General features: G+C 38.1%; 2 protein-coding genes across 2 annotated transcripts in view; both read right to left on the minus strand.

Annotated features, from left to right (window-relative positions):
* Positions 1-19,190: 19,190 nt before the first annotated feature.
* Positions 19,191-32,559, minus strand: LOC126380370 (uncharacterized). The gene is made up of 6 exons (XM_050029755.1): positions 32,477-32,559; positions 28,816-28,894; positions 24,842-24,928; positions 23,244-23,489; positions 20,066-20,210; positions 19,191-19,721 (listed from the first exon to the last, which is right to left on the minus strand). The coding sequence occupies exons 2-6, from the start codon at positions 28,885-28,887 to the stop codon at positions 19,459-19,461; spliced, it is 813 nt and encodes a 270-aa protein (XP_049885712.1). The 5' UTR covers positions 28,888-28,894; positions 32,477-32,559; the 3' UTR covers positions 19,191-19,458.
* A 34,084-nt stretch (positions 32,560-66,643) lies between these two features.
* The window catches only part of LOC126380287 (DE-cadherin), a 260,390-nt gene continuing 254,944 nt past the window's right edge, over positions 66,644-72,089 (minus strand). The window contains exons 23-24 of the mRNA XM_050029587.1: positions 71,062-71,214; positions 66,644-69,658 (exon numbers count right to left, since the gene is read on the minus strand). Coding sequence (XP_049885544.1) covers positions 69,483-69,658; positions 71,062-71,214 — 329 coding nt within the window. The 3' untranslated portion in view covers positions 66,644-69,482. The remainder of the gene's footprint in view (positions 69,659-71,061; positions 71,215-72,089) is intronic.

Consider the following 72,089-nt stretch of genomic DNA (forward strand, 5'->3'; position numbering starts at 1 on the left):
GCCAAAGCCATTTTGATTGTGGACAATCTGAAATCAAATGCCATCTAATTACACATTTGAATATAAACACAAATTTTATGATAATGGTCACCAAAAGATTAATTATCTAAAACCAAACTTTGTCATAAACAATTTAATGTACACTTTTCTACTCCAATGGAGTACTCATATACACCCATAAAATATAAGGTCATGGTTCCGTTTATTTATATGCTATGCTAAAAGTCAATTTAATGAAACACCACAGTCTTTGCTGACAATCAATTTAATGATATGCACCCATTCATGAGGCTACTTCCGTTTGTATTAGTCTTTGCTAATAGTCAATTTAATGAAACACCTTAGAAAGTCTTTGTTGACAATCAATTTAATGATATGCACCCATACATGAGGCTACTTCCGTTTGTATTAGTCTTTGCTAATAGTCAATTTAATGAAACACTTTCGAAAGTCTTTGTTGACAATCAATTTAATGATATGCACCCATACATGAGGCTACTTCCGTTTGTATTAGTCTTTGCTAATAGTCAATTTAATGAAACACACTTGTCTTTGTTGACAATCAATTTATTGATTATGTACCCATACATGAGGTTTCTTCCGTTAGTCTTTACTAAGTCAATTCAATAAAACACATTTATTTAAGTACTTGTCTACATGTATCAACCATTTTCAAGTCCGAAATCAGTATTAACTGATAGTTAATTGAATAAGATGTCTTCAGATCTAATTCAATTTAGAAGATAAAATACTGATCAATTCAATGACAGATGCCCATACTAAAATAATTAGTAAGTATGTCTGGAAAATGTTTCCAATAGTTAATCTTGTTTACTTAATTTATACTTTGTAGTGAATTACTATTATAACATTAAACTTAAATTAAATACCCTAAATTACTGCAAAATAGGGTACTTAATTAAGTACTTCAAATTATCTTTATTCAAAGTTTCACAATGAGAACTCCACAAAACCCGTTTCTCAGTTTTCATGTGGGATTACATTTGTATATTTAACACATATTAATTATTATCTTACCTGGAACACTCGTCGGAACAGGATTCTTCACAGAAAACACCAGTAGTAATCAGAAATCTAATTAAAATTGAATTAAAATTTATTCGCTAAGAAAACATTTACATTCAATTTGAAGTATTTTGGAGGGAAAAGAAAACATGAAAAAGGAAAACCAAAGTATTTTTTTTTATATATATATTTCCCGCCCGAATGGAAAAAAAAACACAAAATTAAATTAAATTAAAATCACGAGTTTTAATTCATCAACTGTCATGTTACACAGGTCAATTGCAAATTAAAACACAATTAGGTACTTATAATAATTTATTTATATACATGTCATTATTTTAAAATTACGTAATCCACTAACCGCCTAACCTGGTTATTTTTTCACTATATCTTCTGCAACAGAATAGGCTGTATATACTCTAATCTCATGCCCTTCCATAATGGAATAAATTGAAGAGCAATAACCCTCATCTCTATAATCATAATTTGAATCATAATGCAGAATCGTAAAGTTTTCACTGTTTCTGGATAAATTATAGTAAATCCACATACCTTTCCCTCCTTTTCCAAGGTTTACTTACGGTCTTTATCCTCGTCGCCACATATGTAGAGTACACCTTTTGTATACTGCCATGATTTGGCTCGCCAACACACCATCACTCTGTACAGGCAGACCGTCCTGCATTGACTGACTGTTTGTCTTGCTCTGTATTCAGATGACGTATGCGCCCGAGACAAGGATAGCAATATCAATACACTACAGTTATAAAAATAAATCTTAGAAATATATAAAAAATATCAATAAAAACTTACAAAATATTGTGTTTATTATGCTGTTTCATGTTCTTTTTTCAAATACTTACGTAACAACCATTAAAGTTCTGATTTGGGTGTCATTGTGATTTTCCATAAGCTCTGCTAAGACACATTACAGATTATAAATAATTTATTAATTATTTATTACTGCCTACTTATGACGCTGAGTGACAAAGTTACAGTAATACAAATAATTAAATTAATTTAAGTATACTAAGTTGGTGCTATTTTGATTTTCTTTTGCTCATATGAACGTACTTATTTAGTTCCGGTACCCAAATTATTCGAAAATGTAAACATTGCGCCGTTGTGTTATAAAGTTTCAGTTGGCAAATGAGGTTCGTCTGAAACATCCGGAGGGGTGAACTGGGTGTACTTTACTCCGACCTGAATTAAGTACAGATGCAAGGTAGCGAGGGTCGTGCTCTTTTAACAGCCTGGAGAGAATATTGGGAAAATCTGTTGCTCGAGATTTTATTTAGAAAAAGTTTAGTGCTGGGAGGGTTGGTAAGGTAATAGCTATTAAGTAATACCGACATGGCCTCGCGGAACGGCAACCAGGCTGCATCAACAGCCGTGCGCTGCGTTTGTAGGTCGAAGTTATCGATATAATTGATGTCGCGCGCGGTGCGGTCATGCAGACCTTATTGAAGATCGTATTTATTTTGTAATAATGTGGGATGGTCGAATTTGACACGGCCAAAGTCGCGGGCAGCCGGCCACGAAGCTAGCCAAGACAAGAGAAGAAGAATATAAACGAGGATGAGCAATAAAAGAAAATATTATTAGATTTTGCACAAAATACCTAAAATTGTGGCGACCTACATAGAAATAATTTATTTTTCCTTCTTTATTTCTAAGAGTTCATATAATTCTCCTTGGGTTTAATTTCGATATTAAAAACGCCGGCGGAAAAAAATAATACTCGAGACACCTAATTATAGGAAGATATAAAAGCAGAACTATTGAAATACTTACATTTGAAATAATAGTGTACGACTGTGTAATAGCAGTTGAATATAATATAGCTCACGACAGTGCAGCACGGGGCCGTATCGCACCGATCTTAAATGCAAATTAGCGTTCTCTAGCGTTCCTAATGGATGCACTGGCTGCATTTTTACTTTTTTATTACGTGTAAGGTGAGACATTTCGTCTGAATAGAATCTCTTTTATTAAAAAACTCCGTTCGAATTAGGGTTGGGCTAAATAGCAGTTGTTCTTTATATTGTGATGGCATTATGTTTTTCAATTATAAGTACTTAGAAAATATATTTAATTTATTTGGATAATAACAGCGAACGTAAGGATTTGCATTTTTCCTGTCTGTATGTTTTATGTGAACTACAAAAAAGTGCATAAAAGGTAGGTGTAAGTGTAAGTAAGTCAAAACTGATGAAGTTGTTGAAGGGTGGTTGAAGGTGTTTTTTTTTAATATACGTCATGTTGTTTCTTTTCTAAAGAGAAGATTTTAAATTCTAATAATCTCAAGAGCATACTCCACCGCACCACTGGCGAAACGGCAAGAGCAATACGACTCTTTCGATATAAGATTAAAGTTTTAAACTTTATTTCAGAGGAAGTCGTGAATTCCGTCTAGTTGTGGAATAAAGCGTGAAATATTGGTCCAGCAATATCTTGGTAGTACAGTGGTGGTGGGACACAGATGAAATATTAACCTCGCTCCATTATATTTTGACCATCTTTATTGCACTGCAACGAACGCGGCTCTTAAATTTGGATTCCACACTTCAGAATCCATAACCAACGCCGGCAGCGACGCTTAAAGAGCTTCCGAACTGTTTTTCTTTATTGTTTATTACGAAACTTTCTCATATTTTTTATTGCTTGTCAATAATGAATCTTACCGTGGAGTCGGTTGTGTAAAAAGTTTTGGATACTGCTTTTGTCAGCACGCTAATGTTATTGTTTAAAGTCGATCTGAGTGCTTTGTTTTGCGTACCTAAAGAAGGTTGCATGTGAATCTTTAATGAGCAACCTTTTATAAGGAAAATATCCAAACTGCGAAAACAAGCAATTAAATCAAAATAAGAGAAGGCACTGTTTGAATTAAAATGGCATCGTGAAGTGTGACACAATGTTGTAGCCAAGCGTATAAATAATCAAACATTGCTAGACCATACTCGCTAAAAAACTGGTGTCAGTTAAACAAGAGATTTTTGTAAACATGTTTTATTTTGGGATCAATAAATTAAAAAAAAAAATTATCTGATGAACGCACGGCTGGTTTGTCTAGCTTGCGTGCGGTAATTGAAACAGTTTGACGCACCTCTTTACCCAACAGTTTATATATTATACATAACGTATTATACATCAAATGGTGAAAGTTGAGAGCAGATCTCTTAAAAAGCAGTGCACTAATCTGTTATTTTCGTAGGTATATAAATATCCCCATGGTTTCGACGGATAACTTCCGAAATTAGGTTGTTTTTTGCTTTTCATCTGCTATCGGCCAAAACGCCTTGAATAGCCGCCTTCAGTTCTCCCCTTCTTTCAGTTTATGCCAAATTTACATAATACGCCCCACTGTGGTGTCGTATCATGAGGCCCACAGATCCTATTTCTCTTATTGTTATCGGGGCTTCATTGAAGAATTCAAGGATATATTTTTCCCTTCTATTCAATATAATTCAATACGCCGAGTCAATTTTTTTCTTTATGTAATAGTTTTCCTTTTGCTGAATTAGGTAGGTTGGTAGAGAAAGTTATCCTTGCAATGTATTCACAAATAGGTAAGTAGATTCTCCACAGTGATGCTTAGTCATGCGACGGTAAATTATTTCAATTTTTTTCAATGCAAGGCTGAACTCGGGTCAGCGGGTCGACGTACTATCATTTTTTTTTGTTTGCCAGCTATGTTTATCCCATGTAAAAGGCGAGCCTATTGCCATTAGCACAAGTGCTGGAAACCACGTGATATCAATTATCTATGATGCAAATATTAATTTAAATAGATTTAAACTCATAAAGTCGAATTGGTTTGGAGCCCAACCCGGGATTCAACCCCGTGACAATACAATGTAAGGGACGTTTTCCGAACTAGGCTACCACGGATTTACATTTTATTTACTTAATAAATACAAAAGCATTTTGTTTTGTAAATATCTCTTTTTGTTTCATTCAATTCACTACAATTTTTCAGCTCAAAAAAAAATTCAAAGATATTTATTTTTCAAAATTGGCTTACAAAGTTAGCGCTTTTTGAACGTCAAAAACTAAATTACATATTATGTAACTAGCTGTAAAACTACTACCACATCGGAATCTGTAACGCTGAGGGAAAGACGTGGCCAGAAAATCTATGCTCGCGAAAACAAACGCTTCCAGACCCCGATACCGACCTCGCTGGCGTGGTCCACGATTTCCCTTATTCACCGCTTATTGCTATAGGCCTATTAGGGTCGATTAAATATAAAATGTAAGTGATCCTGTCAGACGACGCCCTGAGCCGACGTTCGCGCCTAACTAACCTAACTAACCTAACTGGGCACCCTCGGGCGCGTTGTCATAAATTTCGTACCGGGTGCTAACCTTCACCGCTCCCGTAATAAGACACATTAAAACAAAATCTACAATTTTAATTTTTTGTGCGCAATGTTTGGTGAAATGTAACCCTGTACATAAACAGCCTATATACGTCCCACTGCTGGGCACAGGCCTCCCCTCCATCAACCGGTGGGGGTATGGAGCATACTCACTCCACCACGCTGCTCCACTGCGGGTTGGTGGAGGTTTTACGGCTAATAGCCGGGACCAACGGCTTAACGTGCCCTCCGAAGCACGGAATCATCTTACTTTCCAAACAAAGGGCAGTCTCACAAAGTGATTTCGACATCGGGAATCGAACCCGGACCTCCATATTGTGAGCCTAACGCTCTAACCACTAGACCACGAAGGCGTTGCACGGAGGTTTCTGTGTTAAGTGCTAGATTATTGCCAACATTCCTACCCAAGGAGTGGTGCCTGGTAGCGTCTCTGTGTGCGTTGAGCTTTAATAAAAAAGTCATCTAGATAGCGTGGATAGCTTTAGATTGTGAGTTTTCTATCAAGAGTTCTCGAGTGTCCATTAATAACACGTGGTGGCACAGAAAACTGATATTAACTTCGCAAAGTGAAAAATGATGCGAAAAGCTTCGGGGCTGGATCACGCGTCTTTGTTTTTGAGATTTTTGTGACACAGCGAGGAAGTATCAAGTTTCATAACGCATATACACAAACAGCCTATATACGTCCCACTTCAGGGCACACGCCTCCCCTCAATCAACCACCAATAACCCGACAGAATTAAGTTGACAGCACACGTCAAACGGATTGCATATGCGCGAGATATCTATTTTATTCGCTGGGTTATTCTTTCATTTTAAAATTAACAGTTGCCAATCATCCGTCCCTTTCCTTTTCGGCGAATCAGAATATGACGAGAATTCGGTGAAAATTAGTACGCGTTTATTTTGTTGTGCCTGTGTAGTGACTTTTGAGTGAAAACGTCGCACTCATGTACTCCCGGTGATTTTTTCTCACCTAAAAATGTATGTCAAACCTACAATAAGTCACATTAAAAACTAAATATGTCCAATACGTCTTCTATCGTGTGGACTATGAGGTGGATTTCCAACCTCAGCAATCCTGGTCTAAGGCTTATTATTTAGCCGCCAAAGGCCACTGACTCATGTTACTACGTACTTGTACATCAATAAATAGTAACCGGGACCGACAGCTTAACGTGGCTTCTGAGACATTTTCGGACAATCGGGTGTAATGATCATAACCAAACGAGAACTCACAAAGTAATTTTTGTGATAGGTGGTGTCCCCACCGGGATCGAACCCGGGACCTCCGGATAGTGAGCCCAAAGCTCAACCACTGGTACAAGGAGTACGTAGTGATAATGTAAATTCATACACGACACGATAAGAAGAAGAAATAATGTGTCTGCAGGAATCGGGATCAATGATACCTGAAGTAGGCTCACTTAATTTTCAAACCTACTTTAGTTTCGCTGAGAGATAATAACCTTCTTATCCAAATATAATATTAATTAATTAATTAAAATCTGCTTTAACGAAAAAGATGTTTAAATATTACGTGACCTTGGACCTATATCATTTACTCTTTGCTTTTCCTGCGCACACTTAATTAAGGCTCACGAATAATAAGTACCCACTTAATTGTATTAAATCGTGTGATTCTATCTGGGTGGGGTTCTCCGCCGCAGTCGAGTAAATCGCTCCTCAGAACGAGATTTAATTTGATATTAATGATATTAAATCCGGTACCTATGACTTCACTCGACCTTCGAAGTAAGGAGACAGAAGTAAGTTACAACATAAAGTGCTTCACATATCAAAGAACTCCAGCATGATTTATACAAGCAAATCACACGTGTAGAGTACGAGAATGTCGTATCTAGGGAATGCAATCTCGATTTCGCAGGATCCCGATCTTGTCTAATTTTCCGGGATCAATCCCGAAGCATAATATGACGAGATCCCATTCGAGATTGACGGAATTGAGAATCTCTTTGAGTTATTTTTTTTTTATTAAGTATGCTGATTTCCAAAGCAAACTTAATTATTTTATGTAGTTAGTAATATTGAAGAATAAAGGATCTTGTTATTTTATAACCTCTCTATCACAAACGTCATTACATCGTTTTCAGCCATCCTAACTTTACATTTTTGATAAATCTATTGATATTTCCAATCCCACGGGATCTCGAATTTGCGATATCGAGTCGGGATTGCATTCCGTAGATAGGACCGTGATACGATGTCGCGTCGTGTCATGATACGACGTCGCGTCGTGATATGATGTCGCGTCGTGTCAGGATACGACGTCGCGTCGTGATATGATGTCGCGTCGTGTCATGATACGACGTCGCGTCGTGATACGATGTCGCGTCGTGTCATGATGCGACATCATACTGCATACCATTATGCTTGTCGATTACCCGTCCCTTTCCTTTTCAGCGGATAAGAAATTGACAGGTATAACTTAAAGTTTAGGAGGTGTCTGCAGGAATCGGGGCGGCTGGCTGCATTAATTTTGCGCCTTATTACTGTCTACTTTGGGAAGATTTCCATTGGCGGTAGATCACTGGTCGTACAAAACTATGTTTGAACTAATTTAACGACGTTCTATCATAGTAACAAGAGTATTATATTGCAGTACACCCACGCGAAACTCAGCTTTAGTATTCAATATGTTTCTAGCCTATAAGAGAGCGCACTAGTGACCAAAGGCTTTCTCTTCATCCTTTCATCTTTCACAGTATTTGTGTGCGCTTTAGAATACTTAAGTACTTGTTTTAATTGAATAGTGTATTGCCTAGGTCAAAGATAAATAATAAAACGCTAATTTAGAATATATATCTCATTTTTATTTTTTACTTATTTTTAAATTTTAATTATGTATTTAGTATAAACGAGTACGTACGACGTTTGACCTTTTTTATTGATGACGTCATACGACAGTATTACATACATACATACATAAACTCACGCCTATTTCCCACCGGGGTAAGCAGAGACTATAGAATACAACAGCATACGACAGTATTGCCATATATAAATTCTATCAGATTTTTGTTTTGACATTTCGTAAAAAGTATCTCATTTGACTAACGATGGTTACCGGGTGAGAGCCTTCAGCGCGTCCGAGGGGCGCCTCGGACAAGTAGTTAATGCAAATCTACAATAAGTCACGTTAAAAAAAACTAGCGATGGAAATCGTAGTACCTATAACCGGACTGCATTATTGCGATTTGTAAGGCACCATTGTGTGCAATCTGCAAACTAGAGTGAAACTAAATTAAATGGGTTCACTCACTCGAAATAAGCCCCGGCTAGAATTTTAGATAGGATGATTATTGCATAAATTACTGCCGCTCGGACCTGGCAGGTGACCAAGACTGGCTGAGTTTGGTTGGGTTAGGCTACGTTCACACGGCGACTATTCGATTCGACTTTTTCACGTAGGATTTTCCACAGAACACAAGATTTTTCCCGCATAGACTTACTTCGTGTACTTTTTATATTGCCGCTGCTAAATTCGATAAAATCTCGTAATGTCATACGGGATATATAATACCGTGTGTACGTAGCCTTAGAGCTTCCTCATTTATTATACACCTATTATTATGATAGATAAAAAATCTACCTATCCCGGGTGACTTTATATTACTTTAAAAAACTAGACTACGAGTGTCATTTACAGATTCCATTTCTGTTAAAAAATAGTAAGGAAAATTATCACATTGTTTTAAGTTTACGCGGTTATTATCATAATTAAAGCACATAATAACGGGTTCTCGGATTCGGGTTCGCGGTAAGAACCCTTTATTATGTGCTTTAATTGAGAAAATTATCGATTGTAGGTATTTTGTCCAAGAAAAAGAAAAACAAATTGTTATCACCGAATTTTAATTCGCAGTCGTAGGCGCGCGCGGTTGCTGACCGCGTCACTGCGTCAGTCGCTTGCGCATCTCTGTAGTGAGTGTAGACTCGCGCGAGTTTATTTTGTTGTGCTTGTGTAGTGGGTAGTGACTAGTGAGTGAAAACGTCGCACTCATATATTCCCGTTGGGAATACTACGAAACGGTTAATAAAGTGATCCCCAACACCGGAATCGAACCCGGGACCTTCGGATAGTGAGCCCTACGTGATAATGCAAATTCATACAAAAACGCGGATTCTGTTTAGAGGAAAATGTTGAACACTTGGAACAATTATTAAAATACAATTAGGTTGTAAGTGGTACACAAGTTGATAAAATTTTACACATGCCTAAATACAAAAGTAATTTGCAAGTTGATACATTTAATTTATCGTTAATCCGTCGCTGACGTCGCTAACTGACGTATCTGAATTTTTTCACGAATCAGATTTGCACCTTTTCCTGTTGTGAATAAGACATATAAACACACAAACAGACACAGACAGATATATGTATATATATAGATTTTATATAAAGAATTATATTTTCTGAAAGTAAAAATCTTTACTTACAAGAAAATGTCTAGTACAGGTGTATAAATACAATAAAAATTAAAAGCAAATTTCTTTGCCCTCTCCTACCTTTTCACGGAAATTCCAGCCGTCAGTCTCGTGGAATCCAAAAGGGAGGCAAAATCACGATAACATTAACTCTAGGAATCCTTCCCCATAAATATTTACTACGTACATTGGATTTTGAGAAGAAATAATAGTTACAAAAATATTAAGACCTGTCAAATAAAACAATCATAATATTTTAGGTGTCTATATTTCATTTTATCTAATAAATTGTTTTATTCAATAAACTAAAATGAAATCATAAAACATACAAACATTTCATAAAAAAATATAGGTAAGTACTTTCGAAAAAATAGTTTTACTTATTTCTTTATTTCTCCATTCTACTCTTTCTCCTGCTCCCGTAGCATGCACGCACATATTGGATCTTTTTATCGCGCGCATGAGTACTTTAGTAGGTAAGTGTGTGATTCTTTGAACTGTGATTATTTTTTATACGTAATTAACTGTAGGAAGTTATATGGCGTTAAACATGCATACACTTATATTCTTATAATCTATATACACAGCCACAAGTAGCAGCCACTTTTCGTAATACGTAACAACATCGGTAACTATATTAGACCCTATATACGACTAATCATGCTATATTAATAGTTAACAAATTAAATATGTCAGAAATTCATGAACATTCATGCCCTTCACACCAATCAATTTAAATCTATATCTTAGGAGTTACGGCAAAATTATAACTATCGGCCGACAAAATAAACTCAAGCGGTCTGATACCATATGGTCAAATTGCACGTCATGAAGTACGAGCGCCCCGCTAATTTTTTTATATAAATAAATAAATTCATGCCTGTAGCCCCAATAGGATGGACAGACTTTGTTTAAGAAGTACTTTGGTACGTATGGTGAGAGTGCGCGGGAAGTTAAGCTAATTCCAGCATAGAAATAAGTATTTTTTTCTGTGACTTAATTTCGTGATACATGTTTTATTGTAGGTTTGCCTCGGATGACATTCGCTACTTGACTGCACAAATGAGGAGCGCACAGAGCTGAGGATGCCTAAGTGGACGCAAACCTCAACTCAGAAGGGTCCCGGAGTGGGCTGATAGCGATAAGCGCTCAAAGAGGGAAAACGCCAAGCACGCTGGCGGGGTCCGTATCCACGATCTGGTCTATTGCTGTAGCGAACTACCACAGAAAAATCAATTAATAGGCATATTTATCATACTAAAAAATAAATGGAATAGCCCAAAATTGCACGCATTTATCATAAAATAATAAATAAATGAACCGAGTACTGCCTAGTACCTTATAAACTACTTTATAAATTAATAAAATCGTTGTAGTTGCAAGTATTCTTCAACATTTACTTTTGTCAAAGCATGGCAAAATATTAGTGTACTCAAGTAAGTAAATAGCCGTAGAGTATAGAACCCGCACATAGCTCGCGAGACGATATTTAAACCAACGTAGCATGGCTAGTAGCGTTGGCTTACATGTGGCGTCCCGATATACGGGAACTATACTACGGCTACAGAAGCGTGTTATACGCGCATATCGCGCGCGACTCTTTAAATGGCAATGGCGGCCACGTAAAGGCCTTTTGCGCCGGCCAAAGAGGAGTGTTGAGAGCTCTCAATCTGTTATTTATAAGGTTGTCAACCGACCCAACATGGGGAAGCATCTAAAAATATAATGATTTTGCATCAGACACCTATTGTTCAATCCAAAACCCAAATAATCTTGTTGACACCTTGGACCACCAAGAATGAGAGGTGTATTTTTGAAAACCAAACCCCTAACTCTTTAACATGAGGACTTATGTTAAAAAAAACAATTATTTTTTTAAAGTCAGTGAACCTTCAGTTATTTTGACTGGCGCCCAACGTGGGGCCCAATTTCGCGAAAATCAGCTGGAAAATCGAGCAACGTGATCCAGAAAAGTCCCGTAGGTCGTGACTAGCAAAGCTTCGTGTGACTGTCAAGTCATCTAACTGGGAAGCCCAACAAATGAATTTGTCAAGAAAGAAACTACGTTGCTGACCCGCGCCACTGTGCTGCTGCTGCTGTGAGTGCCCTTTTGTATGAATCCTTCCCGATCCCAAGCCCTTCGTACTTATGTTAAAAATTTCAATAAATATGTTTTTAAAAGTCAGTGAAGCTTCAGTTACTTTGACTGGCGCCCAACGTGGGGCCCAGTTTCGCGAAAATCGGCTGGAAAATCGAGCAACGTGATCCAGAAAAGTCCCGTAGGTCGTGACTAGCAAAGCTTCGTGTGACTCTCAAGTCTTTTAACTAGGAAGCCCAATTTATGTTAAAAATTTCAATAATTTTTTTTAAAAAAGTCAGTGAAGCTTCAGTTATTTTGACTGGCGCCCAACGTGGGGCTCAGTTTCGTGAAAATTAGCTGAAAAATCGAACAACGTGATCTATAAAAGTCCCGTACGTCGTGACTAGCAAAGCTTCGTGTGACTGTCAAGTCTTATAACTGGGAAGCCCAAGAAATAAATTTGTCAAGAAAGAAGCTACGTTGCTGGCCCGCGCCACTGTGTTGCTGCTGCTGTGAGTGCCCTTTTGTATGAATCCTTCCCGATCGCAAGCCCTTCGTACTTATGTTAAAAATTTCAATAAATATGTTTTTAAAAGTCAGTGAAGCTTCAGTTATTTTGACTGGCGCCCAACGTGGGGCTCAGTTTCGTGAAAATTAGCTGAAAAATCGAACAACGTGATCTATAAAAGTCCCGTACGTTGTGACTAGCAAAGCTTCATGTGACTCTCGAGTCATCTAACTGGGAAGCCCAACAAATAAATTTGTCAAGAAAGAAACTACGTTGCTGACCCGCGCCACTATGCTGCTGCTGCTGTGAGTGCCCTTTTGTATGAATCCTTCCCGATCCCAAGCCCTTCGTACTTATGTTAAAAATTTCAATAAATATGTTTTTAAAAGTCAGTGAAGCTTCAGTTACTCTGACTGGCGCCCAACGTGGGGCTCAGTTTCGTGAAAATTAGCTGAAAAATCGAACAACGTGATCTATAAAAGTCCCGTACGTTGTGACTAGCAAAGCTTCATGTGACTCTCGAGTCATCTAACTGGGAAGCCCAACAAATAAATTTGTCAAGAAAGAAACTACGTTGCTGACCCGCGCCACTATGCTGCTGCTGCTGTGAGTGCCCTTTTGTATGAATCCTTCCCGATCCCAAGCCCTTCGTACTTATGTTAAAAATTTCAATAAATATGTTTTTAAAAGTCAGTGAAGCTTCAGTTACTCTGACTGGCGCCCAACGTGGGGCCCAGTTTCGCGAAAATCGGCTGGAAAATCGAGCAACGTGATCCAGAAAAGTCCCTTACGTCGTGACTAGCAAAGCTTCGTGTGACTGTCAAGTCTTCTAACTGGGAAGCCCAAGAAATAAATTTGTCAAGAAAGAAGCTACGTTGCTGGCCCGCGCCACTGTGCTGCTGCTGCTGTGAGATGTACGAATCCTTCCCGATCCAAGCCCTTCTTCCTCAAACCTCCAACTTTTGTATTTAGGTCTAAGAATATCGGTAATGAATCCGACCCAAGTCATAGTATTGTGGGTGGTTTAAGCTCCGCTGAATCGCGCTGATCATTAAGTGTTCCTTGTGGTGAGTTTAGTGCCATAGCTAAAGAGACATCTTTAACTACAATGGACCCAAAAACTTTAATAAATTTTGTTCCTACATACGATGGAGAACTATTTACTTTATATAATTATGTTAATTCTGCCAAACAATGGTTAGATATAGCTAATGAATCGAAAGAAACAGTTATGTTGCTATTGAGCAAGTTAAAAGGGAAAGCTGCCCTTAGTGTTTTTATGATAGATCATGGGTTTAAATGGGCTAACATAGTGGCCGCTTTGAAGGCAGAGTGTGGAGATAATCGTGATTTTAATACGTTGCTCATAGAGATATCAAACGTCATGAAAAAGGGAACTTATAAAGATCTCATATTCGAGCTTAAACAAAAAGTATTTTTCATTGAAAGTAAACTTGCGGATAAATAAAGGAACAAAATAATAATCGAAAACGTAATGGTCCTTCATATAAAAACCGCTCAAAACACCCTACGAAACAGTCTTCCTTATCACGATCAAATGTAATGTTTCGAATTGCAACTTTAATGACACTGCACAAAAAATACTACAACTAGAGGCCGAAGGTCGGTTTGATAACATTAAGCGAAAAATCTCGCGAATTTTGCCACCCCTGCCAATTATAAAGCAACAATGGCAACATAATAACAATATGTTCAAGTATCAACAACCAGGTCCGAATAATGCCGCACCCAAACAAAGCCATAATTATCAATCGACACCATTTGTGACGCAACGGCAAGTCGGGCAGAGCAAACAGAGTATCCCGTATCATCAACGATACCCATGGAAACCGAACGCTAATAACGTATTCAACCAACCTCGACATACTTATTTTGAACAATACAAGCCATAGATATCTAAGCTAGTAGGTGCTAATAAACCGGAGACGGAAGACATCCATGAGAACCGCGCCTCGATTACGTCCTGGTGAAGTGAACTTGAGACGTGGTTATGTGGCAAAGGAAATGTTTTACCATCCAGAGGAAAATGAGTTCGACCCGGAACCGTACGAGGAATATGAACAGTACGAGGAATTTCCGGGCGAGAAAGATAATTATAGTTACTCTAACCCACCGCCAAATAACCTAAATTTAAATTTTCACAACGAGCCTCAGAACGACGACAAGTTATAGAATTTAATCACGTAAAATCTTACCTACCTTATTTTGAGACGGATAATCCTAAGTTGAAAATTCTGATTGACACACGGGAAACCAACGCTCGTTTATAACTAATAAAGCCGCGCAGTATTTTTAGGAATACTGGAGGCCGAGTAAATTCACTGTTAGGACATCACATGGAATAACCTCCCATGATGGATTGATTGAAACTCCGTATTGGCGAAAATATTTTGGAGAAGATAAGGGGCCGCATACATTCTATTTTTACGACTTCAGTCCTAAGTACGACATGTTAATGGGAACCGAAATAATAGAACAAATTGAAGCGAAAATCGACTTGAAGGAAAGAAAATTAAGTTTACCTGGCAAGGAAATCTTGATTTTCCATATGACGGATGATGACTCATTGAATATCGATGACTTATGCCGACTTATTTACAGGGGACGTCACAAATAGCGCGACCACCACTGTCAAGCATAAAATTATCTTAACAGCAGAAGAGAATTTATCAAAGTCCTTTTAGGCTGCCGCAGATACAGCAAGAGGAAGTGAAAAAGTTGTCTAAATCGACAAGCTACTACAAGAGAATATAATTCGACCATCCGAATCTCCGTGGGCATCACCGGTACATATAATTCCCAAGAAGTTGGATCAGTCAGGAAAACCAAAATGGCGAATGGTCATTGATTACCGACGTCTAAATAAAGTCACTTAATCTGATAAATACCCATTGCCAAATATAGAGGAATTGTTATCAAAATTACAGAGTAACAATTATTTTACTACTTTGGATTTAACTTCAGGATATCATCAAATACAAATCGATGAAGAGTCAATAGAGAAAACTGCGTTTAGTACTCCAAATGGTCATTATGAATTTTTGAGAATGCCCTTTGGTTTGAAAAACGCGCCGGCTACGTTCTAGAGAATGATGAGCAGTGTTCTTAAGAACGAGATAATGCGTAATATTTGTTTAAATTATTTGGATGACATCATTATTTATTCAAAAACGAAGCAAGAGCACATAAATAGACACAACAGGTCTTCGAAGCGTTAAGAAAAGCTAATTTAAAATTGAATAAAAATAAATGCGTTTTTATGACGGAGGAAATGGAATTTCTAGGTCATGTTTTAAATAAAGACGGTGTAAAACCTAGTCGAAAAAGAAAATCGAAACAATTCCAAAATTCCCCATTCCTAAAACTTTGAAAGAAATTCGAGCATTTTTAGGACTGATAGGTTATTACAGGAAAGTACCTAATTTAAGCAAAATAATTAAACCCTTAACGAAAGCCGACTATAAATATTTCAAAATAATTATGTGGCAGACGCTTTAAGTAGGGTTGAAATATTTCACACGGATTATAGTTCGTCGTCACCCCAGCAGGTCCTTCAAATATGCCACCTACGCCGCGAAATCAGAGACCGGAATCGATGCGCGTCAATGTGGAGGACGACCTTTCTTTATCTGACACCTCCAAAAGTGGCACTTCAAGGGGAACTGTTCATTCTAATCAGTGTGATAGTGACACAGATTTGATTATTTTTGAATATGCATGCACCTTACAAAAAAGCGTTATTAAAAATGGAATTTGGTATTTTTATATACCTGAAGATGAAGAACAAACAATTAAAAAATTCATGTTAGAGTATCTCCCACACGAAAAATATGCTTTTATTATACCTAATGATGATCTCTGTTGTAGAGTATCGGAAGTTTATCGAAAATATTTTGACCACAGTAAGTTCAAACCCACTAGATTCACTAAATCACTTGTAGAGATAAGTGACAACGTAAAACAGTAAACGTTAATTTACAATTTACAAGAAAACAGATAATGCATGTATAGAAAGTTGGCATAGGCAACTTAGGGAAAAATATTATGAAAAAACAAATTAAAAACTTTGTTCTTCATTGTGAAACCTGTAAAAAGGAAAAATATAATAGGCCACCCTTATATAACCTTAGCATATGAGACTGAAACTCCCCATGAACCAATGGAAGTATGGCACATAGATTTTATGTCCTTGGAACGACAGTGGTATTTATAAATTCTCTAAATATGCGATATTTAAGCCGACAGAAAAAGTAGAGTTTACGATACCTTGGTTGAAATATTTGCTATGATAGGAGCGCCTAGGAAAATAGTACATGATGGAGAACAGTCATTTTGTAAACAAGCTATTCCAAATATATAGCATAGTTGATCACACAACAAGCCCTCAACATCATAAATCCAATTTAGACGTAGAGACGTAGAGGCTACATAATACAATTCAAGAACTTCAAAATTTGCAATGCGACTCCGATTTGGATCGGACTCAAAAAAAACATTATATCACTCACGCCTATAATGATACGACACATAGCACTATCAATATGACGCCCTTTGAAGTTTATTTTGGTAGGAAATCTAAGTTTTGATAATTTACGTGTAGTCATTCAACAAAATACAGCACAACAAAAGTTTTGTAAATAAATTAAATAAAAACATTCACGTTTTAATAAAAAAGCAAAAAGAACAGCGTAACAATCATACAAATAAACGCATTAGGCCCCCGAAAACCTTTGATATAGGGGACTTAGCTTATTTAAATAATAGTATGGCAGACATGCACAAAACAAAATTAAGATTTTTGGGACCATATAGAATAGTTTCTATAGAACCTAATAATAAGTATAAACTTAGCAATGGAAGAACTTATCACATTGAAGAACTCATTGTTACAGATCCATCACTGCCCTCAGTTTCAAATTCAAACAGTTGAGTCGAATTGAGCACGTTATCCTGGTAGGGATTGAGCCTACTTGTATTATTGAAGGAAAGTGGACTATTATACAAAAAATAAATATAGAACCAATAATGGAAAAGATCGATATGATAAATATTTTTTTGAAAGATGTTATGTTAAAATATAAAGTAGATGATATAAAACCTATTTATCAAAGAACTAAGATAATATTAGATCATGTAAGAGAAATATGTAATCATTTAGATGTTCAAAGTAAAACTAAAACAACTTATTAATGGGCTAGGTTCAGTAATTAAATCTATCACTGGCAACTTGGATCAAGATGATTTAAATAGCATTCAAAAAGATTTCGAAACGCTTAAAGTTGCGTATAATAAACAAATTTCTGTAACCAATGATTCATTAGAAGAATATAATAATTAAATAGCTAAGATAACTCAATTACAAAATGAAATTGAAAAGAAATATGTATTAATGACGAATAATAGAAATCAGCAGAGAGTAGCTATAGGTTTGTTATTACAAGCTCAAACTCTACAAGAGGTAGCTGAAAGATTAAGTACTGCAATTCCTTTTTTTTGGACATGGTATGTATGACTATAGTATAATTCAATCTCATGTCTTGGAAAATACTGTAAAATCTATTCCTAAAATTATTATGATTTCCGATAATTTAAATGATATTGAACCATTCATAAAAGTAAGTAGTAAAATTATAACTAATAGAGCATATTCCATTTTAGAAGTGCCATTAATTAAGCAAAACGTCTATCGAACTAGAAAAATTGTTCCAATCATCCTTAGTACCCCTGCCTGCCCCTATCCTTTATTACAAAAGGTTACCATAGCTTACGACAAAGAAGATGTCTACCAGGTTGTGGACTGCAAGGAGCTTAACACATTAGTATGCAAGGGAAGCCTCATAAGGATGGAAACATGTGAAACCGAAATTTTATTCAAGAAGGAAGGTATTAACTGTCAAACTGTTCCAGTTATATGCCCCGATGAAGAGATTCAACAGATAACACCGAAAGCGATCTACATGTTTTTTTAATAAAACGTCTGAAATAAGGTTCCGGTCCGGCAATAAAGAAGAAAAGACTGTGTGGGCAAGGGGGTCATTTTGAGTGGAGATAATTGTGAGTTGACTGTTTCGGGAACACAGCTTTTCAAGTTAAGTGAATCAGAAGAAAATATTATTACTTATAGCTCAAATTGAATTAATGGAAACAATACCAGAAGTTGAACTAAGATACGATAAATCGAAAATAACAGCAAAAAATAAGCAAATAAAAGAAATCCAGACTTTGACGATACAAGAAATACAAAAAAAAATTTAATACAGCTGGATCGCCATTATCATCATAATTATAATTGCTATTCTATTGTATTTCAAATTTTAAAGATCCAAGGTTAGTTTGAAACCATGGACTTCAAATTTGGAGGGGGACAGTCAATCGACCCAACATGGGAAAGCATCTAAAAATATAATGACTTTGCACCAGACACCTATTGTTCAACCCAAAACCCTAACAATCTTGTTGACTCCTTGGACCACCATGAATGAGAGGTTTATTTTTGAAAACCAAACCCCCTTAATGGTCAGTAAGTCTTCAATGGAATTATCTGTTTTATCTTCGTCCGGAACAATAGAGAAGTAATGGTCTGGCCACTATATAAGCCGCCTGCGCTCTGAAGACTGGATTCACACCACCAGTAGTTTTAGAATAGTTTAGGTCACTTTATGTAACTCTTTAACATAAGTACTTACTTATGTTAAAAATTTCAATAATAAATATTTTTTTTAAGTCAGTGAAGCTTCAGTTATTTTGACTCGCGCGTATTGCGCCCGATTCCTTAAATGGCAATGGCGGCCACGTAAAGGCCTTTTGAGCCGGCCAAAGCGGTGTGTTGAGAGCTCTCAATCTGTTATGAATAAGGTTGTCATTTAGCCAATTTCGCTCTTTGAGTCGCTCGATACTCGCCTGCCATAATAATGCTACGGGTACCTACTAGTCATAAGAAAAGTGTCATTTTATCGTGCACCCTGAGATATCTTTTCACAACTTCAACTTCCTCAACCTCTAATAATACTCTGAGTGTTCAACTCTTCCGTCTTTACGTAAACGTCGTAAGTTGGACAGTCAGTAATAAATGCGATTTTCTGATCTTTCTTTACACCATCAGTGACGTTAATTCCAGTCGCTTCCTGTGCTTTCGAAGACTCGTTTAGGGACTCATTATATGATGGGGGCTCCTCAACGGTGGCAGCTGCCCTCTGACCTTCGTAGAGTACGTTGATATAGTTGTTAATTATGTACAGGAACAATATAGCGAGGCCTGGAATATAAATGAAATACAGCACTTTATTTTTGTTTCTTTTTTTCAGTATACATGTGTGTACCTAGCCGGAGGTATCTTATTTTATTATAGGTCCGGTTTTTTACAGCAGAAACAGCCACTCTGATCTTCCTACTACAAAGTTTTATAAACAAATAAGTCGGACTCTCCGCCACATTACAAAAGGAATTATCATATAGCACCCTGCTTTGAAATCAAACATTTATTTTTATTTTGGCTGCTGGCCACCAGTTATGGAATTGAGTAAACAGATCCTTCGAGTTGATGCCACTGCTATAAAATACCTTAAGAAGAAGAAGAAGACCATTCTCGCACCAACTTACCTATGTCGACGAGTTTCAAGAACCAGTAAGTCTCGACGGAGAAGCTGGCTTGGTAGGACGGCTGGCACATGATGTACACGACCTGTTGGAGGACTCCCTTCACCGCGGACAGGTAGAAGAACATTTTCATGGACTCAGGGTCTCTCTGGAAAATAAAGGTTCGGACAGCCCTCCTTTCATAAATACCTGTAAAGGACAAGTCAAGCTCTCGACATACAGCTGGCGTGACAGGGCGCTATCGCGTCACTAACTGTGTGACTAGTATCCTATATTTCAGTACCTAAATTATGACTACTAGCGCCCCGTCACGCTAACAATGTGGCGAGAGTTTACAAGTTCTATAATTGGCACCTTGTTTTCCATCCCTATTGTTTACTTTTATTAAGGTTGCTTGTCTTTTAATAAAACACATAATACATACATAAACTCACGCCTACTTGATACGATTACCCGCGAAGGGAACACCCAGCCCAATACATACTTCCGAAACTTCTCGGGTATGTGGGTTTTCTCACGATGTTTTATTTCACCACTGAGCACGTGATAATATTTTTTAACATGAATTATAAACAAATTTGAAAACCCTTGTTGCACCGTTGTAAAGGTGACAATTCCTTCGTTGTTTGTTGCGACATCCTCGACAAGCTGTTAAACGCCTTCTATTTATTATTTTATTAGTTTTTTTTTTATTCCTAAAAGAAAATATTCAAATAAGACGAGTCCTTTTATAGACAGTTCATTGGGTTTCTTATCAGGAAGGTAAAGGGTGAATATCAAATGTCAAGTTTGGTAGCGAATTTTCATATGATTTTTTCGTGAAAAATAGGGTTCCGACATCCTTTCAGATCCTTGGATCCTTCCTTTTTCATGTTGGAACCCAATTTTTCACGAAAAAATAATATGAAAGTTCGCCACCAAACTTGGCACATTTTGATATTCACCCTAAAACGGTAGCCAAGTCTTGATAGACTGATGTCTACTAGGGGCAATATGAAGGGAATTGAATGGCGCATCAAAACACCCTTTGGCATTGTATAAAATTGAAAAATATAGAAGAGAGAGTGGAACATCATAGAAATGTGGGTCGTATTGGAGAGCTATAACACAATAAGGTAAAAAAGCTTAGTAAAAATACATGAATTGAGAACCTCATATTTTGAAGAGTAATAAAACGTACTAAAATTATATTTTAATTTGGGAGCGATTGTATCCCTCTTAGGACCTCGTATCAATAGTGGCTGCAAGTTGATTATTTGTGGCTCTGCTCATTCCATTAGGTATCACGGGCGCGAATATATGACCTACTTAATATATGGTAAATATAAAAGACAGTGGTGTAGTACTTATCAGCGCACCGCGCAGGCGCAACATAATGATGCATGTTTGATTATAATTTAATGAATATAGCACAGTATTGGTATTAATAAATTAATGAGGAGCTCGGTGGCGCAGCGGTTAACGCGCTTGGTCTGCGATTGTTGAAGTTAAGCAACTTTCGCAAAGGCCGGTCATAGGATGGGTGACCACAAAAAAAAAAAAGTTTTCATCTCGAGCTCCTCCGTGCTTCGGAAGGCACGTTAAGACGTTGGTCCCGGCTGCATTAGCAGTCGTTAATAACCATCAATCCGCACTGGGCCCGCGTGGTGGTTTAAGGCCCGATCTCCCTATCCATCCATAGGGAAGGCCCGTGCCCCAGCAGTGGGGACGTTAATGGGCTGATGATGATGATGATTGGTATTAATATTATTTTCAAAACTTGTTATTGAGAAGTTTCTCGCACGCACCTTATAAACAAAGTGTAGCACGTAATAATGCTCCTGACATAAGTTATACATAAAATCACGCCTATATCCCGTAGTTTAAAGTTTAAATAAAACATAGTGGAAATTATAGTTAAAAGTTAAAGTTAGGCACAATTCTAGCGTCTATCGTCCCACTGCTGGGCAAAGGCCTTCTCTTCATCCTTCCAGTCCTCAAGTTTTCGTCGAGCTGCCGATACCATAAGAAAAACATACAAATAAAATTACATACTAATTTATAATAAAATACATACATACATACATACATAAACTCACGCCCGTAATCCCAAATGGGGTGGGCAGAGCCACAAGTAATCAAAGACAACTTGCAGCCACTGTTGATACGAAGTCCTAAGATGGATATGATGAACCTTATGGTGATAAGGGATCAGCCTATCGCCCATAACATTAGTCCATCATGTTAGAGGACGCAATCCCTCTGTCGGTTTTTACGACATGCCCGGGAAGACAAGCAGCTGAACGTGTTCTATGTTTTTTTTATTTGCTCCCAGAACAGCATAGAAGCAAATAATAAAATAATAATAATTAATTAATAAATATTACTAATAATTAATATTAATTATTTATTTTATTAATTAATTTTATAATAATTATGTATAAAATAATTTGATTCACGTTTGGATCATAGATAATTGATATCACATGGTTAACGGTAAAAAAAAAAGTTTTGACTTAAACATAGCTGGCGAGGAGTGGGTGGACTATACACCTCTGCCTACCCCTTCGGGGATACAGGCGTGATGCTATGTATAAAATAATATCATCATTATGGTACAAGAAGATCAAGGGCGTTAAAATGGCCACATCCATGCAATTCATCTAAGAAAGCATTATTGCAATTTGACATTTGCGCATATTAAAGTGCGCAATGCAAACAAATGTCAAATAGCAATATTGCTTTTCTTAGATGAATTGCTTCGATGTGGCCATTTTAACTCCCCAAGTATGCTCAACCCTATGCCAAGCCGCCATTGCTAGCCCTTTGATGACGTAAGTGTAACCACTGTGTTACCATTAAATTGGTATCTCCAACGTTCCAAGGACGTAAATTTTAATATTGAAAATGAAGTAAATTACTGACTAATGCATTAAATTACTATTACTTGTCACATAAATAAATTACTATTACTTGTATTAAAAATCATTAATACTGTAAGTAAATCTTTTACTAAAAGTTCAAAATTTCCTTGCAAAGTCAATATAAAAACATTGGTCGTGGGTAATTTTTTGTGGGTAAATTTATTTTTTACGAAATGGCAACTCAGAATGCAATGACGTCAGCTGGGCTAACCTTGAAATGTTAGCTGTCACTTTTGAGCATACCTTGTTTTCTTGCACCATTATCATCATAATCTTACCCTGTATATCGCCGAGATGAATGACAAGACAAACTTTAGCCAGATGACATTGATGAGGAAGTTCAGGACATCCACCAGGTAGATATGCAGCATGCCAGGGTAGCATACGGGGACCGACGGTATGCTCATGTAGACCTCGTGGAAGTTGTTGGCGGTCAGGGTCATGGGGAACGGGAAGAAGCCATGGGTGCCCAGGTTAAGGAGCAGCAGCAACGGCTCCAACCACGGCCATTCTACTGCCCGCAACTGAGGGTAAAAGAAAAATCAAATCAAATCAAAAACTTTACTGAGCCGCCAAAGGCTCCTGACATGACTCATGTAACGACTACTTACTTACATCAGTAAGTAGTAACCGGGATTAACGGCTTAAAGCCTTCCGAGGCACGGATCATCTTACTTTCGGACAATCAGGTGATCAGCCTGTAATGTCCTAACCAAACTGATCACAAAGTAATTTTTGTGATATTCGCCCACCGGGATTCGAACCCGGGTCCTCTGGATCGTGAGCCTAACCACTGGACCACGGAGGCCGTATTATTTATTTTAATAATATTATAAGTATTTATTGTTCAACTGCAATTCTTTTATTTATTATTTTTTTGTTATAGGATAACTATTTAAAGTTTACTTAGCAGTTCTTGATAGTACCACTGTACTATTCACTATGTACAGTCATGACTAATATCATGTACCCACTTTCTAACCCTTTAGAACCCTGTCGTACTATCATATTTGTCATTGAATGAGACTTACGGTTTAATTTGTCAAAAAAGCTAATGTGACATGGTATCAAAGTGTTACATATTAGTACTCGTAACCGTACCTGCAGACACCTAATTTTATTTTAAGTTATACCCGCCATTTTATTATCCCCCGAAAGGGAAAGGGACAGATGATTGACAACTGTTAATTTCAAAATGAATGAATTAATAACCCGAATGAATAAAATAGGCATCTCGCTGACATATAAAAAATATTGGGTTATTGGGCAATATAAAATTTTGGGAGAGATTTTAATTTTCTGCCTAAAATTGAGGTGTGTTCCATAAATTTTATGCCTATCGATTGCTCGTCCATTTCATTTTCGGCGGATAAGAAAATGACAGGTACTCGTATATAACTTAAAATAAAATTAGATGGTGTCTGCAGGAATTAGCACCAATAACTGCGTAAACTTCAAACAACTTACAAAACGTTGATGTATAAAATACTTCTGATTTAGAATAGTATAATAGTTACGGAGATGTTTCATATTATTCAGGAAGTTGTTATGGTAAAAATATTTAAATGAAATAAGCTTAAGATGGTATGCACTGGAATTAGCAATACCGAGCTACAATAATAACTATTATTGTTAACTCAGTAGTGTTATTGCAACTCGATAGTTCAACAATTTTGATATTTAAATGTGGTGTATTATTCAGACTATAAAGTCACTTCGTTTAATATAAAGCTGCGGCATATCGCGTGATGAATTCAAACATATTGACGGTGTATAGAAGCGTTTAGTAAGAGCGTTTTCACGTGCGATTAGTTTGTACCGGGATTGTATGAAGCTTGGCAATAGGATAGTATCAAATACAAAAAAAAGAACTTACGCTGTTCAGATTGATATCACATTCGAAGCCATCGGAGACTATAGCAGTAATCAGAACATGGATCACTATGTCGACCACCGCCGCCACCTGAGAACGTAAACATCATTGTATATTAATACTTCCGGCGACTATACGTGGACTTTTTATAATTTTGTTGGTGATTGTAGTGTATTCGTCTCAATATAATTATATTAAATAAACATCGGCTCGTTGCCACACACTACGTCTTCACTCCACCCCTGTACATACCCGTACAGTTTACTTTTTAATTGTGGACACCGCGTAGTGCATTGCCCGAGACTACAGAATAATATATATGTGAATCGATTATATCGATTCAAGTATTTAAAATATTATTTACATATTTAATTATACCTACGTGTATTACAATAAGATGTTTTTATGTACTACAGTGATCTTAACACCGTTTAAATGTACACATGTTTTTTCCTTTTTCCAGTAGTCTTACCGAGTAGTCTTACCAGTTGAACTACTGGGAATTTCCTTCCTAATAGACTTACTGAATAGTAAGACTCAGCTTTTCCCATTAGTTAATATTTTAAAACATAGACCTAGTAATTGATAGACAGTAGCTTTAAATCTAAGAGATTTTTTTAAAGAAAGAATGGTGGAAGACCAGATAATTGGCGGGACGTCGAATAATGAAGGAGGAAGCGAATCTAGCGGTTCGAAGAGGAGGAATGTCGTCCCCATATGGTTGGAACCCCGCCTCGCGTCGCGTTGTCCGATGGTGGAACAAAAATATTCACTAAAAATAAACATAATATACATAAACTCACGCCTATTTCAGACAGGGGTAAGCAGAAAGTATTGAATTCCATTTGCTTCGAACCTAACAATCCTTTGGTCATAGATTCAAATTCACTATGAAGGGTGTCTATAACAACTGTATAATTGGCTATGTGATAAATGTTATTATTGTATAAAAGATTATTTTGAAGATGCTTAGAAGTTGAATATTAATAATGTTTAGAGAGTTTTGAGACTGTATATTTATTTTTGTTAATTATTGTTAAGTTTGTTTTGATTAATATTAGGTTAGTTAAGTTTGTAAGTAGATTTATATTAAACGTGGTAAGAACCCGTTATTATGTGTTTTAATTAGATTTATATTAGTTAATTAAGTAGCTATCTTGAGGAGCTCGGTGGCGCAGCGGTAAACGCGCTCGGTCTGCGATTGTTGACGTAAAGCAACTTTCGCAGAGGCCGGTCATAGGATGGGTGACCACAAAAAAAAAATGTTTTCATCTCGAGCTCCTCCGTGCTTCGGAAGGCACGGTAAGCCGTTGGTCCCGGCTGCATTAGCAGTCGTTAATAACCACCAATTCGCACTGGGCCCGCGTGGTGGTTTAAGGCCCGATCTCCCTATCCATCCATAGGGAAGGCCCGTGCCCCAGCAGTGCTATCTTACCTACCTCCTAAATTTTCGCATGCTTATATCTAGCGGATCATGTGATACTTAGAACATAAAACCTACCAACTGTTTACAAAACCATGAATCCTATGCGAATAAATGATTTGATTTGATTTATACAGACTTAGGCAAGTGGGTGCCATGCCAACCTGACTGACCGTACTTGAGACGCGGTAACGACACGGGAAATCCCAATTTGACAGTCTCGCCAAAATTCACGGTAACGGCAATGCAACAAAGTCGCTTTTTCTGTCCCTATATCCTTATGTAAGCTTAAATCTTTAAAATTACGCAACAGATTTTGATGCGGTTTTTTTAATAGATAGAGTGATTCAAGAGGAAAGTTTATATGTATAATAACATCCATTAAATAGTGGAGAAATACTGTTATTTTTAAGGGTTTTAATGTGATGTCATAAATAATTATTTTTTTTCCTCAGCATTGCACCTGAGCGAAGCGGGGGCGGGTCGCTAGTACTATAGTATACAGGGTGTTAGAGACATCGTAACTAATACTGAGGGGGATGATTCAGACCATGATTCTGAGTTGATATCAAGTGGAATTTTCCGTCGCAAAATTCATGATTTTTTTTTAGTTTTTTTAAATTATTTTCAATTCTATACTTTTGCGATGAAAAATTCTACTTGATATTAACTCAGAATAATCAGCTGTTTCATTCCCCTCAGTATTCGTTACGATGTCACTTACACCCCGCACAAGTACATACTGTACCCATACAAGTAGGTATGGGTGTTAGTGACACCGTAACGAATACTGAGGGGGATGATTCAGACCATGATTCTGAGTTGATATCAAGTGGAATTTTCAGTCGGAAAATTCATGAATATTTTTGTTTTTCTTTTTATTATTTTCTGTTCCATACTTTTGCGACGGAAAATTGCACTTCATATCATCTCAGAATCATGGTCTCAATCATCCCTCAAAGTTTTCGTTACGACGTCACTAACACCCTTTATATATTATGTATTGTTGTAAAGGGTTGACAAGAGCTAGCAAAAGGTGCTAATGCAATGTTATGTTATTCGATATATAATATTCGTCCCACAGCTAGGCACCAGCTTCTTCTCAATCAGCCGGAGAAGGCATGGAATGGAGCATATTCCACCACGCTATTCGAGTGTGGATTTGTATAGGCTAGTAGCCCGGGAACAACGAATTAACGTGCCTTTCGAAGCACGGAATCATCGACTTTCAGATGATTCACCAGAATAAATGAATTCCATAATGTCCCCATCGGTAATCGAACCCGGACCTTCCAAGATCGTGAGCCCACCGCAACGCTTTAGCCACTAGACTGCGGAGGTTGCTATTCGATATAAGTACTTACCCTAGTACCTACAATAATATATGATCGGGGACTTAAACTTTTTCTTTGTTCCGTATATAAGTTAGGAAACCTAAACAACGTACTCGAGTTCTTTACTATTGAAGTGGAAAATAAGTTCGTTCTTATATGGAACTAAATCTTCCTTTCTTGCGCATACGTTTTATATCTTAACTTTATAAAATTCAAAATGTATTGGAAAACATACAACGTGTGTAGCTCACAACACCTACCTACCTTTACCTTTACCTTTTTGATACCTTTTTTCTTTTTATTTAAGGGTTAGACTTATATCCTCTTACGGAATTGAAAAGAAGTTTGGAAAGGCCCTAATGAGTATTTTGTTTGAGAACCGCTGTCGCCATTTCAATTTTCCTTTCTTTACTACTACTCCTTCAAACAGATAACTACGATAACTCTACTGCTTTTCAAATTCCATAGACACTCTACGAATAATGTATATTTTATGCGATAGGATGCAATTGTATTATTACTTTTCGTAGTAGTCGTTACATGAGCCATGCCAGGGACCTTTGATGGCTCAATAGTAACCCTGACCTGGGTTGATGGGGTTGGTAATCCACCTCATAACCCACACGATAGAAGAGAAGTAAGAACTGCATACAAAAGTATGTTTTTCTAAGGTTTTTAAGGTAAGGAGGGAACGTCTAATGACGTTCCGATTCCAATTTGTCATACTCTCATACTACCTATTATGAACCATCAGTGACCCATGGTCTCTGTCCGTGAAAGGGTTAACAAAGAGACAACCAATCTCTAAAACAAGTGTTCGCGCATCTTGTGAGACGACGTGTAACTACGTACCTACAACCGATATTTCATGTTATTTGAACAACCATAACATCTTAATTTGAGGGAACAGAATTATAATATTTACTTACTTACACAACTTAATGTATACGCAATTACGACAGGGTTTGGTCCACCGCTGTTTTAGAAAAATGTGAGACTATAATTATGTTCATAGGATGACAGTGGACCACACATAACACGCAGTTAGACATTTGACCATATTTTGACATTTCGCAAAAAGTAAATGTAGGTTGTTATCTACCCTTTTATTAAATTGAAAATTGTTTCGTTATAGCTCGATATCGCATCGCGCTGAGTTGGGAAAGGAACGCGTTAACAGGGTATTTGTCGAGTATGACGTGTAACTAATACGCTCTTACCAGGTTCATGTATCCGATGATGAAACACTGAGTTCGCAGGTCACCGCAACCAGACCTCCTCGTGTCCGCCATCTTGGAACTGTGAAATGTACCCGCATTTATCATACATACTTCATAGAGTCGCGCGCTTACTTACTGTACGGTCACGAGTACTAATATGTATACACTTTGAAACCATGTCACATTAACTATTTTGACAAATTAAAATGTAAGCCTTATTAAATGTCAAATATGATAGTGCGACAGAGTTCTAAAGTGGATAGACGATATTGCTCATGACTGTACATAGTTACTTTTTTGTTAAGTACACCATTCTGCGTCCAAGTCTAGTTAATGTTCGATTCCTGATAGTGGTTGAAGTAATTGCTTTATATGCATGTCATATCTCTCTGTATGTTAATGTTAAGTTCTGTGCAATAAAGTATATTTAATATGATTACTTCTGCCCGTATTTATAATATTACGTACTTAGCTACTTAATAATATAAACGTATGAGTTAATTTGGGATTTTTTTAGGAAATTGTGTTCTACCTTAGTAATATATATATATATATATATATATATATATATGTATGTATGTCTTATAAATATATATATCTTAGGCCGCATTGTTACTTGAAGATTGTTTTAATTTTTTTTTTTGACGTGACTTATTGTACATTCACCGCATATGACATTAACTACTTGGCCGGAGTTTTCAAATTCAAAACTAGAAACAAATTATTGAATAGGTACCTATTCAACAAGAAAATGTTTCAGATGCTAATTAGTAGCAAACAGTGGAGCGTTGTTTTATTTATAAATTAACGATTTTTCTCGAGAAATAAAGCCATTCGAAGTAGAACCTCCGTGCTCCAGTTTGTTTTTCTTAAATAAATAACAAACAAGGGAAAATTCCTTCCATTTCATAGCAAAATAATAGTTTTATACTTAATATCTTTTTATAAAGTTATACGTAAATACTACATTACTTTAGTGAGTTGAGATTGATGACTACTTGTTTTTTATTTTGATCAGGTGGCTAAATTGTCATCAACCCGCATTGGAGCAGCGTGGTAGGGTATGCTCCATACCCCCTCCGGTTGATTGAGGGGAGGCCTGTGCCCAGTAGTGGGACGTATATAGGCTGTTTATGTAAATTGTCATCCAATTACTAAATTCTGCGGAGTTTACAGGAACGGAATACGGTAGTTTCCAAATAGTCAAATCAGTTACTTTTTACTAAACATCAAAACACGAAATAGGGAATTTGTATGAAAAAGCAACATGTTACGTCATAGAAAACATGTCAAAATTTCGCACTTATCTACGTTTTTTATCACCTTTAGATCTGTCTTTATTTAGTGATCAGAATTTCATAATTTATCTTTGACCTAGGAGACTGCCCAATTGGAGATATAGTACATATAACGTCCAGTGCGAAGGAGAGAGATACCTATGTCGCTCATTTCAGACCCTCCCAACCCTCGTGCCATATAAAATAAGAAAACAGACTTGCTTTGGCGCTTAGGTACGTTTGAATACGAAATACTAGAACGGCTGACGGCCACCAGGATTAACACAGAAGTAGATTTTAGAGAATCAAATAACTGCTGATGGATTCTTAACATTGACCTAGGTCTGCCAACCATTGCCCAATGGCTCAAATTAGCTTCCAAACGTTTTTTCGATTCTGCTCCGCACCACCCAAATCCCCTGGTAGTTGCGGCTTCCGAATACATCCCGCTTAGGGACGGTACTGAAAAGTATCGGCGTCCGAAGGACGTAATATACGATCCCGACGACCCGATTACTCTAGCCATAGAGGCAGCCAATCAGCTCGCGACACCAAACACTTCAGGACCCCGATATCGACCCCGCCGGCGTGGTCGACGATTTCCCTCATTCAGCGCTTATCGCTATCGACCCACTAGGGTCGATTAATTCTTTCAAATATTTTTCCTCTCAGACGACGCCCTGAGCCGAGGTTCGCGCCCAACTGGGCACCCTCAGGCCTGTTGTCTTAAACGTTGTACCGGGTGAGAGCCTTCAGCGCTCCCCATTTGTCCGGCCAAGTAGTTAATGCCATCTGCGGCAAATCTACAATAAGTCACGTCAAAAAAAAAGATGGATTCTAAATTTGAATTCTGAATACCTGTATACAGATAGGTAGATACCTCGAATGTTCCCATCATTTCATTCTCAATATTAGCATATATAATGTATATACGACGTAAATGTATCGCCTTATACAAACAAGCTCGTTTTACACAGACACCACACATTGACGTTATCGTACACGCGCATCTATGTGTGTGACGTCTGACGGCATATGATTCAAGTTTAAACTATGTTCGAAAGGGAGTGAGGTAAACCTAGCTCAGCCGCTGGTGGGGAGCGGAGAGTTTCCGTTCTATACGTAGAATTATTCCTTATTCTACGGCCTTATAGTGAAAACCACGTAAGCGCCTTTTTGATAAATCACATTCAGATATGATTTTCTTCAACAAAACCGATCATTTCTTTCAATTAATTTCACAACTAAAATTAAAAAGGCCGGTCATTGACCTAACATCTTAAAGTGTACCTACACGAATATACCTTAAGTGCCTTAAATGCTTAAAGGGGAAGGCGATGGGGCGATGAACGCTCGTTTGACACGATTAGCGCAAGTGACAACTGTCCGCCCCGTTTTCTAAGAATCGCGTCTCTGGGTATCAGGTTGGTACCTACCTATTATCACTCATGTTTCGATCGGATCAGGTAACGAAACTCTTTAGGAGAATCTCTTTATAAACTTTAGCTAGTAATCTAGTATTGCGTCTTCATAAGTGTACAACTTCAACCGTTGGACTACTTCCTTCACAGTAGGGTAGTTTCCAATACCGGGTGAGAGCCTTCAGCGCTCCCCATTTGTCCGGCCATGTAGTTAAAGCCATCTGCGGCTAATCTACAATAACTCATGTAAAAAAGGTAGTTTCTAACTAGTCAAATCACTTAATTTTAACTAAACGTCAAAACACGAATGGAATTTTTATGTAAAAGCAAACTGTGACGTCGCGTCGTAGAAAAACGTGACAAAATGTCGCACTTATTATTACATTTCTCTTATTTATTTATAAAAAGGTACACTAATAGCTTATATAATAAAACATTAAATAAAATAAAAGTTACATCAGGAATTATCTAAAAATAAATAAATATATATTTTACTTTTTTAGAAAAAAAGAAAACATATTTTGATTATGTCTTTATTTAGTAATCAGAATTTCATAATTTATACTTACCTACCTAATAAAAATGAATAGATTTTCAGCAAAACAAATTGATTTAACACGCGGGAAAATTGCTATTAGACACATTTAATCAGTCGTACGTCCCCAACACTTATTTTCAAGGCGTATTATTTCTAGACCGGTAGTTTTACGATGTCCAATAACAACAGAATTTAATTATGTTTGAAAATGCACACTGACCGTACAAGTACGCAATAACTGCACCGTAGAAAAACACATAAAATGTCCCAAGTAATTTAACGTTTAAGAAAGAAATTAAATACTTCAACGGATACCCTTAAAAATGTTTTAAATCCACCTATTTATTTTACATAAATCCAAACTAACACTTAAAGCAATTTCAATTTAAAATACTAAATCGAGCATATATAAGTATTTAACTTACCGATATCTGAGAAGCAATTAATCGAAGCAATTTGAAAAAGAAACAGACTAATTAACGTGCACAGTGTGCAATCTACCGCGGCGCAATGACAAGTGTATGTGCAACACAGTGAGTGAGTAAGACACTTGGCTTTTGTTTCTTCCATTCATAAACGATGTGAGCTGCCAAAGATTTTGTAGCATTCAGCCTCGTCTGAAACTCAATCTACTAAGCAAACGTATACCGCATACATTGCTCACTTAACTTAACATAATTGGTAAAGTTGGAGCTTTTTTTTGACGTGATTTATTGCAGATTTGCCGCAGATGGCATCAACTACTTGCCCGGACAAATGGGGAGCGCTGAAGGCTCTCACCCGCTACAACGCTTAAGACAACAGACCTGAGAGTGCCTAGTTGGGTGCGAACCACGACTCAGGGCGTCATCTGAGAGGAAAAATATTTGATAGTATTAATCGACCCTAGTGGGTCGATAGCCATAACCGCTGATTGAGGGGAGTTATATGTACTATAACAACGCATGGTATATTATTTTTTTTGTAGTAAACAGTATAAAAGTCGTTTGCAAAATCGGATTAAAAGTGCAACGATTTGTTTTCGGATTGCGTTCAGAAATGTGTTGTAAGTAAATTGTTATTTTGAGAACGAACTATAGGAAACTCTTTAAAAGTATACGTACACTAATTAAGTTTAAATTGTTCCCACGATTTATTTCCTTGTCAATGGGACTGCGATATACCTCTTCACGCGTAGACTGCTACACAGAATTTGATGAAAATCGGCATCTAAGTATGTAGACAGATCGATACCTGGGAATTGACATAATTATAATACTTATAGTTTTTTTATCTATAGTTTTATTCTGATTAGGAGCGAACATAAAACATAGACCGCGGTCAGCTGCTTCACTTCCTGGACATGTCGTAAAAACCGACAGAGAAATCGCGTGCTGTCAAAAGATCTTTTTGTTTTTATTTCTTTTATTATTCAAATATTTTATAAAGGCTTTTTTTTAATGGATCTTAAAAACACAGGCGATTGTGGGATTATCCTTATCTTCTTCTTATCGTGTAACTCTGGTGTCAGGGTAATTATTGAGCCGCCAAAGGCCCCTGACATGACTCACGTAACGACTACATACTTAAATCAGTAAGTAGTGACCGGGACCAACGGCTTAACGTGTCTTCTGAAGCACGGATCATTTTACTTTTGGACAATTAGGTGATCAGCCTATAATGTCCTAACGAAACTAGGGATCACAAAGTGATTTTTGTGACATGTCCCCACCGGGATTCCAACACGGGGCCTCAGGATCGTAAGCCCAACGCTCAACCACTGGACCACGGAAGCCGTTGTTATCCTTATGGTCACTACGCGTTATTTCTTCTCTGAACTTCGTGTCTGCAACTTGTGTTCGAATTACTTGTGAACGTGAATTTATGTATGTATGTAATAGTAGTCAGTCTGCGTATTCTGCCTCTCGGCGTTTCGTTTCGTATCAGTGCATTGATTAAACTGCATGTGACGATTTGCTCGGTCAGTTAGCTATGCTTGTGGTGATTCATCCTATATGTAACGTAGTTTGTTTTAACATAACATATAGGGTGTTAGTGACATCGTAACGAAAACTTTGAGGGCTGATTCAGACCATGATTCTGAGTTGATATCAAGTGGAATTTTCCGTCGCTAATCAAACCTAAAATAAGTCACATGAAAAATTAAATGTGTCCAATACGTCTTCTATCTACTGTGGACTATGAGGTGGATTTGCAACCTCAGCAACCCTGTCTAAGAGTTATTATTTAGCCGCCAAATGCCCCTGACTCATGTTACTAAGTACTTGTACATCAGTAAGTAGTAACTGACACCGACAGCTTAACGTGGTTTCTGAGACACGGTTCATCTTGGGTACTTTCGGAAAATCGGGTGATCCATAACCAAACGGTGATCGGGTGGCCAGTAATATCATAACCAAACGGACACTCACAGAGTGATTTTTGTGTTAAGTCACCACCTATCACAAAAATTAGTCTCTGAGACCTGGGGACACGTCCCCACCGTGATTCGAACCCGGGACCTCCGGATTGTGTACCCAAAGCACATCCATGGGACCACGGAGCCCGTGGTCCAATACTGGCAAGTGGCATCCTTACTAGACAATCGCAGATCAATGCGATGTCGAATCGCGTCGTGTGGAAGGTCGCTTACCGTAGCCGTTTGGTCAATGTTGGTACCATAATAGTAGCAACTGAATATGGAAATAGAACAACCGCATGGGCACAGCTGTTAAGACGACCGCACTGATAACTATGAGCGGGATTCGATTCCTGGCACGCCAGATGATAAGCCCCACGCTATTTGAATATTTATGACGGCAGATTTGTATATGAATCGATTTAACAGAATCCGATTGCGAACTTCTGGTCAACATATTGCATACTAATATCACGATATAAAACAATACAACAACACAATACTCTTTAATGCGCATACACAAAAAAGTGGAACACAATCGGCGGCATTATTGCTACATAGTGATTTCTACCAGACAACCTTGGGTGAATTTTATGTGTTTAGAGGGGTTATTTCAAGTAAACAGGCATCTAACTGCTGCTGCGTCTGCGCGAAGGTATATTCGCAGCACGCTATGTAAGCGCGATGCGACGCGATGCGAGATAAAATAAGGTCCTTGGTACATGCGACTACCGGGACATCGCGATTTTTCAAGATGTTGCACTCGAAAGGAAATATTTTTTTATTGTATATTGCTTATAGAAGAGAAAAGAAAAAACAGACACCTATTTTCATAAGAAATGAGATATTTGATACGGCCTCCGTGGTCCAGTGGTTGAGCGTTAGTGGTTGGCTCACGATCCGGAGATCCCGGGTTCGAATCCCAGTGGGCTGATCATGATGATGATGATGATACTAGGGAAGTAGCTGAATATTTATTTTATCCGCGTTACCAATAATATAATATCGCATATCAGCCCTCTCTTAGTTTTAAGTTTTATCTCTTTCCCTGTCAGCTGGAAGAGATTTCTACTAGAAATAAGTTGAACCGTTTGTCTGTCTTGTGTAATTATAATAGTTATTATTTTCTGTTCTGTGTACAATAAACTGTTAGCTGAATAAATAATAAAGCAATGAACATGTGTACTTTACATAAGTATTTGACAGCCAAACTCCAAATAATTCGTGAGAACTTTGCTTAGCTGTCAAATAGGTAAGTAGTTACACGTACACTTTCGTTCACAGCTTCTTTATTCTTTATTGGTAAGGCAGTAATAAAAAGGCTTTTTTTGACGTGACTTGGCCGGACAAATGGGGAGCGCTGAATACGTTTAAGACAACAGGCCTGAGGGTGCTCAGTTGGGCGCGAACCTCGGCTCAGGGCGTCATCTGAGGAATAAAAAGGCCAATCGATTGTTTGTTACGTAGAAAGAAGAAAAAAGACAGAATTATACCTAACAACACTATATTTTTTCCTAAACCACGCTTGATATTCCAAATTTCTGAAACATACATAGAAAACACTTAATAATATTTGCAATATTTCTCTAATTCATGTTCCTAATCTACCGGTGAGAGTATGGAGCATACTCCACTACGCTGCTGCGCTGCGGGTCATCTACTTAGCCATTAACTTAATAAAACTCAAATCAAATCAATTTATTTGCGAGAACACATTAAATACAAAAAGGTGGTATAATAATTTACTTAAAAATGCTGTGATGTGTTCGGTCTGCATGCAGGCGTACAAATATGAAAGAAAATAAAGAAATGATTTGATTACTAACCCCATCATCCCTGGTGTCAGGGTTATTATTGAGCCGCCATAGGCCCCTGACATGACTCATATAACGACTACGTACTTACATCAGTAAGAAGTAACCGGGACCAACGGCTTAACGTGCCTTCCGAAGCACGGAACATCTTACTTTTTGGACAATCAAGTGATCAGCCTGTAATGTCCTAACCAAACTAGGGATCAAAGTGATTTTTGTGATTTGTCCCCACTGGGAATCGAACATGGGACCTCCGGATCGTGAGCACATCGACCACAGAGGCCGTCACAGAGACCGTTCGAAGAAATGTCAATAAAAAATAATGAATGGCAATATTTAGTGACATATTTATGAATGAGTGTCCTAAACTTTTCTCTATGGTGGATCTCAGACAATGATTATGGAAGAGAAAACCCTTTAATTAAAAGTTTAATCCCAAAGGAACTCTGTTAGCTGGTAGCATAATAACGAGGCAGTGTTTTTATGAAACCTTTGCGACTGTTAGTTATGTTATGAATCAAAGTCTTTGATGGAAAAAGTACGCATAAACAGCCTCTATGAAGGCACCTTCATAGAGGCTGTTTATGCGTACTTTTTCAAGGACGCACGTCCTTGTTTGAATATTGACTGGTTGATATCAATCTATCACGTTTCGTAACAATGAAAATAAAAATAAAAGTTTATTTATTTATTAATGAATCACTTACAGCTATGCAGTTTATAAACTAAAACCTGACTACGGAAAAATCACGCTTTAAAAGTATAAAATAAGAAAGAAAGTAGGTAGGTATATTTCTCTGAAATTCTTCCGAATGGTGATGTTTAGAAGATAGCCGTCTATGGTAAGGGCTTTTTGGCGGGAAACGGGAACGGGGCAGTTGTTTTCTTCATTGAATAATCTAAATAATTAATACGAAGTGGTGTTTTGTGGTTAATGATCGCATTAAGTTAGTCGGAAGACATTCGCGAGTGTTATTATATCGGAGTATTCAATGAACAAAGTGTATCTGCCTATTTTCGCTTCGTGCCAAGAAGCCGCTTCATAACTCGAAAGTTTATGCGGACTTTTGAGTTAATTCGTTTGGGGTTCGGAGTAGGAGTCTACTCCGAGGGTGGGGTTTCATCATCATCACCTTTCATCATTTCATCAATCATCAAGAAAAAAAATACGTAAGACATGGCTGTATGGGCATAGTTCCCTTTGGCTTACCCTTCGGGGAAAACCAAAACAAAAAAAAAACGTCTATGGTAAGAAATATACCTATTTTCTTGTTTCATACTTTGTAGAGCGTGATTTCTCCGTAGTCCGATTTTAGCTTTTAAACTATTATTTTTATTTATATCGAAGTAATTAGTTGCATTTTATTAGCATGACATGCATTGTGTTTTCACACATTTGATTTCATGTCACAACGCGACGTCACAACACGCCATCGGGTTGTAAACTTTTTTCCACTTGCAAGCCAAATACATTTCGTTTATTAGAACTATATGTCCTATTGCGTGGTTAATTAAAAATACAAAAAAAAAAAAACAAAATAGGAGCAAAGGCTTTTATTTTAATCTGCCAATCACACGTTCGTAACTTGTTTATTCGTTTAAGGCTGGTTCAAACCAAAATTGGTAATCATGTTAGAGTCCAACAGTATTTGTGGGATAACCGAATTACTATCCCTGAAATGTTTTATTCAAATTTAATTAACCAACCAAAACCGAAAGCTCGTACGTCCCAGTTTTGTGTAAATGTTTTTAATACAAGTTCAGCTGGAGGATAATTCAATAGTGACGTGGGACGTGCAGCATCCCCGCAAGTAGGACATTATGACATTATGTCGAACTACATGTTAACTATTCTAGAATAGATACCAATAGGCATGCGCAACGTGACAAAATTTTGTCACGGTCTTTTTATCGATTCTGACGGTATAATTATGTCGTTTTATCGATTGGTGCTAATATGTAAATCCAAATAAGTTATGACGTTCCCGCAAAATATGAACAAAATCACGTGTCACGCATGTTAGGGAAAAAACCAAACTTATCGACTTCGACAAAATTTATTGAATCGGAGCACGCTTACGCACTTAAATAAGTTTGTCCTACGCAGATGATGTCATCTAGAAAATGGATTCATCACCATCATATTTAATTAACTCATATATAAAAACACATCAACGCCGAAGCCGCACTTTGAGGTCGCAGGTTCGACCCAGCACAGGCCTAAAACAATGATTGTCGAATTTGTTTTCGAATTCATATTTGGATGTTTGTTTAGATGAATGATTATTACGTGCTCAGCGGTGATGAAAAACATGGTTTAGAAACCTACATTCCCGAAAAATGCATTTCGGAGGTATCAGACCTAACCTATATTGGGCTGGTTTTCCCTTCGCGGGTTGGAAGGTCTGATAGGCAGTCGCTTCTGTAAAAACTGGACCTGCCAATCGTTAGGTTAGGTAAGCGGACCCCGTGAAAAACAGGATGACGCTAGGAAGATGATGATCTGGTATGTTATTGTAAAAACGTGTACGTAATCCCAAAACAACGATAGAAGAAAGAAAGAGAGAAGAAAGAAAAACACTTATTTTAGAAATAAGTAGGTACACAGAATAGAATAGTGAACAAAATAATGAATTTAAAATAACCTATCTCTAAAAAGGGACGTCAACTCAGCAAGATGTTAATAATGATAATGATGATGATGTTAATGATGCAGCCGAAATAGAGGAAGTGCCACAACGCTGATTTTCAGAAGTACGTTATTGATATTAAGTTCTGAGATGGATATGATCTACCTTATGGTGACAAAGGATCAACAATTGTGCATCACATGGCCCGTGTTGCGCTATGGTGCATCATGATGATGAGTATTTCTTTTTGACGTGACTTATTGTAGATTTGCCGCAGATGGCATTAACTACTTGGCCGGACAAATGGGGAGCGCTGAAGGCTCTCACCCGGTACAACGTTTAAGACAACAGGCCTGAGGGTGCACAGTTGGGGGCGAACCTCGGCTCAGGGCTTGAGGGAAATCGACGACCACGCCGGCGGGGTCGGTATCGGGGTCCTGAAGTGCTTGGTGTCGCGAGCTGATTGGCTAGTGAGATATAGTCAAATAATTTATCTAACATCTAGTTTTTTTTTCCATAAAAATCTAACATCCGTAACTGAAAGTATTCTAAACTAACGGATAACCCGAAATTATTTAATATCCGTGTCCGTATCGGAAACAATAACATTCAACTGCTTGTTTTTGGAAGTATTTACGTCACATCCGATACGGAGGTTCCCCAATGCCAGTTAGTAAACGTCTCTATATATGTACGCGCCCAACTGGGCACCCTCAGGCCTGTTGTCTTAAACGTTGTACCGGGTGAGAGCCTTCAGCGCTCCCCATTTGTCCGGCCAAGTAGTTAATGCCATCTGCGGCAAATCTACAATAAGTCACATCAAAAAAAATCTATATATTATGTAATTATGTAGTAGATGTCGCAGAGTAAATTAAAAATATTTTCGCCAATACCTGAAGACAATAAATAGGTGCTATTGTGGACTACCGTCTAGAAGCGGCAACCAGGGCCATAACCAGAGGCTTAAACATCCAGGTAAACTACTAACCTATTAAATATTTTCGACGTAGGTTCATTGGCATTTTGTTTAATGAGAATTCTTGAGCCTATTTTATACGTACTATGTCGTAAAGTGGGGTACTGGCTAGATACCTTGACCACCTATTTCTATGGCACACCCTGGACACTTCATACAAACCTCGTTTTACACAAACACTACACATTGACGTTATCAGGTCGTACAGACCTCCTACAGGTTATACAGGTCTCCTAGTTCAGGTAGCAGGGTTATACTTCTGTAGCATTTGTGTGTCCTAGCTGTAGTACCCAATGTTGTGTCGATCTTTTTCTATGACAATAAACAATTTTTTTTTTATCGTACGCGCGCAACTGTGTGTGTGACATCTGACGGTCAAAATAACATCGGGAGGTAAACCTAGCTCAGCCGCTGGTGGGAAGCAGAGAGTTGCCGTTCTATAAGTATGATTCCATGGTGGCCGTTGGTGACCTCTGACCCCTAGGGTGATGTAAATCGCGCCTATCGATAACCGAACCGTTACGGGTTCTAGGAACTTTTCTACACAAAGAAAAAAAATGGTTATTCGGCAAAAAAATAAGTAATAACTAAATAAAAAACCTGTCTCTCGAGTCCTTGTGTTTCTCCGACAACATGCATGCTCTAATACTTAGGTATAGTTACGCCAAAAATCGATAAACTTTTTTTTTGACGTGACTTATTGTAGATTTGCCGCAGATGGCATTAACTACTTGTCTGGACAAATGGGGAGCGCTGAAGGCTCTCACCCGGTACAATGTTTAAGACAGCAGGACTGAGGGTGCCCTGTTGGGCGCGAACCTCGGCACAAGGCGTCGTCTGAGAGGAAAAATATTTGAAAGAATTAATCGACCCTAGTGGGTAGATAGCGATAAGCGCTGAATAAGGCAAATCGTCGACCACGCCGACGGGGTCGGTATCGGGGTCCTAATAAACTTTTTGAAAAACATAATGATTGAAATAAAATATACTTATTACCGAAAATTATTTTAGAACAAATACTTTATTGCACACACAGGAAATACAGGAACAAAAATAACAACACACAAACATTAAACAGGGATAATTTAAAGCTTGTTTTAGAAAATATATATTGCCCCTGGCAATACCTGCAAGCTCATGCGGCCCTGCTCAGAACCAATACTGGGGACGTGAAGTGGCTGCAAGAGGTCCGCGCGCCGCCTATTTGAGTGCGACGTGAAGTGCCTAGAAATTGACTTTTCTCTCCAAGGCCAGGGCACCAAAGATATTCCATGAAGGCAATATTAGGTACTTCAGGGATTTTGGAAAAGGCAGTTACAGCTTAGTTAACGACCTAGTCAGACGAGATACTTTTTACTCAACATCTACTTAAACGAAATTTGACAACTTCTACATTCTATTGAGATACAACTCAGAGACTATGTACAGTCACGAGCATTAATATGTATACACTTTGGTACCACGCCACATTAACTTTTTTGACAAATTGAACTGTAAGTCTCACTAAATGTCAAATAATATGTTAGTGCGACAGAGTCCTAAAGTGGGTACATTATATTGCTCATGACTGTACCTACTATTAAAAAGAACTTTACTAATTATACAGGGTGTTAGTGAGATCGTAAAGAAACCTTTGAGGGATGATTCAGACCATGATCCTGAGTTGATATTAAGTGGAATTTTCCGTCGCAAATATATGGAACCAAACTTTCATGAAAACCAAAATTTTCATGAATTTTCCGACAGGCTCCACTTGATCAACTCAGAAACATAGTCTGAATCATCCCCCTCAGTATTGGTTACGGTGTCACTAACACCCGTACGTACTTGTATGGCGACCTGTAGGTACGTACTTGTACGGGGTAGTGAAATTGTAACGAATACTGAGGACGATTCAGCTCATTATTTTCAAATGTCCATCGCAAAAGTATAGAATTGAAAATAATTAAAAAAATCATTAATTTGAATTTTGCGACGAAAAATTCCACTTAATATTTTTTTACTCAGAATCATGGTTTGAATCATCCCCTTCATTATTCGGTACGATGTCACTAACACCCTGTATTCTGTAGTATATTATATTAGTACATTTTTTCAGTTACCTTACTGACAGACAGACAGAGTAACTTTTCAATTTATAATATTATAGTATGGATAATAATAGTTAGTTGTTTATAATTAAAGTCAAAGTAATTATTATATCGAATTTTGTTGTGGGGAGGCTGGTGCCTAGCAGAGGAACTTAGAAATACACCGACGGTCCTGACGTCAGGATGGCCAGTGTATGAGACATACTATTCAGCGCTCAAAGCTTTTAAGTACAAATCTTCATAATCTTAGAACGTTCCAGCACAAAATGCGTACAATCTTTCTACGATATGTGATACTACATAGGCGGTCCTAACGTTCACTTTATTTTTAAGTATGGGAGTTGTACATGAATATATAAACTATATAGTTTTCCAAACAAATAACCGACAGTTTCCGTATATATATCCGCTAACTGCGTTTCCAAACACAATTCGTTAAATGACAACAGTATTTCAAGTCACATCGCACATGTATCGTGGAATAGAAACTACCTATGTATTTTTTACTTTTTTTGTGATGACTGATTGTGTGTTACTAGGATATCCGTTAATATTAGATCCCAAGTTTTTTTTGACGCGACTTATTGTAGATTTTCCGCAAATGGCCGGACAAATGGGGAGAGCTGACGGCTCTCACTCGATATTAAATTTAAAACAACAGGCCTGAAGACGCCCAGTTGGGCGCGAATATTGGCTAAGAGGTCACTATCAAGTGAAATGTTAATTTCGCAAAACTATAGAATTAACATAGCACATGTAGCATGGAGACTGCTACACCGACAAGAGCGTGGCTCTTAAATTTGTGATGATGATAGAATTAAAAATAATTGAAATAAACACAAAAAATCAAGAATTTGCGATAAAAAAATCCACTTTTTATTAACTCAGAATTATAGTTTGCCATCGACACGATAAGAAGAAGATAGGCTGAATCATTCCCCTCAGTATTCGTTACGATAAGACTAGGTAGGTACCATCAAAATCTTCATACATGTCATAGTTACTTACTAAACCTGCGAGCATGTTGTTTTCTAGAGGTTCTAGAGGTTCTTTTAAAAATCATCTTTTGTCCGATCAAGTAGTTAATGCCATCTGCGGCAAATACAATAAGTCACGTAAAAAAAAAAAACAAAAAAAGGTTTTGTTACTTTTAAAACATATATTACATAACATAAACTGCCTATACCGGGTGTTAGTGACATCGTAACGAATACTGAGAGGGATGATTCAGACCATGATTCTGAGTTAATATCTAGTGGAATTTTCCGTCGCAAAATTCATGAAATTTTGAGTTTTGTTTTTAATTATTTTCAATTCCATATTGTGTTTTTAGCTGCATAGAACCCAAATTTCAATAAAAAAAACAATAATGACAAATTATCGAAAATTTTCGATGTAATGGAGACAACAGCTGCTCGAACGGGTCAACGGCCACACGCACCGAGCCGCGCGCCCCGCTCCGCACGCCCCGCTCCGCGCGCCCCGCGCCGCACGCCGGCGGCGGCGCGGCGGCGGCGCGGCCTACAAAGTAGGCACTACGAACCGATCCTATTTCTTTCTCTGTCTATCGTAAATTTATAAATTTATTTTATTTTATTCTTATTCTTAAATGGACGGATAATCAACAGGCATAAAATTTATGGAATACACGTCAATTTTAAGCAGAAATCTCCATAAGGTTCATCATATCCATCTTTGGACTTCGTATCAACAGTGGCTGCAAGTTGTCTTTGATTACTTGTGGCTCTGCCCACCCCATTAGGGATTACGGGCGTGAGTTTATGTATGTATGTATGTTTAAGCAGAAATCTAAAACAACCGACAGAATTAAGTTGACAGCACACGTCAAACGGTTTGCATACCAGCGAGATACCTTTTTGATTCGACTGGGTTATTCATTCATTTACTCATAGGAATCGGGGCCATTATCTACCTAAAACAGTTGAAACAGTAAATAATTGTATTCTTTGTTGTCATTAGAATAACTAACAACCAACTAACACAACCACCACAGATTAGGTAATTAGTTACCTACTATGTCAACCATCCACCAACTTAGTATGTAAGTACCTACGCAAAACCTCGCTACACAAAAATCGAGCGAGATCGCGTCTAGAATTGGGCGGACACTCCGCCAGAATGTTGCCTATCGATATTCTATCGATACCTAGTTAAAAAAAACCAATAGTAGGTACCTATCGATAGATCTTTTAGATCAATACCCATTATTATTACAAAGCAAGACCTATCGGTACTATCGCTAGTATCGATCTAAATGTACTATCACTACTTTCGATAGTTTAGACAATTTTCAAGTTCAACAATTGATAATCTACCTATCGATAGTTCGGCAACTCCGCCGCGTAGGCAATGTCGGCATGTTCAAAGAAAAAAATTGTCCGAGAGGAGTGATCTTATGTTTCTTGTTACATGTTGGTACCGAGGTACTAAGTACTAAGTTATTCGTGGTTTTAAATCTCATTGTTAAATCATCAGTAAAGAACTAATTAAACCTATCCTGTTCTGTGTACAATATTCATGTAACGGCTACGTGCTTACATAAGTACCTAGTAGACGGGAGCAACGACTTAACGTACCTTCCGAAGCACGGATCATTTTACTTTCGGACAATCAGGTGATCAGCCTGTAACGTCCCAACCAAAGGCCTTATAAACAGATTTTTGTGATATGTCCCCACCGGAATACGAACCCGGACCCTCCGCATCCCATCGCTCAACCACTGGACCACATAGGCCAAGAAGGTTCTAAGACATAATTAAAGGATCCTGGGACGCAAGACCTCCGAGTTAGGGCTTGTTTGATCTGTCTTGATGGATACTCGGACGTGAATAGCCTCACGGATCAAGGGCAACGCGCGCCAATAAAGTAGGCATTACGAACAGATACTAGGTATTTCTTTGAGTTGATAGGTATCAAGTGAAGTTTCCTGTCGCCAAATTCATAAAAAAATTAGATTTTTTTCAGTCCCATATTGTGTTTTAAGCTGCATAGAACGCACATTTAAAATAAACAAATAAAAATTACTAATTATTAAATTTTATCAATGTCATCAATAATAATAATAACGTATCTACAACTTCAGCTATGCGCAGGTGAATAGCCGGCGCACGGGTCAAGGGCAACGCTCGCCAATAAAGTAGGCATACGAACAGATACTATTTCTTTCTCTGTCACTTGCACCATAAACATACTTCTCTCTCTCTCTCTAGTCGTCGGCTCGACTCAGCCGCGGCCGGTGCGTCGTCGGCGCCCTTAGTCGGCGCCTTTGATGCTTTGCGCTAACGCCGCCGCGCGCTTCCGCTCAGTCGAATACTAAGCTTGACCCGAATCGCGTGATGTTTTTCGAGGATATTTTTTTCGTGTTTGTGAGTGTTTGTTTCATTCTGTAAATGAGTAGTGTCGACTATGATGATAGATCATAGACCATTTACTGCGCAAAAGTATGGAAGATTGTTGATGTTTATTAAAGAGCAAGGTGTTGTGTTTGTGAGTGCGTGTGATACCTACCTACCGCGGAGGAAACGCGATGTTGCATACCTACGTGACGTGACATGTTCTAGGGTACCTACCTAGGTACTTCATCCGAAGGAATAACAATTAAGGTAAGGCAAGAGTAGGGTTTTTATTGTTAATAAGTTAGGAACGTTTTAATAACTGGTAGGTAGGTACCGTGCGTGAAAAATCGTGGCAGTAGGTGTTCTACTTCAACAAACAACATTTTTAAACGTTGAACCACTAAGCATCTAAATACAAGAGAATGAAAACTCCTACCTAGATATCAACATCGTATCACGCACGCGTAACGTAGCCGCGCGTAAGTTTAGCGTCTGTGTGGCGCGTTGTTCGACTTACATTGCGGCACAGTAAAAATTGAAAATCTTAATTAAACATTTGCGACAAGAAAAACACCCACCATCATTTTTAGTACAATAAAATAGGCGTTCCATTTTTTTTTTCGTTACGATGTCACTAACACCCTGTATACGTCCCACTGCTGGGCACATGCCTCCCCTCAATCAACCGGAGGGGGTATGGAGCATACTCCACCACGCTGCTCCACTGCGGGTTGGTGGAGGTGTTTTTACGGCTAATAGCCGGGACCAACGGCTTAACGTGCCCTCCGAAGCACGGAATCATCTTACTTTTTCGGACAATCAGGTGATTCAAGCCTGAAAAGTCCTTACCAAACAAAGGACAGTCTCACAAAGTGATTTCGACAATGTCCCCATCGGGAATCGAACCCGGACCTCCAGATCGTGAGCCTAACGCTCTAACCACTAGACCACGGAGGCTGTTAAAACATATATTATTTAAATACAAATATTGTATCTTCTTCGGTTACGCCTCACACGAGGATACTAGGATAGACTTGATGAAAATCGCGAGATACGACCAATCTTTCGTGGATGATATGTTACTGATGATCGAGACCTGTGGAAGATGCGTGTGCTCGATGGAAGTGAGACTCACGACCACACCTGGTTTGACACACTGGCGAGCAGGAGAAAGAAACGCCATCAAACCGACAACAATCCACCAGTCGGAGACTTCTCCTGCAGAGTGTGTGGTAGGGTTTGCCGCTCTAGGATTGGCTTGCACAGCCGTGAAAGAAAGTGCTTTTCTTCGAGGCAATGACGTCATAAATCGTCTGAAACAGACGTATACGGTCAATGAATAGTCATTGTCAATTTCGCTCGCACTTACGTGCCGATTTTTGTATGGAGAGTCCAAGGTGTGGTAGTGGAAACAGGTGATTCAAATACAAAACTCAACGATCGCGAAAACAACATTTCCTTCTCCTCTTGGTTGTTGTAACCGAAGTGAAGGTTGATCTTGTATGTAAAGTGGGTTAAACCGCCCCTATCAAGCCATGAGTCTCGTTAAAATATTGTGCTCGACTTCGTCGCGGCGTAAAACAACTCTACTGACGCGCTGTGATACAATTACCGTAACGTGGAGGACACGTTACACCAGGCATGGATATTTTCTTTTTTAAATCTGTCGGGTTATAGGCCTACGTAAAATTTTAAGAGGATTGTTTTTTCCTTTTCGGTGGATAGGAATATGATAGGTCTAACTTAAAATAAAATAAGGTTGGTTAAGGTTGTCCATCGCCATACAACGTGGTAATGCGGCGAGTGTAATGGGGTCCTTTGCGCCTGGAACAAGGTGGGGGGGGGGGGGGGCGATTTGATTGTTTGGCGATTAGACGCGTAAGGTCTTGAATTGTTAATTATATTAATATTACTTTGTTAAGAAATATTGTAATAAACGATGACCATTAAAATTTTACTTAAGTTATAAATAAATAATATAATGGCTCCAATTCCTGCAGACAGATCTTAATTTTATTTTAAGTTATACCTGTCATTTTCTTATCCGTCGAAAAGGAAAAGGACGGATGATTGACAACTATAATTTTTATATGAATGAATAACCCGGGCAAATAAAATAACCCGTTTGACGTGTGGTGTCAAATTAATTATGTCGTGTTATTGGCATATAAATATATTTTGGGAGGGTTTTTAAAAATCCTGATTAAAATTGACGTGTGTTCCATAAATTTTATGCCTGTCGATTATCCGTCCTTTTCCTTTTCGACGGATTAGAAAATGACAGGTATAAATTAAAATAAAATTAGATGGTGTGTACTGGATTCAGCACCAATAGGTGTGAATATCCTTCTACATGACAGCCTCCATGGTCTAGTGGTTAGAGCGTTAGGCTCACGATCTGGAGGTCCGGGTTCGATTCCCGATGGGAACATTGTCGGAATCACTTTGTGAGACTGTCCTTTGTTTGGTAAGGACTTTTCAGGCTTGAATCACCTGATTGTCAGAAAAAGTAAGATGATTCCGTGCTTCGGAGGGCACGTTAAGCCGTTGGTCCCGGCTATTAGCCGTAAAAACACCTGCACTAACCCGCATTGGAGCAGCGTGGTGGAGTATGCTCCATACCCCCTCCGGTTGATTGAGGAGAGGCCTGTGCCCAACAGTGGGACATATATAGGCAGTTTATGCATCCTTCTATATCCTAGGATATCGATACATGTAAGTAACAATCAAAGTCTCACATGCTATTTCCCAGGGTTGCTGACACGCCATTACGTGTTTATTACGCGGAGCTGGCCATAATATCGAGGGTTGAAAGGCAAATGGGTTTAAGCGACATTTTGTGAACTTTACAGGAGAGCCATTTAAAGTTTTATTTTTTCGAAAAAAATTCATATAAAAAAACTACTGAATCAAAAGTGTTCAAAATGCTAAGAATTATTTTAAATTAAACGTTGCACAATTCTGTATTTATTTGGTTCGAAAAACACATCAGTTATAGATTTTAGAAGTCGCTTAATACAAAATGCCTCAATTGAACTAAATTACAGTTGAAGGAAAAACGGTTGATATCCACTAGAGCCAAATATTGGCTAAAAGCAAAATGCTTTAAGAGACCTCTCACTTATTAGTTTGACTAAAGCTAAATGAGTTAAACGACTTCTTAAAAAAAGAAGACTAGAGGCAAATCAGCTTAACCTCCATAAAAGGTTATATGACAGGGAAGGAAAATATCTGAAGTGACCATCCGCTACTAATTTCAATTGTATGAAATCCAAATATTAGTAAGATCGGAAATAAAGTCGGTCCTTAAGCCGTTTTTCCTGGGAGAGATTTTAGTCGGGCAAGGCATTTATAGATATTTGTACCTTACAATATTAGGAAAAATCACGGCGGATATAATGAGTAAATCGATTTCATTCAGAAACAGGATCTAGAATATAACCATAAAGATTGTTACACATGCTTAATTCGACTTTTTAAGTATATGGTAAATCGCGTATGATGGCAGATGACAGATGACTGTCACCAACTGAATGCGGGCAATAAAAGAAACAAATAAAACAAAGAAAAAAAGAAAAAGTCTTAATATGCTTATACTCTGTGCTGAGTTTAATCTCACTATCACAACCTGTTTCCGATTTACTGAAAAATTTAATACCACGTGGCTGGATGCAAGTTCCAAGCACTGGCTCCTACTAAATGGTACGCGGTACTAGGACAGACTGCAGTGAAGTACTGATTGCTCTCATATTAAGAGGCGGCCAGGGGTGGATAGATCCAGCGACTTGTTTGATCAAAATTTCTGATACATTTGCGCCTAAGACTTCCACTTCGAGCTGGCCATAAGATACCGTCGAAGTTGACAAACAATAAAAGAACTCGATCATGCTTTTAAAGCCAAGATACGTCGGACATCGCAGCAGACACATCTGTCGATGAGATAATATAGATGATAATAATAATAAATAGATGGTGTTCCTTTGCCGAGAATTTTTATAGCTGTGCTCTCCTCTACCGAAGTTATTGGTTGGTAAACCAGACCGCAAAACTAAGATTGGTGCGATGGTTCTAACGTGAAAATCAGCTCGTGAGGAACTACAGGCGGGCTTTTCTGTCACCATATGTCTCAAAAACAAATGCCAGGTGGAATAAGCTTGTGAAATTCAGCTCTATGCTGATTCCTATCAATCCAGTTCCGGTAGATTTTCGACAGCTTCAAGACTGTTTTCGGCCACAAACTTTGAAGAGAGTTTCAATCTACAACAAGGAAAAGACCCAACGCCTCACTGATCAGAAAGACTTATTAGCAGCGCTTTGGACACATTTTAACGATGTCTTAAATCCCAATAGTAATACCAGTGACTTGTTTGTTACAACATATCGGTCGAGTTTGTTACAACAAGGTCGGGGGTTTCGCTTAAGATCTAGCGGCACCCCCGACCTTTGAAGAACTTCTTACCGCGCTAAGAAGGATGAGGAATACCAACACATCAAAAATACCATCTGAACTGTATAATATACCTACACATTAATAACTGGTTATACAAACTCATCCTGAAGATATGGGAGTCAGCTGCTGGAATGATTTTAGCCTTCTTCCTCTTTGCGAGTCGATTGCGATCGATATTAAATTTTAGCCTTAACGTTATTCTATCCCGTGATGCTGAAAAGGTACTTCCGGAAACCCAATGATGATTTTGTCCGGACAGAGATATGGGGGTACGGTTTTGTTATTAATCAGATTCAGGCCAAAAGGCTTGAACAACATCGGCCTTTGTTATGTGCTGCGTGAGGCTTCACGCGGCTTGTGGATTGCTCTAAAGAAAACAGATTGTCCTGAAAAGTTATGACTTATCCTGATACGACAATATCATGACGACATGATGACGACAGTTTGATTTAGAAGTAACTTTTCAGAGCTATTCGTCGTTACCTACGGCGCGAAACAAGGCTATGTCATAACACATGGAGCCATGGTTCCTAGTCTATTTTCTTTATATATCGCTTGTGTGTCACGCATAAGTGGGATACTCTTTGGAATTGTTATTTATAGCTTAATTGAAATTAAGGCTAAAATGAATAAGATCATTTTTGATCTCTCACGTCTCACATCTATGCGTCAGTTAACCAAACTTGCCGAGGAATGGCCGATTCAATTAAGACACACACCAGAATATTTATAGTTTTGTGTAAAACCCTTTTAAAATAACCATCCAGAGGATGCCCCGAGGATGTAGCTTCTTCCAATGTTGCTTTAAAGGGCGCTGAGCTGGAGGAAGTTTCAAAATTAAAATATTTGGGTTCTCAAATATGAAATGACTCCAAAGTCATCGGAGTTGCCAGCCCGGATAACAGGTGCGGTGGCAGCCTTTGGAAAACTTAAAATATTAGTGTACAAAGTCTCAGCGGCGTACTTGATACGTAACACTTTAAATGTCTAAGGTCCATCCTTCGCATAAAGCGGCAAGATGGTTTTCCAATAACAGAAGTATTACGTCGTTCTGGCATATTCGGAATAGAAGCTCTCATCATAAAACATCACCTACGATGGTGCGGTCACGTCATGCGAATGGATGACAGAAAGGTTTTCTATTTCGAGGTGTCTAGAAGGAACTGTAAACAAGGTGGACAATACCTGCGGTACAAAGACGTACTCAAGCGCAACCATGTGGCTTTCAACATGCCAACTGATAGTTGGGATGAGTGTGTCTGAACCTGGAATAGCGCGTGATATAGTCCTCGAAAATCTTAGTCCAAGACGCCAAATACGGAAAACTCAACGGAAACCTTCCTACAATTACACGGTAAACTCGGCTGGCCAGCTTGATTGTATGCCATGTGACCAGATCTTCAATTCGAAGTTCGGTTCCGCTAGCCACGTCAAAGTCTACCACAACAACGACTTGGGATAGACACAAATAGAAGTCACCATCAACGGATACGGCTTGGGTGACATGATGACACGCACACTCCCGGTCTTCCCAATCGTAATTTTTAGCTGTGTCAACCGCCCAACCAGGACCTGCCCATACTTATTTTGATATGTTGAAGTGATGCGGGCACAAGGTTTCATACAAAATTGCGATGACTGAAATGTTAACATTATTTCTTTTTTGTTTTGGAAAAACGTTTTAAGTCCTTTCAAAAGAAAATGATAGTTGTTTTATACGACAAAAAATTTAAAAATAATGTAGCATAAATAGCTGAAGTCAAATTCTATGAATATTTTCGGTAAAGGCAAAACAGTTCAAGTGCCAATTTTACTTTTAAACTGTCGAAGGCAAAACGGTTGAAGCGACAATATTTATAAAATCTGGATTAAAGCAAAAAGATTTAAGCGCCAAATCTATTTTCGTTTCGTCTAAGGACAAATGATTTAACCGACTTATCTATAACAAAACACTGTCAGGGAAAACGCTTTAACAGACTTTGAATCATGAAAATGAAAAGACATAACAGCTTATGTGACCGACTCATATCCCGGAATACGACTGATATGCCACCCGCCCAGAATTTTGTGCATTTTTTTGTCGGTTAAAACACGGGTTTTTAAAAATGTACCCAAAGTGCTAATTGGTTGAAGCGCCAAAAAGTAGCTTCGATTGATCTGAAACCAAGATCAGTCGACGCGGAAAAAATCGCTGATTCCGAATATATATATAAGTCAATTTCGCCCAAAATGTCGCTTAAACCCTTTTGCCTTTCAACCCTCGATATCACTAATAAAACATGCACCCGAGAATATTAGGAACATCATGTTAGAATAATCGACTTTAGGACAGTAAACATTACGATGTCCAATCTTCTTAACATGTGGGTTCTGAGGTGAAATACCAGCCTCATCAGCCCTGGTGTCAGGGTTATGATTGAGCCACCAAAGGCCTATGGCTCATGTAACGTACTCACTTACACCAGTAAATAGTAACCGAGAGCACCGGCTTAACATGCCTTCCGAAGCACGGATCGTCTTATTTTCGGACAATCAGGTGATCAGCCTGTAATGTCCTAACCAAACTAGGGATCTCAAAGTGTTTTTTTGTGATATGTCCCCACCGGAATTCGAACCCGGGCCCTCCGGATCGTGAGTCCAACGCTCAACTACCGGAACACAGAGGTCGTTACGATATCCAATACTTATAGATTTAAGTATCTGACGCAGTACTCATCACACGACTGCCATTTAACATTCTTCGTCAATATTATATAAATAGTATGGAACTGAAATAAAATGTGTAAAACACTAAAATTTTCATAAATTTTCCGACATAAAATTCCACTTCGTATCAACTCAGAATCATGGTCTGAATCATCCCCGTCAGTATTCGTTTCGGTCTCACTAACACTCATACGTACTTGTACGGGGTGTAAGTGACATCGTAACGAATAATGAGGGGGATGATTCAACTCATTATTCAGAGTTAGCATCAAGTGGTATTTTCTATCACAAAAGTATAGAATTGAAAATAATTTAAAAAAAAACAAACATAATCATGAATTTTGCAACGGAAAATTCCACTTGATATCAACTCAGAATCATGGCCTGAATCGTCCCTGAAAGTTTTCGTTACGATGTCACTACCACGTATATAAAATACGCTAAGACAGGCAGATCCACTTCTAATTTAATAGCCAAACAAATCTCCACATAGGTAATTCTATTTGTCTCTATATAACAGTTTGGCAGTTTGCCAGTTTTGGCAAAACCTCTCTAAATAAATGTCTGCACTAATTTTCGGAGACCATCGGCTGGAAAGGTTGTAGAGTACTTACGGGTATATCTGCGGTGTGTTTGCGCAACCATCAACGATTATGAAACTGATTAGCGGATGATGATATTATTCTATAATAATTCTTTTTTTATAATAATTCTTTTATTTTTACCAAACCTGCAAAATAAATACATTAAAGTTGATAACAATCTAGGCAAATACATTTTGTAGCATCGTTAATGTGGGTAGAAAAACCAATGGTCGCCGCACTAAGCACAGCTTGTGTCGCGGCGACCGTACAGTACGATTACCATGAGTATGAATTTGTACAAGACGCCCGTTTAGAGCCCCTAACACCTGTTACAACAAAGAATGGTACTTACATCAGTCATCAAACAAAAGTTACATTTTTATGTTGTTGTTTTTATATATAAATATATATATTACAAGTAGGTAAGATACTGTCCTATAGTTGAGTATGTGTGTGTGTGTGTGTGTGTTTGTGTGTGTGTGTGTGTGTGTGTGAGTTTGTTGTGAACGTGAGTTTAGGAGATAACACACAAAAATTCTAACAATTATCAATCAAATAGTGCTTCATTGAAAGATGAGTAAAGTACCCTTACTCCTTATTAACGGTCTCTGTAGTCCAGTGGTTGAGCGTTGGACTCACGATCCGGAGGCCCTGGGTTCGAATCCCGGTGGGGACATATCATAAAAAATACTTTGTGATCCTAGCTTGGTTAGGACATTACAGGCTGATCACCTGATTGTCCGAAAGTAAGATGATCTATGCTTCGGAAGGTACGTTAAGCCGTTGGTCCCGGTTACTATTTACTAATGTGAGTGAGTAATGGTTACTTGTGCCATCTCAGGGGCTCCTTTGGCCTTTGGCGGCTCAATCATAACCCTGACACCAGGGTTGATGAGGCTGGTATTCCACCTCACAACTAGTCACAACCCACACAATAAGAAGAGACTCGCTATTACCCTTGTGATGTTTTACTGACGAAATACACAAACGGACTTTAAGTAGGTGTTAAGTATCTATTAAACACATACATAAACTCAGGCCTCGGAACAGCCTCCGTGGTCTAGTGGTAAGAGCTTTAGGCTCACGATCTGGAGGTCCGGGTTCTATTCCCGATGGGGACATTGTCTAAATCACTTTGTGAGACTGTCCTTTGTTTGGTAAGGACTTTTCAGGCTTGAATCACCTGATGGGTCCGAAAAAGCAAGTTGATTCCGTGCTTCGGAGGGCACGTTAAGCCCTTGGTCCCGGCTATTAGCCGTAAAAAAACACCTCCACCAACCCGCAGTGGAGCAGCGTGGTGGAGTATGCTCCATACCCCCTCCGGTTGATTGAGAGGAGGCCTGTGCCCAGCAGTGGGACGTATATAGGCTATTTATATAAACTCACGCCTATATCCCAGCGTATATGAAACGATTGATGAATGTGCAGTTCATCAATCGTTTCATACACGCTCGCCGGTTTAGAGTAGATCTTACTGAACCTTTTCTAAGGACATCTCCAATTTGGTCAATGTACTTACGTCCTTCTATGTCTTCCTCTGCCAGCCATATCACCAACCTTCGCCTTTAATACTGCTTTCGTAATCCTACATATCTCTCTTTATGTCTATTATAATTTTTAAGTACTTAATTTGAATATACAGGGTGTTAGTGACATCGTAACGAAAACTTTGAGGGATGATTCAGGCCATGATTCTTAATTGATATCAAGTGGAATTTTCCGTCGCAAAAGTATGAAACGGAAAATAATTTAAAAAAACATAAATTTTCCGACAGGAAATTCCACTTAATATCAACTCAGAATCATGGTCTGAATCATCCCCCTCAGTATTCGTTACGGTGTCACTAACACCCATACCTACTTGTATGGCTACCTGTATTGTACTGGTAAGGGGTGTAAGTGACATCGTAACGAATACTGAGGAGGCTGATTTAGCTCATTATTCTGAGTTAATATCAAGTGGAATTTTCAATCGCAAAAGTATATAATTGAAAATAATTACAAAAAACTAAAAAAAAATCATGAATTTTGCGACGGTATTAACTCAGAATCATGGTCTGAATCATTCCTCTCAGTATTCGTTACGATGTCACTAACACCCTGTATTGTGTATTAATTATTCAATAAAATTATTATCGCAAACATCTTCATTATATTACGATTCTATAATTCTACTGACATAGCGGTAATGAACGTGAAAATAATTTTATTAAGCCGCCTGAAAAGTAAATATTTATCACTTTTGATAATATAATTGAAATCACTTGGTTTCCAGGATTTGTCTTCAAGTAATTATATGATAGGTTCGCTCTTTATAACATGGGACTTAAAAATAGCTGGCGAGGAGTGGGTATATAGAGGGCGTTAGGTACACCGTACCACATAATGCTGATGAAGATAGTTAATATCAAGTTGTGGAATTTTCTGTCACAAAATTTCATGATTATTTTTGTGTTTTTTTTTTCTATTATTTTCAGAACCATGAGCTGAATCAGGAGGAGCTCGGTGGCGCAGCGGTTAACGCGCTCGGTTTGCGATTGTTGAAGTAAAGCAACTTTTGCAAAGGCCGGTTATAGGATGGGTAACCACAAAAAAAAGTTTTCATCTCGAGCTCCTCCGTGCTTCGGAAGGCACGATAAGCCGTTGGTCCCGGCTGCATTAGCAGTCGTTAATAACCATCAATCCGCACTGGGCCCGCGTGGTGGTAAGGCCCGATCTCCCTATCCATCCATAGGGAAGGCCCGTGCCCCAGCAGTGGGGACGTTTATGGGCTGGTGATGATGAGCTGAATCATCCCCCTCAGTATTAGTTATAGTGTTACTAACACGCTGTATATGTATTTTATCTACTATATCCCATGGCTTACTCCTTTGGGGATACAGGCGCGATGCCTTGTTATGTTACTTTACTTACTAGAAAATTTTATTGACAGAACACTCAACACAAAAGACTAAAGCATAATAACACAAACAACGCTTGCAATTAAGCGATCTTTAAAAATTCTATACAATTTTACATGTTGCAAAAATATCAAACACTCTTATGCAAGCAGGAAAATGAAGCCCGCAGCCGTTTCAAAAGCTCTAAAATGAGACCCCACAAAGAGTAACGAAAACAATTGTTTGTGATGTCTAACTCGAATAATACGCTTGGAGTAGGTACACCGGCCATAGAGGCTTTAACATGCTTTAGAAAAAGCGTTCCGGACAGCAAAATCATACAATGAGTTCAACTGCTCCTTGGCATCGTTGGTTAAGCACCTCACATCACATGCGCCATAGCTACACATTGCTTTCACTACTCATAGTGGTTCGCGCCCAACTGGGCACCCTCAGGCCTGTTGTCTTAAACGTTGTACCGGGTGAGAGCCTTCAGCGCTCCCCATTTGTCCGGCCAAGTAGTTAATGCCATCTGCGGCAAATCTACAATAAGTCACGTCAAAAAAAAAAAACAAAAAAAAACTACTCATAGTGGGTTGTGAGGTAGAATATAGCCTCATCAACCCTGGTGTCAGGGTTATTATTGAGCCGCCAAAGGCCCCTGACATGGCTCATATAACGATTGCTCACTTACATCGGTAAATAGTAACCGGTACCAACTGTCTTCCGAAGCACGGATCATCTTACTTTCGGGCAATCAGGTGATCAGCCTGTAATGTCCTAACCAAACTAGGGATCACAAAGTGATTTTTGTGATATCTCCCCACCGGGAATCGAACCCGGGGCCTCCGGATCGTGAGTCCAACGCTCAACCACTGGACCACGGAGACCGTAGTACCGTACCTTCTTTTATTGTAATATTTCTTTCTTTTATTGTTTTATTTCTGCCTTCCATGTGTAACACTAAGTCGTTTTTTGTACCCCTTATTTATTTTTTAAAATTTATTGTGCTCGCGTTTCGCCGATCCCTCTGGGTAAATTTTCACTGAACCCTGGCCTTTTTTGGTGAGCTGCGGCACCCATATACCTTTGTTTTCCAACTAAATATTAATCAAATCAAATCAAATCAAATATACTTTATTGCACAGAACTACATTTAAACAATCAGACATAACACATGAATACAGTACAATTTGGGCGGCCTTATTGCTCTAGAGCAATTTCTTCCAGGCAACCACCAAAGGGAAATAAACATTTACAAACTTGGATGCGGGATGGTGCAACAAAAAATAAATACCTAAAAGTAAAACTAAAGTTAACATAATAAATACTCTATACTATACGTACTTACATACTATATTAATAAATACTCGATATAATATAATCCATATACTAAAAATATACCTAACCATAATCTAAGAAATTAATGTGTGTATATTTTAATATTGTAAATGTATATGTGTGTCGTAGGTTTTACCTAAATAAACTTTTTTTATTATTATTATAGTTTATTTTCTACTCTCCCTTTTTAAGGGATAGTTTATACCCTCTACACGGGCTTTAACCAAGTGTAGTGGGGTGGAGGCGATTCGATGAAATGGTGGGCGAAGTAAGGAAATTTCGGGTTATGCGACAGGCATTTAATATTGTAGATTTTTGTATGTTGGTAATCATATAGGATGGTATATTTATTAGGCTTTTGGGGATGACCCCAGTTGAAGACATAATATAACATTTGGGACAATGTGTAAGTACTGTATTTACTCGTCACTGGATTTTTATTTCTATTGCTAAGACCCGGTACTTTGTGAGTTTGTCAGCTATTGTTGATTGGATGTTGTGTGCGTTTGGTATGGCTATGTCGATTATGTATACTGTGTTGCTGTGTTTATCGTGGAAGGTGATATCGGGCCTATTGTAATATACAGTCCTATCTGTTAGAATAGTTCTGTCCCAGTAAAGTTTATGTATATTATTATTAATTTCTGAAGAGCTCGGTGGCGCAGCGGTTAACGCGCTCGGTCTGTGATTGTTGAAGTTAAGCAACTTTCGCAAAGGCCGGTCATAGGATGGGTGACCACAAAAAAAAAGTTTTCATCTCGAGCTCCTCCGGGCTTCGGAAGGCACGTTAAGCCGTTGGTCCCGGCTGCATTAGCAGTCGTTAATAACCACCAATCCGCACTGGGCCCGCGTGGTGGTTTAAGGCCCGATCTCCCTATCCGTCCATAGGGAAGGCCCGTGCCCCAGCAGTGGGGACGTTAATGGGCTGGTGATGATGATTATTATTTTCTAGGACAACTTCTGGTTTGTATTTGTAATATGGCTGTTTGGATGTTACGAATTTACAGGCATGTGCAATGTGTTGGTGTACGAATATGGTGGAAGCGACCTGGTCGTGGCGGTGCTTGTAGTCAGACTGTACTAGGGATTTACATGCTCCGGTGATACATGACCTAATCTGTCCCAGTAAACTATTTAATACAACCTTCGCCAAAAGATTTTTCGATTTTCTTGGGTCGTACCTATAGAACAGACGTAATGCAGTAAACAAAATACACCCTTTCAACGTGTATCAATGCAAGAAAACGGTGGTGTCTTGGCTTATGAGTCTGAGTTATGACGAGACTGAGGAGCTATTATTGATAACTGCTTAGCTCCAATTTATAAGCACCCGAATAGTGGAAGAAGAAGAAACTATTCCGAACCTAAGTTTAGTACCCTCGCTCTCACACAGACACACACTCACTCACACACACACTACCTTTTTGTAACAGTATTTTTAAATTACTTTTCTCATATTTCTTACGTATTTTTTTTTTATTTTATTTACTTTCTTTGTACTGCTCTATTTATAACATTATTAATGACCGTATTCCTGGAGGTGGAGGCCTGGAGACCTATACTTACTTACTTACTATTGTGATAATACTACTGCTCTCAGATGGGGAGGTGCTCGTCGTAATCAAACAATTCAGCAATTCTCTTGAATAATGTTATATTTTCATAAACAATGTTAACTCTCCAACTCTTCATAACAGATTACCGCAACCGAACAAAATTCCACGTCACCGCCTTTTTAAAAAGGCGGGAAAACTTTCCCGTTCGAAAAAGAAGAAATCAAACTAAAAACAAATGAAATAATATGCCAGTTCCAAATTAAAAATAATAAAGTCGTGACACAGATTCACGACTTTATTCCGACTGTTATTAAGTTATAAAATCTAATAATAATTAGATAATAAAATAAACATTAGGTACGAACCCTAACACTATATGCTGGCTTATTATTTTATTTTTGTTAAGGGATTATGACCCGTATTCTAAGATGTACTCGACTCTTCCTCTTCTCGACCCGGCCACAGTTGAACATTTTTGTATTTCATGTCGACATTTCCGTCCTCGACTTGAGGGCTTTAGGTCGAGCTTATCATACTGCCAACATAATAATACGAAAATAATGACGTCATGCCTTACTGGAGTAAACTCTAGGTAAGTTTAAGGCGCTGTCTAAGAATAGGTACCGATTTTGAGCTGAGTTTCAGGAAGACCTTGAGGTCGCTTCAACTGAAGACGCAGTGGAGGAAGGTTGGAGAACATCTTTGAAATCGGGTGTATGAGTTAGAATCAGTTAGGCTCTTATCTATCAGCATTTCTTTTAAAGCGTAGTCATCTGTCTAAGCTATTTTGTACTGGGTTAGAGTCCTCTGTGCTCCCCTTTTGTCCGGTCAAGTGGTTAATGCCATGGCAAAAGTTCAAAACTATTGATTATTTTAGAATAGTCGGCGTGACGATATTATCGTCTTTTGTAACTGTCGACGGTCGGTAACAGCTATTTACTTAGTATTTCCCGGTATAGCTGTGCCATTTAACCGACTTTAAAAAAGGAGGTTATCAATTTGACCCGTATGTATGTATTATGCAAAATCTGCTCTCGCACTCATATCGATTATCGACATTACTTTACCCTACCAAAGTACGAACTTTCGAACTGTGCGTGTTCACGCATTTATTCGGGAATGTTTTAAAATAGTTCAAAGTAGGTACTTACCGTAAACCTTTTCGTCCAGATAGGTACTTCATGAGGAGACGCCACGTCACGACGACTGCCAGCGCAAACGTGGACGTTTGTTTACATTGCGCACTTTATATGCGCAAATGTCAAATTGCAATATTGCTTTTTGCTCAAAAAAAATTCGCCGTGGACTGTTAAGTCCACGATTACGATGTTGACGATTTTTTACGTCCGTGTCACTTACGTAATGGCAAAAAAAGAGATATTGCAATTTGACATTTGCGCTTATAAAAGTAAGTGCGCAATGTAAACAAATGTCGAATAGCAATATTGCTTTTCTTAAATGAACTAGAAGCTTAAATGTAGGCGGCACTGTGAGTGTACCTAAATTTTGTCCGTTTTCCATAATGTCCAGCTAAAATTTGGAGGAACGTGTAGTTTGAAGGATTTAAGTTACGAAAAAGAAAAACAGCCAGTTGGAAAAGCGCAGTTTTGATCTTTCCGATCTTTAAGGAATAAATATGGCACTATGACTTTGCAGTTAAACGCTGCAAAGGGTAACAGTGTGTTACACATAGCCAACCTTAGTAAATCACGGCATAAGCATCGCCCTGCAAATATTGCAGGCACCGACGGCGGCACGAGCAAGCGCAGCAGTTTTAATCCAGTTTACCTAAGTAACATGAAAAGTGGGAATTGCACTTCTTGATCCAATATCGATCAGTCGACACCAATTTAGTTTATATTATAATTTACTACTACAATTACTACGTTTTTTTTTTTTTTTAGTTACTTAGGCGTTCAGCCTAGTTGAATGTGAGGAAGTTACGTATGTTTCTGATTATGAGTTTTGATTTTATTTTTATGTTATAATGTTTTTATAACAGCCTCCGTGGTCTAGTGGTAAGAGCGTTAGGCTCACGATCTGGAGGTCCGGATTCGATTCCCGATGGGGACATTGTCGAAATCACTTTGTGAGACTGTCCTTTGTTTGGTAAGGACTTTTCAGGCTTGAATCACCTGATTGTCCGAAAAAGTAAGATGATTCCGTGCTTCGGAGGGCACGTTAAGCCGTTGGTCCCGGCTATTAGCCGTAAAAACACCTCCACCAACCCGCAGTGGAGCAGCGTGGTGGAGTATGCTCCATACCCTCTCCGGTTGATTGAGAGGAGGCCTGTGCCCAGCAGTGGGACGTATATAGGCTGTTTATGTTATGTATGTATGTTATAATGTTACCTAATAAAGATTGTTGGTTTATAATTTTGGTTTTTAATAAATTAGTTTAAATATTTTACATTTTTTGCGCCCTCCGGTTGCGACAAACGTAATTAGTGTAACAAAACAATATGTTTGTTTACTGAAACAGTACCTATGGGGAACTGTCAAAATTTAAGAACACTCAACAGGAGCGACACCTGATGGTAGGAGTAGCCAGTTTTTTATCTTTATTGCTTTGATATGGCATTTTTAACTCCCCTGTACTGTAAATGAAAATGCCAGATCCCTCCACATTATAATTATGTAACTATTACTGTGTGTGTATGTATGCAGTGACTAAATCTGGTTTTTTTTTAATAGCTTGATTTTGATTGTCATTTATTAACTTGGGTACAAACAAGGAAGACGTCACAAATAAATAAAAAAACAATAGGTATATTTTTTATAGTTTATTGAATATTTAGTTTCTATATAAACAGTTCAAAATTATAGGTCCTTAGACTACGAACTAAAAATAATATGACAAATTAGCTCAGTCATTCATTGGCGCTCTGTCTTAACCGATACGCAATTGTCGTCTACGTCAAATTCAATTTTATTCATTCGCGTTATAATAGACAATCTCAACGTCAGGATTATAGAAACCGCCAGCGTATTGTTTGAATAATTGGACGACGGGCTCTGACGGCTGCACGGTAGTCCGTCTGGCTCCGATTTGACATTTATTCAAATTCCAGTATAAATTACGTGATAGTGACCATAACAATGTCAAATTGCTACTTTAGGCAGGCGTATAGTTCAGTAAATGTCAACGCGTTTCCAGGGTTATTCAAGTTGCAAACGACTTCGAAAAACGACAATGACACAGGGTGACATAACCTGTCAATCCTATACATTTTTATCAATGTCACTGTCGTTGGTGGAAAACGTTTGCACTTTGACTAACCCCCCTGGTTTAGATAAACATTGAGGTCACGCCAGTTCGATCGTTCTTAATAGACTCGTCATTGATGTTGTGCAATCTAACTGGGATTGTGTCGTCTGACGCTCTTATGATTGAAAACTAAAGTATGTCTGAGGGGGGGGGGGGGGGGGGGGGGATAAAGCTAGTGGGAAGTGAAGAGCCGTTCTATACGTATTATTATTGCCGTTACTCAAAACTGAACACTAGTTTTAAATTTAGAATGACACTTCCATTTTCAAAACCCTGGCTGCAGACACTAAATGCAGGGACAATGCATTCCGCGCCAAAAAAACATAAAAATTTACAAAATGCCATTTCTTAAAAAACTAAAGCATACGTCATTTCCCCACACACCTATTATAGGCACCGGAGGCGACTAATGGCAAACAGACTGTGAATTTAAATAATGCACTTAAGACTTATTGTCATTCAGAATGACAATGCACGAGTTAGATTTTAATATATTGATGGAATTGACTCTTTTTGTCAGTTGCTACTCCTAATCAGTTACTGCTATTGATTGTCTCCGAGATCCTTAGTATCCACAACATGTCAATTATAACGTTATTTAGGTCTGTTCGCATTGCAAATGGCTATTTAACAGTGTTTTCTGACAACTATTTACGTCATTAATCTGTCACTTCAATAGGTCATTTATGTGTGAGATAACTCAACATTAGCGGTATGATAGGTTAAAACGACACACCTAAATACCTAGCTTGCCATAAACCGCGCATGCAACAGGTATCCAACTAACTGTTAACGCGCTTCCGTCGTTGAAATACATACCAATATCGAGCTTCAAGCACTCGGCAGTGAATGCCTGACCACACAAGTTTGTAACATTCATTATATTGCCTATTTTGTGCTTGCAACGATATTTAATTAAAAAGGACAGTCACTAAACATCGCGGTGATTTGGCGTTCGAAATTGAGATCGTCTATTATAAATTGTTTCTAAATACGCGCCTGCCTATCTATACTTCTCCATATTATAACATTCACAATCCTGTTTGAAAATAAAGCAAATAAGACCAAACAGTGTACTTCAGGTGACGATTGCCCACTGTACATAATCATTAAATACCTAAATACTTAAAAAATAGTCAAAGGAACAAAAAAAATATGTATTAATTATAAAAAATAACACTTCCGTACTAATGTACAACTAAATATCGAACTATTGTGTTCGGCGTGCTTTCGGTTATTTCAAAAAAGGTTCGTCGAGTTTCCAAGCTTGATCGTCGAAAACAAGATTAGCCATGATTGGGGAATAAGAGGACCAAGGTGTAATTCTACTTCAGAAGAAGTTGAATTACATTTTTTAGAGTTAGATCAGTAGTTGTTAAGAATTCTAGCCGTGTTACAGCTATATAACATTCTACTACAGAACCGTACCGGAATCCGCTTCCTCCGCCTCTGTGTAGACTGATCTTTACTTTCATTTACAGGTCACAAGTTCAAATCCGCCGATGATACTTCAGCGAACTGTGATACAATTAAAGATGATGTTAAAAAACGATTTGGATGAAACCATTAAAGGCTAAATAAAGGATTTGCAAAGAAGACTGTTGAACTCCAACGTTCAAATTGAAAGATAATTGTCGTGTACTTCATTAGACTGGTGAAGTCAGCAACGACTAGAATTAACGTGTTTAATATCATATGAATAACGTTGACTTTCCACCAACCCGCAGTGGAGCAGCGTGGTGGAGTATGCTCCATACCCCCTCCGGTTGATTGAGGGGAGGCCTGTGCCCAGCAGTGGGACGTATATAGGCAGTTTATGATTTATGTTTATGAACGTTGACTTTTCAAAATCATATCTTAAAAAATATAATGCTATTATGTTGAGGCACACATATAAAACTAATTTTAAAGTGAACACAAGGATTGTCTATGCTAATTTAAAAAGTTTCCTTTCGTTACTCAAGTCATACAGGGTAGAAGGTCCTAATCCACTGTGTTAGGGCCTATCCAACCTGTTCCTTTAATTAAATTCGATCCCACAAACGTAAACTTTTTCATTGAAAGGCAATCATTGTCCCCTGGGCAATCGTGACCATGGTTACCCTATTTGATCTTCAGAAAAAGAAATAAATAAAAAAATGTACAACTTCCATTCTCATTATGGCAACCCTAGCGACGCTTTATGAACACAGCTGAAAGGTAGAATTTATAACGAGACGTTATTGACAGAGCACATAACATAAATCTGAAATTGTATATTTTAAAGGAGATAGTATAGCATTTACTGTGAAGAAAGGTTTTCCATATGAATCAAAAAACTGCAAGGATTACTTCTGGCAACCTAACAGTAAAATTAATTGAGTTACAGTGGCAGTTTTCCAGAATTTTAGCTGTGTTAAAGTTGTAGTACATAATACTATAGAACTGTATTCGAATCTGCTTCCTTCGCCTCTGCGCAGTACTGAAGTCACTATTGCTCTTTTACAGGTCCAGTTCGAATCCGCGGCCATGTCCTTTCTATAACGTCTCGAGCAAATTTCTGCTTTTCTTTGCTTCATATAGCGCCGGTTATATATATTCATTAAATGATGGTTCGCTCCGTTATTTAATAACTTTATCTATTTTTCTTGGGACAGCTTTTGACCATTGTTCTATAGCTATGCATTATTCGTACATTTCACTATTATAGCCAGCTATTTTCTTATGCTTTTTATAAATTTTTCTCTCCAAACTGTCAAGTTTTGTTACTTCTTATGCTAAGCTTTAAGGGAATGTTTAATAATAGTAGTTGATATCTGTATTTGTAAATTACGGTCATAGCCTGTTCGAATATGTTGTCATAATGATGGTTATTCAAAACTGGAGACGAACCATCATTGCCTATCAACCCGTTAATGAATCAAAATGATAATAATCGGAAATTTTATATCCTAACACTGATAAACATTTATGTGTAAACATTTAATAGGTATATTAGGTGTAGAAGAGATTGGACGGTCTCAAAAAAATTTGTTACTATTAAAAAAGTAAATAAAAAAAATAAATTATGGGTTCATAATGTCTACACTATTAAGACGGACAAACTCAAACAAATCGGATAGAATGACTATAAAATCAGTTATTCTATAAAACATCAAAGAAGATTATAAAGACAGAGCGTCATTAACACTAATTCTTACATCAATAACATCCTTAGAATATCTAGATATTATTAAATATTCAAAAATCCTACTTTTAGTAAAAAGGTTTACGATCCCACCACATATATATGTGGATATATATAATTTTCTGAATTTTATTTAACTGTCGTTCGTCATTTCTGCCTTACTAAAAGCCTTCTTTCTTACTCAAATTGGTGCTGAATGAACAAGACAAAATGAAAATAAAGGCCTTGTTTTAAGGGCTCTATTAGCTAAGACGATAAATGACTTCCTTCTCCTGTACGAAAGAATTGTCGATTACAATTTAAAAACAAAGCGTTGACCTAGAAAAAGAGCAGTATTTGTTCAGACTAGCTGTAGAACACCTTACTACAGAACCGTACCGGAATCCACTTCCTTCGCTTCTGCGTAGTACTGAGCACACTACTGCCTTTTCACAGGATCCAAGTTCGATTCCACGGTTATGGTCTAGACTCTAGACGAACTATAACACCCTTTAGATTGAATTGAATACATATCAAAGCCTTTTTGAGTTATTTCTTTGATTAGTGTTACTCAACGATTCGGCCACATTGAGATGTGTTCTTCCGAAAGTCGTTCTCATTATTTTATATAATCACTAGAATGCTCACTCATTCAAAAAACGAACAACCGACATAGGTACAGTGAAGAAAGAGTCATAAACGCCGTTCGCGCTCTATATGGGTTACGTCGTCACATGCGGGCCTATAAAATGTTTTACTTTTTTCAAAGTTAGAGCAGTAGTTGGAGTTCTAGCTGCTATTGCAGCCGCAGAACATGCTATTACACAGCCGTACCGGAATCCGATCCCTCCGCCTGTGTGTAGTACTGCCTCATTTAAAGAAGCGTTTGCTCACAAAGTGTTGGTTTACTTCACTCTCAAACAGCGCTTGTAAAACATTCTAGACAATAGAGAGGAATGCAATCGGGCTTATCCAAATCACACGACATTATACCTTTCTAAACTTTGTTCGCGACACTTTATCCAACAATCCTCCATTCGACTTTGGTATTTAGGATAATACTTGGCTTAAGACAAGTATTTTAATACGAGTACTAGCACTATCTTAATACCAAACAACCATCACGAAATACCTTCACTTTCGTCATCATTCGAAATGATTGATCACTTTAGGTCTTAAGATCTTTAGATTAGTTGTTGCCCGCAGTAAACTGACGTGACCAATACAAAGCGGGGAGCAGCAGATGGGACCATAAACATTATTATATATCCTAAGACACTGATCATACATTCAGTGGGGCACCCTGAAGGTGGCCATTTTCAAAAAGTCATCAAAACAGACGGTAAACTTTCGAAAAACAAAAATGGTCACCAACAGACTATAAGTACGAATTTAACTTATTAATATTAATCATTAAATCTGTTTAAATTTTAATTGTAATATGGAATGTAAACATTGATATTATATCTAGTACAGTAACCCATATATTATGACTTTATTTCGGACCTTATATCATCTTTCTATATTCTGGAATCCCGCAAAATCACCCAAATCAACCCAAAGATCATATTATACGGGTTTTTCTGTAAAAAGGAACCACGGGTATAGAATGAGTAGATAACGCATGTTGACCTAGGCGAGCCTGATTTTAACCGTATACCTACTTCTGCGGCGTATCTTAAGAATTTATTAAGTACTTAATTGATCTCGTGATGTGTTTTCACTCAATTCGACAAACTTCATCGTTATCTATTTCATTCTATGTCAGCGGCTTAAACCAATCACCATTTAAAAAAATCTTCTTTTCCTGAATCTACCAGCATCTTTAGTTCCAAAATGTCCCATTATCCTGTATAAACCATCTGTCATTTTGGAATCATTTCCAAAATGGTAATTGGTCATTACTTATGCCTATGTGCTTTTTGATATATTTTTTTAATAAATTTTTTGACACATATTTATAGTTTTAGCCTATTGAGTATATTATGTTTGTCACAAAAAATTCTACTACCGAATGTAAACTATTTGATACTAAAGATTGAGGTATCGATTTGCGGTCTACACGGGATGATGGCAATGACGATGGAATGCCATCCACGCGGTTACGTCATACATCGACACGTCAAGTTTAATACCAAAATGTTGACACCAACAATCAGTAATATTAAAACTTTTTTTTAAGGATTTTCTTATTTTAAAACATCAACGGGTGTTTTGCAGGGATATAAGCTCATTGTTTAAAGTATAGACGATTCTTAGAAGTTATGGCTAAATTACTCTATTACATCAATATTACATCAATATGAATAATTACTGAGAGAGTAATATACGTTTAAAGTATACATAAAGTCTCTGAACACTCTTGTTTAGTCTATTATATTGTGTCGAAAACCCGAAACCTCTTGCGCTTAAGTTTCTTGGTTCGATCACTTATTATAAATCTTACCTAACATCATAATCATTATTACAGTTATTTTTGCATGAAGGAAAAGGTAACTGTATTTTGTACCAAATCCGAATGGCACTAGTTAGATGTTCCGTGTCGACATTATTAATTAAGTTTAATTTTAAATAGAAGATTTATTTGGTTCCTTCAATTTATAATATGCATTACAGTATACATGAAACAACTTTTGTAGAGATTGGCTTCTTAGTGTTAAAGTTGTAAATGTTCGAACGGTCCGAATATAAGCCTGTGCTTGGTGGTAGCCATTTGCGCTGATATGCTCAATATAAGACACTTGAGTCCGTTACTCAGTAGAAGATATACTCGCTATGGAATCTTAAAAGTACGGTAAGCTACGTCTGTACATATTTACAATCCGACAAAAATCACCACCAGTCGGTCCAACTTTACTTATAGATTGTAGATTACCATTCTTTAATATATATTCATAATAATATACATAAGAAGAATATATATCTATAATAACATATATAAACAATAATATGAATATTCTCTAACGCCAAGGTAATTTCTCTTCTTTACTAAATGCACCATATTTAATTCAACTGGACGATTGAGTTTACAAAACAAACAAACAAAACTATAATTATGAATAAAAGTGACGTAATAAAGTAAAAAATAAATCCCTAGGCTTAAAAATTGGGCGGGAAATGTGATTGTCGCGAGATGTGTCCACAGACGTTACGTCACGTCCTGCTACGTGAACAAACATCTCGTCACAAACAATAACTTAAAAGTAAAAATTAAAAGGAATAATGGCACTTAAACTTTAAATTATTCTTAACTTCTTTAGCTAGAAAATGATACTTAAATGCTGCCAATAAAAATACCCCGAGAGCAAAAGTCTCTGGAATCACAAATTGTCAAATAATTTACAATCATACAAAAATTAATATAAAAAAACATAGTAAAAAAACTAAACTAATACTTAAAGATAGTCTTAAAAAGTTTCGTCCTTAAGTTTTAAATGTATATAAAAAAATACACAAGAAGTAATTAGGCGTATCTACAACCATGCCTACAACGTTACGAATCAGTCATTTCTTAAAACATTATTTAACAATGTCACTTGAAAATAGTACAATTAGAATATCGACATCACATTATACTTAAAGTCAATCAGTGTGTTTGAATTTGTTTGTGGGCGAGATGGGTGTACTTCGCTTCACTTGGGCAGGGAAGGGTGGAATTAAGGAGATCTAACAAGCCTACAATAACAACGAGCCTAGATCTGTCCAGTAAATGCGATGCACGTTTATTCCGCTCACAAACATTACAGTAAGCCACATTCAGCCACATACTATTACAGACGGACGGCATCTGAACTGCAATTCAACTGTAATAGAACCGCGTTACAATTGCATTTTATTGCAGTTGGCTTACAATTCGAATACAGTGCGTATGTAATAGCTCTTAAATTGATTTACTTATAGCGAGGTATTCACGCGACGTGTCGTACAGATTTGCCTGTACACGAGGACGCCGCGCACCGAACGAACTTACTACGAATAAATCAACTCTGAGACTGAAGTTTAGTCAATATCCGTATTAAAATCTCATTACGTCGTCGTCGTCACGGTGGGTACGAGAGTCACACCTACCGTCGCAGATTACATCTGGAGGTTCGATGTGTATGCAGTAAGGTAATTCTATTTCAACTAATTCTAGGATTTGGTCCGGAGTCGAACCGTAGATGGCCCGGCACGGCACTAAGCGTTCGGGCACAATGTTCATTTGAATGGGCTGGGCGGTTAGACCAGCCAGACATCTTGTTAGCACCACGACTCCTCATGGGGGTGCGCAGCAGCCGGGGGGCGTGCGGCACCAAGGCCGTGCGCAGACCCATGCGGTCGTTCGTCCTCAGAGTCGCCATACATATCAGCGAGCTTACGGAAGCGGGGCCCGAAAGTCGCTAGGTAGTTGAACTTAAGGTCGCCTTCGTCCGTACCTAGATGGAAAGCATCAGTCAATATAAACAATTCAGATTTCAACACCGGACATTAAGTGTACATCAAGAACTTACTAATTTTAAATAAGACTTTCTACTCACAAATATGAATAAATTAAAAACATCCAGAAATTAAAAAGAAATTGCAACAATGAAGTACAACAGTGACCATATTTCTATGACAAAAATTTCTACATACACTTGATAATAATATATCGGAAAGTCTCCATCGTCCATTTCATCTGAAGTGCAAAACCACGCAGCAATAACAAAGAGAAGTTTGTGAGAATGTGATCCCGGTTAGGCCCATTATGCGACATTTCTTAAGTTTCTATACTTACTTCCTAGCGTTCTCCCGTTTTCCTGAAGATTTTACAGATGCGACTAACCCGCGAAGGGAAAATCAGCCCAATACCGGTTAAGTCACATGTCTCCGAAACGCATATCTCGAGAATGTGGGAAATCTCCTCACGATGTTTTCGTTGGTTGGTTGGTTGGTTTAGGCTGTGTTGGGATTCGAGCCTGTGACCTCACAGTAAGAGTCAAGCGTTCTTGTCACTGAGCTACCACGGCTCCCTCACTTTAACATATGTCACATACATAAACTTACGCCTATAATCTCCCCTAATAGGGTGGGGAGAACCAAAATTTATCAGAACACCTGCAGCCTTGATTGAAATGAGGTCTTAAATTGTCCATCTTGTTGGAAAGGACACAAACCCTCCATCGGTTTTTACATGCCTGAGAAGATAAGCAGCGGTGTGTGTTCTGGTTTTATTAGCATTGTGATTCTCTAAAAGCAACTCCATCGCTATTCGTGCATCGAAGGCGAGCTCTTGTTTGTGTCTACAAAGAAAAAAGTGTCAAATTACGAGTAAGAGTAGTTCCAGCTCACATCGCCTCGAGCGCCGGATGAAAGTACTTTAGAGAATCAGACTGCAGAAGTATCGATAAGGATGTTGTGCCGCGTGGCCGTAGTTGCAACAAACGCCACTTCCCAAGAAAAGTTTTTGGGAGTGCCTTCAGAAATGTATAACCTATGGGGATGGTGCTCACCAGCTATCTTGTGTCTAATCCAAGCGACACAAGACCCTTACCGACCTCACCATGTCGTGAAGCCTGAAGATTTGACAGATCCAGTTTTTTACAGAAGCGACTGTCTGTCTGACCTTCCAACCCGCGAAGGGAAAACCAGCCCAATACAGGTTAGATCACATACCTCCGAAAATACATTTCTCGGGAATGTGGGTTTCCTCACGATGTTTTCGTTCAACGCTGAGCACGTGATCCAAACAAGCGACCTCAAAGGGAGAGGTAAGCGTTCTACCAACTACGCTACCGCGGCTCCAAGGCCAATATTTTGTTATTGCTCCGTGTCGAAAGCAACGGAAAGGGGTACTTACAGCTCGCCAATGAAGACAACGACCCGCTAGTATTGCCGTCGCCTTCATACGCATAATGACGAACGTCGTCTGGTGGTGTATCGGGGTCTTGGTCTATCGTGTTCTTCTTATCGTCAAGGAATTCGGACATCTTCGTCGTTGGTAAACAAAGCCCTACGGGAAATAAAAATAGTATTTACCCCCAGTCCACCAGACGTATTCGTTAATCAGATCGGAATAGGTTGTAGAAGGTAAGAGTTTAAGCAAAATTTTCGTTTCGTCAGTCTTATCAACAGATATGCCAATCAAATAAATAATACTACCGTATTCCGACCTGGAACATCTAATAACATCTAGGGAAACAAAATACACATATAACAATTAAAATAATAAAAAACGTAACAACAGAATATACTGCACTCTATATCGTATGGTATTTTTTATATGAATTTGTTCTCGCTCGAGGGTTCATACGTGTATACGTAGGTAACACGTCAGAGTGCAATAGCTCTAAAATTATAAAAATCAATAGAAGATGAACAATCATGCACTAGGTATACCTTTCGTGTTATAGCATGGTGCGCAGGCCAGCTCTTAGAATAGTCAATTTTCTTGGTATGTCTCTTGCGCACTAAACTGGGGGGCTAAAAAGGCCACATTGAAGCAATGCATCTAAAAAAGCAATATTACTATTTTACTTTTACGGGGTTATTTTTTTCATCTACATCCCTTGCCCAGGGATACGGGTGAAGACCTCAACGGTTGCTGACGCGAGATGGGAGCTATCGGTACGACAATGCTGGACAGAAAAGGTGAGTCACAGAGACTGTAACCTGGAACCCGACACAGGGCAGCAGTAACTGTCAGTACTATTCAGAGGCGGAGGACAGAAGTCATAGTACGGCTTTGAAATAGACTACTCTGGGCCCCATCACACTCGCGTCAGACACAGTACTGCGGGGCGGAAGGCAAGCGGGAAACCACTGCCGTATGTTTCCCTAAAAAATAGCACGGAGAGTGCACTTACGAGTACTTTCATATATATGACC

Source organism: Pectinophora gossypiella, chromosome Z (genome assembly GCF_024362695.1).
Source record: "Pectinophora gossypiella chromosome Z, ilPecGoss1.1, whole genome shotgun sequence".
In the NCBI taxonomy this organism is placed as follows: domain Eukaryota; kingdom Metazoa; phylum Arthropoda; class Insecta; order Lepidoptera; family Gelechiidae; genus Pectinophora; species Pectinophora gossypiella.

Bases quoted from the DNA above. Each gene is read 5' to 3' on its own strand.
- LOC126380370 (XM_050029755.1), bottom strand. From the start codon at position 28,887: ATGGCGGACACGAGGAGGTCTGGTTGCGGTGACCTGCGAACTCAGTGT. The intron at 24,929-28,815 runs GTAAGAGCGTAT...TTACGTTCTCAG, and splicing joins TCATCGGATACATGAACCTG to GTGGCGGCGGTGGTCGACAT. The intron at 19,722-20,065 runs GTAAGTTGGTGC...TTTATATTCCAG, and splicing joins CTTGAAACTCGTCGACATAG to GCCTCGCTATATTGTTCCTG.